Source organism: Stegodyphus dumicola, chromosome 8, assembly GCF_044657685.1.
Source record: "Stegodyphus dumicola isolate Sdum_Otavi_A_Nest chromosome 8, ASM4465768v1".
Classification (NCBI taxonomy): Eukaryota; Metazoa; Arthropoda; class Arachnida; order Araneae; family Eresidae; genus Stegodyphus; species Stegodyphus dumicola.
The window spans coordinates 26736245-26808333 of record NC_140775.1 but is presented as its reverse complement, the minus strand read 5'-3'; the positions used below and the strand labels follow the sequence as shown (position 1 = coordinate 26808333).

Below are 72089 nucleotides of genomic sequence, written 5' to 3'. Positions count from 1 at the left end.
TTTGAAATCCTTGAGTTTGTTAATCAAAAATTTGTTAAAGTTTTACAAAATATGAAATCAATAATAAAAGAAATTCCAAATTTCAAATTGGGGCTTCCACATGCCCATATTCGCAGTAGGATTACGTCATTCAAAATTGGATAGCTCTAGACCGTTGTTTTATCACAATGCGGGAAACATACATACATTTATGCAGATTCTTCATTATTTAATTTCTTCAAATATAGGGCAATAATATTTGGTGGCTACAGTTTGAAAAGTGAAACGGACATTCAGAGTGATTCGACGCAAAATCGCAAAACGAAAACTATAGTTTCTCAGGGACAAAACCCCTTGAGAATAATAGCTATATAGAGAAGTAAGTCTAGATGATATGATATAGAATGAAATTCTATAGAATGAAATTCTATAGAATGAAATTCTATATCATATCATCTAGACTTACTTCTCTATGATTTGTATATGATCTGTATATGATTTGTATATGATTTCTATATGATTTCTATATGATCTTCTATATGCTGAGATTATCAGGATTTTCAATTTATTATGTTATTATTATTTGGACATCCCCAAAATATCTTCGGAAGTTCACAAAACGGGGAATTTAAAACTTTACAATTAACTATTTCTTTATCTGCAAACGTGTTATGTGATTGGGGAAACTCATGTGAATTTCAAGCCATTTCATTCCTTGCTGTAAAATAAATACTTCCACAAATATGGAACTATACATTATTGTTACTGTAATTACAATTATAATTTATTTTATTTTAGCTTAAATTCCTAATTTTGAGGATTATTATAGAAGCGAGCCTTTGAAATGCAAAAAAATATCTTAATTAAAGAACAAAACTTTAAAAAATAATTGTCTTTGAGAATGATGTTTTTTCTGCTGGTAATATTGAAAATGTTGTGTTTTTCCCTGCTGGTTATATGCTAGTATTTTTTTAATTTAAAATAATTATTTCAAAGTTCTTGAGATGAATGCTTAAAAACAAAGAACTAACTTCGTAATAGAAATTGCAATACTACATGCTTTATAATAATAGTATGTACTCGCACGAAAAAAAAATATCTAAAACTACAGACTATACTTAAATGAAACGCATAAACTCTGTTGGATATTTCATTAGAAACTGTGCTTTATTTTTCACTGTAAAGCAAAACTTTCCAAAAATTTGCTTTGTTTTATTTGCAAAGTTAGTGATAAAGAAAAATAAATAATATCTACTAAAACATACAATTTTTGCATTAGATGAAAAATAATTTAAATGCTTTGCATACTTAAATATACTGAGCATAGTTTTCCTGTGAATTCGGTATTATGTAAAACTGTATTAGAAAGTCTTTTTATTTTCTCCTGAATTAATTAATTTTTTTAATTTTATGCTGTTAAGAAAATAAAGCAAAAAATAAACACTTATACCACAATTTTACTAGATTTAACAATTATTGCTACTGTAATTTGTTAGTATAATTCTAATTAATACTAATAAACTTGTAGGATTACACTTAATGTGGTAATGCCATTTTAGTCTAACAGTCCTAATAGACGTGAAGCGAATTATTGTTATGTCCGAGAACAAAGATAAAGGCTTTCGAAAGTTAAAATAGCCTTTTTATTTAGACATAAAGTGCAACAATTTCCACAACACGTGGCGGTGTAACATAAAATAGAACAGTCCAAATAAAATCAAACGTTGAACGTCAAGGACTACACAGTTAAAATACTACTAGAAGCTGACTCACTAACTCTACCGGGGCATTAGAATTAAAGTGTCGGCAGCGAGAGAACGTTAAGCCGAATAATTACAACTATCAGAGCTAGCAGGAAACCAACAACGTAGAGCGCACACGGTGGCAGAAAACGCTTTGTCTCAAAACCAAAAATCTCAGTTTAAATAATCACTACTCATTTGCAATCTGATGAGGAATACGGAAACGATAACTTATAATAAAGGCCCCGGAAATACAAGGAACTGGTTAATTAACACAAGATTCCCTAAAACTTAATCTGCAAATTAAGCCTAAGGATATGAAAGTGATTTTGAGTACTCAAAAATAGATATTATATTATAAAATATAATAACCGAAAATGTTTTCTATACATTTTCTTAACATTTTCTTCAAAACAAATGAAATATTTTGTCTTAATGTATCATTGATTAACTACAGATCGACCAAACGCCCTAAAAGTTTACTTTCTGAACGCCTAAAATTAGCTGATTTCCTAAGCTTGATGCCGTGTTTTGTCTAATTTTTGTTAAGAGCAGAAAAATGTACAAAAAAAGTAAATTTTTAGTCCAAAGTCCCTGAAGGACTATTCTTTTCGCTTTGCGATTTTTCGTTGAAAACTTTAAAAGGCTGTATCACTTTTCAAATCGTTGCCACCAAATACTATCGCCCTCTATTATATTTGAAGAAATTAAATAATGAAGATTCTGTATAAATGTATGTATGTTTTTCGCATTGTGATAAAACAACGGCACCTAGAGCCATCGAATTTTGAATGACGTAATCCTACTGCGAATATGGACATCTGAAAGCAGAAATTTGAAATTTGTTTTATTATCGATTTCATATTATGTAAAACTCTAACGAAGTTTTGATTAACAAAGTCAACGATTTAAAAGTGAGTAATGGCAACACTCTACGGAGGGGGAAAAAATATCTCCAGCGCGCGAAACTGTGTATCGGAAATTCTGAAGATATGCTTATTTCAAAATGTTTTTGCGACATTGCTGTTGAAGACTTAGGTGCGAGTCACATGTAGTCGGAGGGGGGGGCGGCTGGGCGTAAGCATCATATTGAATTTAGCAGCATAGCAAAAGCGCATAACTTTTCTTACACATAACGGTCATTGCTGTTGAACTGAATTTTATGGTTTAAGTGCAAAGAACATGATATTTGATAAATAAAGGTAACCCACAAAACGTTGAAAAAACGCCGCTTTGGACGTAATTTAAAATCTGAAATTTTTCAAATTTTTAGTATTTTTTTATATTTTTTAAATTTTATATTTTTAAAATCATTTTTAGTGATTTAATTTGCACCCAATATTCCTTTATGATTTAAAAGTCTCTTAAACTTCCTGATTGAAGCATATATTTTAAGTAATATATCTTACAAAATTTATCTGCTGTTCTTTATGTAGCGAATTCTTGTTAATTTGAAATCGAACTATTCAAAATTTTGATTAATTTGTAAAAAAGCTAATGTCTCGAAAATGTCAGTCAAATAATTCTGTCTTTTACAGACTAAGACAATTTATGCTTTGCGGAATTTCATTCTCAATTTAGATTATTAAGTTTTTTTTATTTATTATTTTCTTTTATTAGCCTAAAGGAGCGTTAGCCCAGAAGGAGGTATTAGTCTTGAAACGGCATTTTACGTTGAATCACTTTACATGTCTGAATCAGTTTTCAAAATGTTACTACCGAATATTATCACCCTATATCATATTTAAAGAAATTAAATAATGAAGAATCTGCACGAATGTATGCATGTTTCTCGCATTGTGAAAAAACGTCGGTTCCTAGAGCCATCAAATATTTAATTACATAATCCTCCACTCGAACATGGGCACCTGGAAGGCCGATTTTGAATTTCGAATTTATTATATTATCTATTTCATACTTTATAAAACTTCAACAAATTTTTGATTAACAAATTGATTTCAAAGCGAGCAATAGCAACACTGTACGGAACAAAGCATTTTTATCTTCAGCTTGCGAGACTGTCTATCGGAAATTCTAAAGCTAAGCTGTTTTATTTTGTGATATTGCTGTTCAATTGAATTTTATGTGAATTCAAGTGCGAAGAATATAATATTTATTAAATAAAGGTAACAAACGAAATGTTAAAAGGGCGTGATGTAAAATCTGAAAGCTTCCAGATTTATTTAATTTTTTAAATTTCTTCTCTTTCATTTAAATTTTTTAAAAAATTTCCTTTCTTCTTTTTGGTGCTATTATACATCTGTTTGTTTATTTTGTTAGTGCTATAATTTGCTTTTGTAAGCCCTGTGGAACACGAGGACTTAAATTAAGAATTCAAGAGATCTTTCAAGACTGTGCATTTTTTTGAAAATCACACAAATAAGGCATTTTTAGACAAAATGTGCGAAAACTCTCTAGCTAAAAATAAAATAGAAATATCAACATTAAATTAAGCAAAGAAACAACCTACTGTTTAGTGTATATTTTAAGCAACACAGAATCTTGGTTAAAATATACACTAAACAGAAGGTTGTTGCTTTACCTAATTTTATATTTTACTTTGGCATGTTTCTCTTTTCTTTAAATATCAACATTACCATTACCCCTTTAAAGATGGCAGTTTTCATACACGTTAGAAGAGTAGTACACTAACGTTACATAGACTGACATTTGTAAAGCATTGCAATCTTGAAAATCCCAGATTCAATTTGAAGTTACAAAAAGTATAATATATTTTAAATAAATAAATAAATAAAAATAAAACAAATTCCAGATTCGAAATTCGGGCTTCCAGGTGCCCATGTTAGGGTGGATGTTCATGTTAGGACTATGTTATTCAAAACTGGAGGCATCGTTTCATTTTTCAAAATGCGAGGAACATACATACATACATAGAGATTTCGCATTTAATTTCTTTAAAAATAAAACAGGGCTATGATATTTGGTGACAACAATCTGAAGAGTGATACATCGCATGTAAATGATTCAACGCAAAATGCCATAATAATAAAATCAATCATATAAAATTCTGAAAGCTTTCAGATTTGAAATGACGCCCAAGGGGTAGTATAAAATCTGAATTTTTTAACGTTTTATTAATTAAATTAATTTATTAATTATCATATTTTTCGTACCTAAGCCATAAAATTCAATTAAAGAGCAATATCACAAAAAACGAAGCCTCGCGCATAAAATATCCTTGCTTGAAGACGCGCGCGATATTGATGTTAATGGAGCGCTTTGAAGACGTTGAGTGTGTTAATCACAAATTCGTTTAATGTTTTAGAAAATATGAAATAGGTAATAAAACAAATCCTAAATTCTGAATTTGGTGTTCCAGATGCCCCTATTCGAGTGGAGGACTACGTTATATAGAATTTGATGTCCTAGATAACGCTGTTTATTCACAGTGCGAGAAACATACATACAACATGCAGCAGATTCTTCATCATTTAATTTCTTTAAATATAATACAGGACTGTAATATTTGGCTGCAGCAATTTGAAAAGTGATTCAGGCTTTTATAGTGAACCAACGCGGAACGCCAAAATGAAATTAATAGCCTTTCTGCCTCTTTGGGTTAAAAAAAAGCACTGAAATACTAGGGGATTTTTCCCACAATATCTCGCAGCATGATAATGCGAAAAACGATCCGATACCTATCGGAATGAATGAAATTGCGTTCATGTAGAAAGTATACTTTCTGCGTGAAAATGGACGCAAGTCATTTCGACAATATGACTGCTCAGAGTAGTGACTGATTTCCAACACTCTTATATTTGTAATATCATCATCAAAAGATGCTTCAAGAGTTGTGGAATTCCTACAGTATTACAAACATGTGAATAAATGGTGAGGGAAGAAATGAATACCTTGGCACTTTTTACTTCCTTGTACAAAGTAAAGGAAGCAGAAGCACTGTAATAGCAAAAAATTTCGAGTTTAATATTTGAGCGGATATATACATTTTGACAATTCCCGAATCAATTTACTATTTTTTGCGTGACGTCTGTATGTAAGGACGGAATAAAGGACACTCTTTTCCAGAATGGATTCCAAAATGGATTTAAAGGGGATTCACAAGAGAATGTTTTCGCGATGTTCCAGATGTTTGTACGTACGTATGTAGGTATGTATCTCGCATAACTCAAAATCGATCAGCCGTAGAACGTTGAAATTTTGCATATAAGACTGCTATAACATCTAGTTGTGCAGCTGCCATTTTTATTGCACGTTCTCAGATAGAATAATCAGGATTTCTTTAAAAAAACATATGCTAAAAAAATACTTTCGAAGGTCTCAAGAGTAAGGTGGTCCACAGAACATTCTAATTTATAAAAGGATTTTAATTCTAATTTCCTTTAATCTCAATTTATAATTTATATCACTTGCAAAAGCTTGAGAAGCGGTGCCTTAAAGTATCACTAAGTCCCATAGTCCCTCCCTCAATAATTTCTGAGATATGTCTTTCCACTAGTGCAGGAGATAATCATTTTCTCCGAATATATGTAACGTGTGTAACTAACTACTCTTACACATATTCGAAAATATTTATAACCTTTTACCTTACTTTAAAATTTTTCAATAGTTTTTCGATTCATTTTTAACTAACTGTTTATTTATTTATTGTATTTTAAAATAGACTAATTAGAATACTTGGATAGTTCGAAAAATTTTACTGTTCTGTATAAGTTTGAATGAAAAAAAGTCCATTGTAATGAATTTAATTTAAATATTAGTGTATTTAATCTTAATTCAAAATTAAAATTAACATGGGAAACAATTTACAATGCTTTCAACCATGAACTTATAATAACGGCCATTCAAAATGCAGTACTATGAAGGAAGCACTTAGTAGGCTTGAAATCTGCCCTATGCATAGACCTCGATTTTGCATCTAAATGATTAGCATTGCAACATATATGAAAATGGTGCGCGCAAGTAACGTCATTTAGAAGGCACAATGAAAAGGTAGAATAGTAAGCTATTTTAAGTACCAAATTGCTTGTTTTTCCGCTGTTTTTTGGCGCAGGAAACTTTTGTGGTCCTCATCGGGAAGGGGGGAGAGACAGACATTCGTGCAAGTTACTGAGTTTTGCAAACGAATAATTGTGGCTTATGTAGATAGCGGACTATCTTTTTGAAACATTGGTGCAAAAATGTTGGATGAAATCAAGCCATAGTGATACGGATATAGAATCTATACATGTATGTCTCTCGTCACATCAGTGAACAAAAGGCAGGCTCTTGCACAGCAACCTGTCTCAGTGCGTATCATTCGACGCTGCCTGTAGAGAAAGGATCTTTGCAATGTGTCCACTGCTTCGATTACCGTTGACATCATGTATGTCCACTTAGCAATTATATGATGCAAAGATGCTTTGAACCACGGACATGGACAAACGAATAGCGCGACACGGCTGTTCTATATGAATTTCGTTCTGTCTGAGCATCGTTTCCGAATCACGAAGAAGAAAGATGACAATATCAAGATCTGGTGACACCACGGTGACATTCGCTGTGCCAGCCGTGAATTGACTGTGAGGAATTGAGTCCGTCATACTGAAGTGTCACGCGACTTTACTCCCTCACCCGCCTGTATGTCTTGCCAGCACACTCAATTCTGCTACATCGCTGATAATTTCAAGACTTGCTGCAACCAAGTTTCAACAGTGCAATGTGTCGTCGCGCGGACGCTTTTTCAACAATTTGACACTGCACAGCAGGTCACTCTGCTGCTTTGGCCCGCTCGATCTCCCGATATAATTCCCCCCCCACACACAAAAAAAAGGGGGACCCATATCTGATCGCTTTCTGAATCGAAGTTTTTTTCAAAATCCAAGCCCAGCCAAACTAAGATTGCTTCTCCCCCCCCCCTAATTTTACATTTGACATTGGAATGTTTATTTCCAATTTGATCGCATTTACACATCCATCTTTTATAACACTTCTTCAGTGGGATGAATTTCTCATTTTATTCACGACCTGAAAGTTATATACTTACATTAGACAATAAGGGATAAAAATTTTAATAAAATTTACATTATTTAATAATAGATACAATACATTTGTTATCTTAAAAATGTGAGAGACTTTTAGTAAATTTTCTGTTAAAAATATGCTCATACTATTCCGGAGTTTCCTCTTCGGGTTTCCAGTTACAACTTTTACTTTACGTTAAATATAAAGTAGATGTTATTCATAAGATTTTCGTAATCGCAATACTTAATTTGCTTCTGCAGATTTAAGAGAATTCAGCTGTCTGTAAAGAATGAAAAACAATGATTTCGATCTACTCCAGAATTGAACTTTGAATACTGAAAAGCCACCACAAAACCCTGTTTACATTTTTGAACAAAGTACGTAGTTTGTAAATGCTCGTAACACCAAAAGAAAAATACGGAATGTCAACGAGCTTTTTGACATGCAGGTCTTTATCCTCACTTCCCAAGTTTAATTGATAACACTGTATAAAAGCGGTATTTCTTACAAGAAACGTTTTTTTTTGGAGGGGGTATAAAAAATTTAAATAGCTACAGAAAAGGCTGTAAAAAGCAAAAACTTGCTAGATAAAATTTGATGTGTTATTGCCCATATGCCCGCCACGTTTTAGGTCTGTAACTCTTTCCAGCTGTTTTCCATGAATCAATGAACGATTATATTTACTGCCATAAATGATCGATTGCTGCTGACATGTGATTTCTACACCCATGAACACTTCTTCTCTCCGCCTCTCTTTTTCTTTCTTTTCTTTTTGCTCCTTCCTACCTTACGCAATTTAGACTGTTTTCCCAAACTCCTGTCTACGTTCTTCATAGTCATCGTAGAAAAAATAATCATTAAGTCACAGGTGACGGATTAGTCATGTAATATTACGATGGATTTATTTAATAAATATCTAATTCGTTTTTCTTTAAATAATGTAAGATCCTTAATTTTATTCGGCAAGTACAGCAGTATTTTAAGTAATTTTTCAAGCTCATAAAAGTACCGGGAGAATGACACTATTATTTTGTATTTATTATTAGATTATTATTTTGCGAATGACAAAATTATTTTAATAAAAAAGAATTTGTATTTAAAATAAACTATTTCAGGTATTAGTTTCAATTAGAAAAGAGGAAAAAAATGTTTTTGTTTCGGGGAAAAAAATGAGTAAATAAATAAATAAAAAAAGAGAGAGAGAGATTTTGAAAGAATAGTCTTGTGGTGGCATTACGGTATTTTGAAGCAGGAGTACATGAAAAATGAGCAATGCCCTTGCCGGGATCTAACCTGGACATCTCGAATAAGCATCGACTGTGCTACCGTTATGCCACGAAGTTATGCAGAAAGGAGGGAGAAAATACTTAATATACGAGGAATTGAGGGACCCAATCGCAAAATCCTGGTGGTGAAGAATCATCATCCACCACCTTTTTAGTTCGGAAGCCACTGTAGAAACATTGGGATTTTTCAAAGCAGGATGACGTGAAAAAATGCTATTGCCCTCACTAGGACTCGAACTTGGATCTCTCGAATACGCGCCAAGTGTGCCACCGTTACCCCACAAAGCCATGCAGAAAGGAGGGGGGGGATACTTTATTTACTCGCCCTTTTAAAAGACGACTGGGGGATTAGGGAATCTAATTGCCAAATCCTGGTGGTGAAGAGTCATCATGCACTACATCTTAGTTTGGGGCCACTGTAGAGTCTTAGGTTTTTTTCGATGTCAGGAAAGTGAAAAATGTGCAATGCCCTCGCCGGAATTCGAACCTGAACCTCTCGAATACGCGCCGCGCCGACTGTGCTACCGTTACACCACGAAGGCATGCAAAAAGGTGGGAGAAAGTAAATATTTCAAAATTTTATTTATTTTTGGTGAAAATAATGAACATTATTTCCCAAATTTGAAGAAGGAAAACTTGCAATAGATAAACATATATCATATCTTTTGATAATATCATTTCAGAAGGAATTTCTTGTCATTAATTTGTCATGTCAGATTCCTTGTTATGAAGGCTTAAATTTTATGTTCATTTTAATACGTAAAAAACGTCAGTTTTGTTCCTACACGAATGTACTCTACCAAAACATTTGTTAACCTTTGTAATTTTTAGAAATTAGAAATTAAATACAAGTGTTTAAAAAAAAGGAGCAGACTTTACTCGCTTGAAGGTTATTGTTTCATGCTAATGATCCGTACATTAAACTAATTGAAGAAGGAAGAGAAACTATGTTCCAGTGTTCCGTCATGTTCAGTAAATCATCTGACCATAACTACAGTAGGCACTGCTTAATATGATTACGTTATGGGGTCTTGATTTGGAACTGGTAATTAGTCCAATAATACCAACAGACGTAAAGAGAATTACCGGTATGTCTGGAATAATTACAGTCGCAGAAAGGTTTTAATAACCTCTCTTATTAAACAATGTTTTACTCAAGCATTTGTTATAATCTAAAATGATTAATAATTAGTTAACGATCACAAATTTGGGATGCAATATTCAAATTCGAAACCTGCGAAATTTAATGAAAATTCGAGATTTTAAAACTCGAATTTTTACGCTTTTTTTTCCAAAATTTAAATTATTTGAATCTTTACCTAAAAAATCTGATATAGACACCCTATAACTTCCTTGTACGGCCTATTCAATAATACACATGTTTCTGCACTTCATTTTTACTTATTTCCTCGAATTTAATTACAGACAAATTTCTCATTCAATTAATTTAGTTTTCAGTCCGCGGCAGGCAAAAATATATAAAAACTCAAAACATCTTCATTAAAAGTTGCAAAATACAGAACAACCTAAAAACCAAATACAGTTAAAAACATTTAATAAAATTTTTGCAATTAAAATTAGAGTTTCTGCTCGAAAACAAGCAATTTGGCCATTGGGCAGGAAGATAAAATTTTCGGTACACAAAACTGAAAGTTAACTTTTGATCCCACTTGAAAAAAAGGACTCTGAATTTGGTTCACCGAATGATTGAATTCGCTCTTCTACTGTTTCAAATGTAAACAAGTGGCGGCTTTATTACGCTTAGAGCCATTTATACTTTTAAATTGTTAATAATTCTACAATTATTGCATGTAGATTAACTAATGGCATAAAAACCTTAATCGGAACATAAAAACAACGTAGTTCAATCACTTCTAAAGCAAAAAAAAGCTCAATTTGCCAACATAAAAGAATAAAAAAAATTAAGCTCGCCTAGCTGGGTAGCACAGTGGATCTATATATATGTTCGGCACGGCCGGATTTGCAACGAAAAGGGATAGCGCATAACTACACGTTGTAGCAGTCCCATGCGCAAAATTTAAACATTCTGCGGCTACTCGTTTTTGAGTTATGCAAGATACACACATACGTATGTGCATACTTACAGACGTTACGAAAAATTCGCTTTTGAATCTATTTTAAAATCCGTTTTGAAAAAAAAAAAAAAAAAGACTCCTTTATTCTGTCCTTATATATACAGATGTCATGCAAAAACAAATGAATTCGAGAGAGGTCAAATTGGATATTTTCGTTGAAATATGATACCCATTATTTTTCGCGATTACAATACGTCCTTTACTTAGTGCAAGAGCACTAAGTAAGTATCCACATATTATTTAAGTTTTCGAGGGACATATGCAAATTTTTCCGGTACACATTACAAAACATTTTATTTTCTAAACTCCCTTTCTAAAAAAATGAATTGTTTTTATATCAGGAAAGCACCAATATAAAAATACGGATTTCATTTCCCCGTTTTCAGAAATACAAAAATTCAAAATTCTTTTGAATAATGTGATTTATTTTCTTTATGGCCTTTTAAGGATGGACGTGATTAAAATGTTCTCAAACTCAAATTGCAGGTTGAATGCTTGATTTGAAAGCAATTTACGGCCCAGAACAATTTTCAATAAAATTTTAAAACATATTTAACAAAAAAGAATTAATTAAATTTTAAATTTCACTTACTGAATATTTATCAAAACATAGAAAAAACTTACTTATGTAATAATAATAATAACACAAAGGGAAAAAAGTCAAATTTATACTTTTTTCCTAGCTTAAGGCTAAAAGTTGGAACTTGAAAGAATTTTCTGTTGTTTCGCAACTGAAACGTATTGACAGATACATACTAAATTTTAACTACATTAACTTTAAGTAATTGCATTATGTTGAATTAGCCACTAAATATCTTACTTTCGATCTTAAAATAAAATTGCCAGTTGCCGACTGGTAAAACAAATTTTCTGACTTACATAGTTAGTATTCTTAACTCTCGCACTTTACCCATATGACCTGGCGTACAAGCATACAGTGACAAGGACAAAACCTTAATCTACTCATTCTATGGTTTTTCTTTTAACAGCATCGGTCACGTAAGCTCAATCCATATCTTCACGTCTTTTAAGAATATAAGCACCGTACTTGCAACAAATACATAATGAAAATATAGTCATAGACCGCATACAATTGTCGGACCGCATACAATCGGAGACCGCATGAGGCCCGCCGACCGCGAGTTTGAGACCACTCATTTAAGTTAAGTCGTTTTGATAACGTTAAGTACCGCTTTCCGTCTTGCATATAACGGAATCAGATTTTTTAGATGACTTTAGTGGGATGACGAATGATTTGCTAATTTTAAACTTTTTTGTGTATGTTGGGAGGAAGGCATTAAAATTAAAATTTTGTATTTTGTAACTGAATAATCACACTTCGTTGAAAGTATAGGAATCTGAAAGTCTATCTTATTTGTTTCATTTCTTAAACTGAAATCAGGGACCTAGAACTCACTCTTGGAGAGAACTACATTTATGGAATATTTTCGAAACACCAAATGCACTGACTAAATTAAAACTCCACGTAATTTAATTACGTTATATTTTTTCTCAATGAATCACACAGTGAGGCGTTTTCGTGACTTTTCACATATATTCGTGCGCAATAATAATAAAATTTGCACATCATGTAGAATTTCTGAAAAATTAATGAACAGATTTTAATGAAATTTGGTATAAATATACTTTTATAACAGAGAAAGATATCTACCATTCAAAAGTGCATGATTTGTGTGCGCATGATTATCAGTAAAGCTCATAGCACAGGAATGTTCAAAAACCATTTTCTTATATCGAACTGAAAATGGATTTTCTATGAGATATGGTGCCCTCTCACAGCCAGAGTTGTCGCGCAGCGTGCCGGCATACTGGACAGGAGGCAGTTGAGGCGTCTTTGCAACAGTTGATCCCACTCCTGCAGTAAGGCAGTTTTCAACTCCGAGATGGTTCTCGGAAGGCGATGGAAAGATGAAATTGCCCTCCCAAAAGCGTTCGTTAGTATGCTATGTAGGGTTAATGTCAGGCGATCTGGCTAGCTAGTCCATGCGGCGAATGTCTTCATTTTCCAGGTAATCTTTGACCAGCGAAGCCCCAAGAAGACAAGCATTGTCAGGACGAGCATTGTCCATTAACAGGAGCCCAGGACCAACTGAGCTCATGGAAAGTCGAACATAGGGCCCTCTATATATCATAGCAGTCATCCTTTTTCAAACCATAAACCTTTCACAAAACTTTGTCAAACACATGCAGGAATGTGCGGCAGTCTGCCATAATGTCTGCCCTAAGCATTACAACTCCACCACTGTAATTTTCCTTTTCCTTTGCGAGGATGGGATTGTATCGTGTTCCAGGTGTGAAGCTGAACAATCACGTGTCTTCGCGCTGAAAGTGCCAAATAATGATACTCATTCATCGTTGTAGATCTTGATCGACCTTGTCCAGGTCTTCTTGATATGGATCCAGTGTCATGAAACTGTTTCCACACATTGCACTGGGTGCTATAGTGAGCTCTATAGGCACCCACGTTTGTGATTAGTCTACCTCTAAACTACCGACGGTTCTCTATATCATTTATTTATTCATACATTCGTGGCTATGTATTTTACCGGATACTTTATAAAATTTACGGAACTTTTGCGAGAAACATGGCAAATGTCTTGAAGAAGTAAGAGCGCACAAATCGCTGAAAATACTTCATGCAGTTATACCCCTAACATAATCGCAAACTCCTACGTATAGGCTTACGTATTCGACTCTGAATACTTGCATAATTCTTTGGCGGGATAAGCAGAACCTCTTCAATACTTTTAGCACTAACGTAAACGCTTTTTAAGCACTACTCATTAGCTGCAGGACACCGTCAAATATTTAATAATACATTTGTTATAAGTATTGAAGTACAAGTATTGAAAAAAGACAAGTGTACTTTAATGAATCTAAAATGTACAATAAGATTTCAAATGTTAAAAATACGCATAGTTATAAAATATTCTCAACCTAAAGGCGACTGAATAGATGTTGGCTACTATTTTGTACAAATTTGACATCTGAACGTTGTATTATCTGGTTGTCTTTATAAAATTCAGCTTTTAACGATCTTTCAATTATTAAAAAATACTTAATTATTTTAAGCACTTTTTAGTGACAAGGGGTGAACATATTTGTAGCTAAAATCTGATTTACAGTTGTGCCTCGAGGGATATTTGGAGTATCTTAATCAAAAAAGAAACATTAAAATCCAGGAAGGAGAGCATCAATAGCATCAGACGTTGGGCCGGTGCCAAGTTGATAAGCTGCCAAGGCTACTGACGTTAAGGATTGCCTATGTGTTGCGTAACGTAGCCAACTGTGATGATGTGCTATCCGAAGTTCGGTTAAACATTAATCTCATTCTGCGAAACTTTCTGCATTCATGTATTGGTTTCTCGTCTGAAAGGGAAACGAAAATGTCGATATATGAATTCACGTGGACTATTGAAAATTTCAGCATGTGTCATCATTCAACTGGACTCAGTCTTCGAAGCCCGACTTTTATATTGAGTGCTTTACCTGGAATGGTGTGGTCTCTGAATATATATCCACGGGGTGAAAAAAGTAAAGAATGCATAGATGTACTTATCATGAGATGTGATGATCTTCCTCGAAAATGTGAAATAGTATACTCAGTTTGCACCATGGATAAAGATGGGAACACTATACAAAAACAAGAAAACGAGCAACGTACATTTGCAGCCGGAGAAGGATGGGGATGTAGTAGTTTTTTCGAAAGAAAACGGCATCTTAATGACAAAGATAATCTTGTCATAAACTGTAATTTATGTCTTCTTCAAGTGTGTGACGAAAGTGACCAAAAGCGCTTACATCATGATTTCATACGCTTTTACGACAGTGGGTTATTCACTGATATCACTTTGCGTACCAGTGATACAAGTTTCAAAGTGCATAAATGTCTTTTGAGCATACGATGGCCCGCATTGTTTGAAAAGCTAGAAAAAAAGAAAGCCAATGAGGAATCTTTTGATGTCAGCACATCTGTATTGGAGACAATGATAAATTACATTTATTCTGGGAATCTAGACTGCCAAAATTCTCAGTTAAGAGCAGAAGTATTTGCAGCTGCAATAAAATATGACCTCACAAATCTCGGATGTAATTTGTGTTTACCTGTTACGAATTTCAAAGCTCGGACACGCATCAATGCAGAAGAAATGTTCTTTGATTGGAAAATTCCCGTCTTAACCACAATACCCAATAATGCATCCATACACAGTGATGTTTTTTCAGTAGATTTACTGAAGTTTCATGGCTGGAAAATAATTTTCCGCTTGCGATCACTTTCGTATGGGAAAAAGCCTTTTGATATTTTCCTTTGTAAAGTGTATGGTGGTAACGTGAAGCCTATTTTTGTAAAAAGTAGAATATTTCGCAATTTATATTTTGACATTCAGAGTGAACATCTGTTTCAAGCAGATGAAGAATGGAAATGTGCTGATGCTAGTGATGAAGATTTGAATGACTGTCTAGTTCTTCACTGTCACTTCACTTTTACAGATCTGGGTGAGATTTCAGAGATCACAAGAAGGAGTTGCGTTACAACATCGTCCAGCTCTGATTGTAATCAATCTTTCAAAACTAATCTTAAGTTTTTCGATTATGTCAGTGATAATCTTCGCCAACTTTATAAAACGAGAAAGCTGTCAGATGTTAAAATTGTGGCTGGTTCCGAAACATTTCTTGTTCACAAAATTGTTCTGTCTGCAAGATCACCGGTATTCTCCAAAATGTTCGAAAACGAAATGGTTGAAGCCAAAAGCAACACAATTAATATTCAAGACACGGAACCTTCAATTCTAAACACGATGCTTTGTTATATGTATACCGCTGATTTGGATCAACCGCTGAAGGAATGTGCTCTTTCTTTGTATGAAGCGGCGGATAAGTACGATATTCCTACTTTAAAGGAAAAGTGTGCTTCGTTTTTAAAATCAAATATTTCGGTAAAAAATGTGTGTGAAGTGCTTTTATTGGCAGACATGCATGAAGATAAGAAATTATTCGAGAAAGTGAGTGATTTTATAGCTGCTCACGCCGAGGAGGTTTTCACTACCAACGAATGGCCAAGTTTTGTGGATGCAAGACCAAAAACAGCAGCAAAAATTTTGCAGGAGATTGTTGTTGTGTTACGTAACGATTCTGAGAAGAAATCAAAGAAATAGTTTTGTAAATTTAAACAAATAATTTTATATTTGTACACTGATATTTTTCCTTATATTTTGATTCAGCTCTAGTGTGTATTGCATCGAATCCACTACAGTAAATGCTGAATTTTTATTATCATTATTATTGTCATAAAAACGAATGTTTGTTTAATATGTTTGCTTTTTCAGCAGCCTTTTTATTTAATTACTGAAATACAAATCAGAATCTAATTATATCGTATATTACGTAAATTTGCGTATTTTGTTTAAATCATGTAGTAAAAAGAAAAATGTATTCGTAGTTTTTTGCTAAATACTGATAGTTCTCGGCAGTGAACTGAGAAAATATTTGCTCTATTAAATTTCAAATATCCAAAATATTAAGTATTGCTGACTTTTAAGACATTGATTATGCATACTGTATTGCAATTTAAAAGTTAAAAAGTTTTTAAAAATTGAAATTTAGGAAATTGTTTGCTAGACTTCTTATATTTCTTAATTTTCTGTATTTTGGTCCATTTATATACAGTTTTGAAAGTGTTAAAAAGTACTTGAATTGATAATGCGTATTATTTTTAAGTGCTAATAATAAAAATGTGTAATATTTCAGTTTAATTGGGTATAATGTATAAGCTAAACTGTGATAAAATGCAGTCGCCAATGTGCATATTTGGAGTTAACGGTGTACAATACATTCTGACATTGGAACAATATGTAGTATCGAATTTGATTTTGACACCTTATCAATTATGTTTTATTAATTCGCTTTATTTTATTTTATTAATTAGGAGATAATTTATTAGAATCCTACGTTTGTTTATTTTGTCTATTAGTTTATTAGAATATTACGTTTGTTTATTTTGTCTATTAGTTTATTAGAATCCTACATTTGTTACGTACACTTTGCAAAATATCAAAAGTACTTATATATCTGTGAAACAGTACTGCTTATTATGTCTAAATGCTTATAAAAATTGTATAATATTAATGCTGAACTGCATATTATTTGTAAGCTAATTTTCATTCGTAATAAAATGTTGTTGCCAGTGGGCATATTTGGAGTTACAGTACATATATAGTTCATCAAACAAAACAAATATTATGTGGTCTTGAATCTAGAACGAATATTATGTAGTATCATTGAATTAGATTTAATTAATTTGCGTAACTCATCTCACTGATTTTTTTCCCTTCAAAACATTTTGCTTCTCCTTGAATAGAAGGATTTTGTGATTCATCTTGACAAAACAACAATACAATCATTTGTTTCATACTCTTTTTAAATGAAACGCATATTAGTTATGCAGAAATGTATGGTAAAATCCTAGTATACCATACGGCTTTGGCGAGGATTTGAAAATTGTCGCCAACACTAAAATGACTCGTTTACAGCTCATTATAAACACCGCGTTTACTGCTCATCATAATGTCGCCAAAAGTTGCCATATCCTGTGTGTACGGTATACTAGGATTAAACGAATATACTTTTGAGCGTATAAGTACAGCCAAATATGTAGAGCGAATGCATAATTGTTCTCATGTAATAAAAATTTCTCGTGATTTTAAGCTCGGATAAGTAACTAATTAAGAGTTTGGAATATTTATTACATTTTAGAATATTTATTACATTTTGCAATATTTACATGATTTACTTTTTTAATACATTTCATTCATTTAAAAAGAAAGTCATAAAAGATGTGTATATGCCCGAAAGTCATTTGACATTTTTCTTACCTTAGGAAATATAAAACAAATTAAAAGGGAAAGAATACATATAATAAATAAATAGGAGAAGAGAATGGAAGAAGAGTAGTGTATTTGAATAACTCAAAGTGATATTTCGATTTCCTTTTACTGTGCAGTATAGGAATATAATCATTAACGCCATATGGCCGATAGACCCGAGAGCTCTTGTATTGAACTGATAATACTGGCTGCAGTTAAATATATTATTATAGTAATATTATTAGCATTTTACCGTAAGTTCGTTTATCAAAAAGTGTTTTTAACGCGTTGTGATTATATATTCTAATCAGGCACTTTTAATATCTATTCTGACATTCATGACAAAATATAATAACTGCTTTTATAATTAATATATGTAATGATGGTAGAATACATATTCTGGCCTATACTCTATGCACTTAACTAATGGAACTTTCTTTTATTTGTACTACATGGAGTTTTCATGACGAAGTAAAAACTTGGTAGTATCAATTTCATTCCAGTTGCATCACTCATTTGGTAGTGCTGTTCTGTTTTGTGTGTTTTGTTTTAAATGTGTAGAGTCATTAGGTTATTTTTGAAGCTGGAGATTTGGGGGGGGGAATGAGCAATGCCATCACTAGGACACGAACATGGTGCTTTAGAATACGGGCAGAGTGTGCTACTATCGCAGCACGACAGCATGCTGAAAGGAGGGAGGTAAAATTTACAATTCGGTGCCCCTTGTTTCTTGGCGATTCTTTTTTGACGACAAGATCGGCGACAGAAAGGCACAATTTCAAGATGGCCGCTACACAAAACAAAAATAAGAAGTTAAACAATTGCACAAACTCTGTGTCCATGTACACATCGATCTGTTTTCAGTTTAAAAAAAAGTCTTAGAATTGCACAAACTAGCCATTGCGCACTGCCTCAAATTTTCCCATGTACACATCAATCTATTTTCATTTAAATAAAATCGGGAAGCTAAAACAAAGTTAAAACTATCATGGTAACCAGAAGTGAGGTTTCATCGAAAAAATTAAAAAGAAATTGCCGCTAATCGAAGGGGCACCCAATTCTACACTAGAGCCTAACATTTTAATGGAAGAGATAGGAATCCAAAATATTCATTTCCGATAGCTTTTACATGACTTTGAAGTTTTTGTGACGAATTTATTTTGCTCTCAGCATGAGTAAAAATGTAATGCAATGGCTAAGGAGCAAGTTATATGTCAAATATACCGGTTCTAACTATAAATGAAGAGTTAAAGAATGGCAAGTTAAGCATAGAGACAATTTGGGAACTCTATTAGTTTTGCACACGAATAAATATGTAGCGCGAATACTAGTTAGTATCCATTAGATAGTCCTCCTCGAAATCAAAGGGGAATCTTTTTTACTTACTTACATTTCAGAAATGTGGAAATTCGGTGGGCGCCGTCGCAGTGATGAAATATCTCTTCACATTACACGTTTTAGCACTCGCTGCAGTTAAATTGCATAATAAGCGTGTATAGGTTTTTTATAATAAATTTTAAAAAAATATTCTTCTCACTCAGAATTAAAATGATGTATTTTATGCTTCGTAATTTTTTTTTAGTCCAAAAGAGCTTTGTCCCTGAAGGACTATTGTTTTCGTTTTGCGATTTTGCGTCGATTCACTGCAAACGGCGAATGAATTTTCAAACTGTTGCCAAAAAATATTATTGCCCTGTGTTATATTTAAAGAAATAATGAAAAATATGCATAAATGTATGTATATTTCTCGCATTGTGATAAAACAACGGTACATAGAGCCATCGAATTTTGAATGACGTAATCTTCCTACGAATATGGCCATGTGGAAGACCAAATTTGAAACTTGGAATTGGTTTTATTATCGATTTCCTATTTTGTAAAACCTTAATGAATTTTTGATTAACAAACTCAAGGATTTCAAAGCGAGCAATGGCAACGTTGTACAGAAAAATTATTTTTATCTCCAGCGCGTGAGTCTCTGTATCGGAAATTTTAAAGATATGCTCATTAAAAAACGCCTCTTTGGACATAATTTAAAAGCTGAAACATTTCAGATTTTCTTAAATTTTGATTTGATTATAAAAGTTTTCCATATACTGTATTTATTTATTTATTTGTGGCAGTACACTGCATACAACTCGAGATTCACATTCATGAACAGACAAGTATATGTAAGAACAATGGTTGCGGGCGTAAAAGGTCGCAAGCTGTGGTTAGAGAGTATACGAGAAATAATGGGAATAGAAAATGGGAGCAGTTGTTTTTAGCGGTTTATATATTTAAGTTTATATGCGGAAATTGTAGTTTTTAGCAATCAAAATTTGATTTATTTACTCCTGTAGTTTATCTAGATATCAAAAAGACTTGATTTTTGTCAAGCTTTTAAATGTGCAGTTCTTTCACAGCTGTAAAAATGGCAAAGATAAAATAATAAGTTTTATTAAAATTTTTCATTATAATTACGAGCGTGTGTACTCCAAATATCTAAAATTTAGATTTGAGAAATTAAATTTGAACGAAGAACACTTAAAAATTGCTTTGCGGCCGTCGCTTTACCCATCCCTGTTTTAGACCAATAACCGTAATGTGCAGAACCACAATGAAATAAATCAAAATCCATGGGTAACATAAATACGAAATAGTTTAAAATCTCCAGGAAGAAATCCCATCCTTTAACAAATTGTCCTTGCATGTTTTCCTTTAACTAATCAGCCAATCTAAATGGTCTTTTTGGATCAATGTACAGTACAGGGCGTGAATAATAAATTTTAATTACGCCAGGAGCGAATTTCTGATTTGGTTTATGTGATTGCGGAAAAGCCTCAAGGGCCATCTACCTAAGGGAAGGGATGCCTTCGTGGAGGACTCTCTGAAGAAAACTGTCTCGTATACACGTTACACATGCGGAAATCGACGAAAACGCCCATGCAGCCAGCCCGTTCGCCGGATTCGAATCTCATATCGAACTACCAGTGTTCAGACACTTTACCACTCGGCTACTAGTGGGCCACGAATTCCTGGCAAATCAATCATCTACATTAAAGGAAAAAAAAAACACGAGCGTTTTCTTCACCCTCGATTTTCTGAAACGCATTTTCTTTGGATTTGGCGAGTTTTGGCCAACCCACTCTCGTAGGCGAAGCATCACGATTCATCATCTGTGATGAGGGCTCACCAGCGGCCGAGCGGTAAAGTCGCTGAACACTGGTAGTTCGGTCCGAGGTTCGAATCCCGCGAACGGGCTGGCTGCATGGGCGTTTTCGTGGTTTTCCCCATGTGTAACGTGTATACGAGCCAGTTTCCCTTAGAAAGTCCTCCACGAAGGCATCCCTCCTCTTAGGCAGATAGCCCTCGAGGCTTTGCCATACTCACAAACACTCATCTGTGATGATATTTTTTAATGTCTGGATCGCGATTTTGCATGTCAAGAAGATCCTGACAAACCGCCACATGATTATCCTTTTGTTCTGTTATTAACGAGTGTGAAATAAAACTCTCCGCGATTGCCTCTTTCGTAAATCTTCAGCAATTATTTATTGTATGGAGAGTTTCTTTATCAATGTTCTGCAAGTATTGTAATTGTTAATCGACTATCTTAATTTAACGCAGCACGGACAACTTCAATGTTCGGGCCAGTTCGGCTTGTGCATTGACGTCCCGTTATTTCATCATCTTTTATGTCATCTCTACCATCTCGAAATCTACGAAACTACAAAAGCAGGTTAGAACGTGGCAAACACTCTTCACGGTAAGCGTTTTGCATCATTTGATAAGATTAGCTAGCAGTTTTTGCCACTTTAAAAAACATTTTCGCACATCTCTGTTAAAAATACGATTCCATAATAATATTCAAACGCCAAACACAAATAACCATCAACATAAATAACACCCAAACACCAAACAATAATTTTCTCCTTCATCCTGATGCGATTAGCAGACTAGAATCAAAATGTTTTTTACTACTTACAATATTTGCCAGCGTATAAGATGTCTTAAAATAGGGCTGAAAAACAGGGTCCGCCTGATACTTCGGTACTCAATTTTTGATTAGATTCACTTCAGTTTGTGAATGGGTCAAAGCTTCATGGGATGCTGTGAAAACAGAGACAGTGGTTAAATCATTTAAGAAGTGTGGCATTAGTGATGCACTGGATGGTACAGAGGACAATTTGCTGTATGAGGACTCAGATGCTGAGGTTTCAAGTGACTCTTTATTTAGCTCTGGAGATGAGTGTCTGGGTTTTGACGAAGAAGATTGAAAGGTGTCCTTTCCCAGATAGATTGGGTATTTGAAGAAAGTATTACTTTGTATTTGTATTACTTTATGTTTAAAATACTGTAAATTCATTATAATGATCAGTAATAAAGTTTTATCCTTCAAAAATGTGTATGAAAAAGGGGGTGCATCTTATACGTCGGCGTCTTACAGGCCTTCTTATACGCCGGCAAATACGGTAGTTCCTTTTCCTGCGAATAGATAGCGCTATTCAGACAGTCATAAAACTTTTCAGCCAGACCTTGTTATATATGCCCTCATGAAAAGGTTTTAAATGATTATTACCAATTCCCTGACTTCAAAATTTTGTTGCACTTGTTTGATTCTATGCTGTTACTCACATAGTATTTCATAACACATAAATCTCTGCAAGCAGATTTGCCATTGCAGCTAATTCTTTATGGAAAGATGATATTGAAAGAAATTAAATTAAGTTAAATGCGGCAACAAATAAACTAAGCATGGACAGAGCGATCAAAAAAGAACACCAGAACTCCAAAAATTTAAAATTCGGCCTTCAGAAGTCAAAATTTTCAAATTTCAAAATGGGTTTTAATTACAAATAGTTGCAACGGATTATTGTTACAAGTAATATATTGAGTTGTTAGGAAAGTAATTTGTTTTTTTTTCCCCAGCGGAAGGTTTAATTGTATTTTTTCACAGCCAATTCATAACATCTCACCCAAGTCCCATAATCATGATATATTTTGACAGCTGATATAGCTCGTTTTTTTTTCCGGAAACGATCGATTGATTCTACGCAGCAGATTCTGGTTGGCGCCCTTTCAAATATGGAAAGTGGAAAGAAAGTAGCATTTTCGGCATATTTTACTTTTTTATTACGAAAAGGTTAAAATGCTGTTCAAGCAAGAAACAAATTATCCGATGTTATGGAGAAGATGTATTGACAGAACGCCAGTGCCAAAACTAGTTTGCAAAATTTCGATCCGCCAATTTTGATCTTGATGCATCACGTTCTGGAAGGCCAGTTGAAGCTAATGAAGACACAATAAAGGCATTAATTGATGCAAACCGGGCAAATAACAACTCGTGAAATAGCTGAGAGATTAAATTTATCGAATTCGACCGTTCATGGTCATTTGAAATGTCTAGGTTTAATCTCAGAACTCGACATATGGGTACCTCATGTTCTTAAGTCTTTCATCTATGCTATAGAGCAGCGGACCACTGGTGCTCCGTGATAACCTTTTGCTCGTCCGCAGAAAAATTGGATTTATAAATCCAGAAAATTGGAAAATTGGAAATATTTATATTTTTATGAAAATTCAGTTTAAAAAATGACGAGTAACAAAACCTATTATGGGATATGGATTATACGTTTTTCAAATTTTAGCTACTACTTTTAGCAAAATTCCTTCTGAATTTAGCGACTTTTTAGCTACTTTTGGAGGTGTATTTAAGCGACATTTGAAAGTGAGAGTTGGCATCCATGGATATGCTGCTGTTATCAATAATAGCACGAACTGGAATTCTCTTTCCTTTTGAATTACAAACATATGCTATTGTAGTCGTTAATAACACAGTTTTTCTCCGTGTCAATAGGCAACTTGATGGAATTTTATGGATAGAACTTGATGGAATTATAAACTAGAATGCGTATGGTTCATTCGCATTTTTGTTTAGAATTGCATCACTGGAAGTTTCCGATTATTTTATCTAAATGTTGATCGATGGCGCCATTGCTGAGTAAGTGATGATTATTATGTTTACAATAACTAAAAATTGGCGGCATAACACTATCAGTTTATTGATATTGCTTTGCGTTTGCCAATTTGTTCTTGCTTTTCGTGAAGTTCCTTTTCAGTGATATGAAAATGTGAAGCTTTTTATACGATAAGGTAAGGTTTTTGTACTTTTCATATAATTTTTCAATGTGAACGAAATATGTGTAGTTTGCTGATTATTATTGTATAAATGTATTTACTTTATTTTAATTCATATTAGTGGTCCGTCAAATGTAAAATTATTTATGTAGCGGTCCGTGAAGTTCTAAGGGTTGACGACCGCTGCTATAGAGAATGTTACAATTTTAAAGTTAAGAAATATTAAAAAATTTGCCTCTCGGGTATTCGAACAACGGATCTTTCAGTAATAGATGGATGTGTTAGCTACTTACGCAACGAGACCACGCACAGTGGAAATGCAACCCTTATAATTAAGATACAATAACACGCCGAACAAATATTAATTTAGAAGTCAAGCAACAAAAATTAGCGTAATATTTTCCAAATTTTCACAGGACTAGTTTCGATGGTTTTACCGAACCGTCATCCTCAGCTGCAAAAGCGCATTATAACTTCTTTATAACTTTATTAAAAGGAATTGTATTTTCGTGAACTTCTGTTTTAATGTAGAGTTAAAAACTTTTTTTTTCATTCTGAAATGTTGATATTAGCTTAAAGTGCATGTTAAGCAACTTATACAGAAATTAAAACCAATCATGAAGATTTTTTCAATTTATTCTACTGAAAAATGTGATTCTCTAATATATTTGATTTTCCTCAACAATATCCATGATTCTTTCGGTTTAGAAAAACTGATGCTTGCTTCATTTACTATATTACCGAATTTATTTGAAAATATAAGCCGCTTGAATATAAGACTGTCCTTACATTTTAGGATAAATGTTAAGAAATAAATGAGAATGTAGCTGAATATTTGATGACACTATAGTTCTGATTAGAATCCATTTGATTCTGATTGGAATGAAATTTAAGCTTATAAGGTATTTCTCTCGCCTTCTTCGCATGCCTTCGTGGTGTGGTGGTCTGCACGCTGGGCGCGTATTCTAGAGGCCCGTGTTTCGATTCCTGGAGAAGGCGTGCTCATTTTTTATGTTGCCTGCTTCCAAAAAAAATACCTAATGTCTCTACAAGCTACCGGATTAAATAAAATTTGAAGATCGCACTGAAAAAAAAAAAAAAAAAAAAAAAAATTAGGAAGCAACGTTACCTGTTTTGTTATAAAGCATACCAGTGACCAGTATAATGGATGTAAGCCTAAATTGAAATCACTTACCTAGAGACGTGGCTATTATAATTAGGTGTAGTTACGCAGTTTACGTGTACTGTAGTTATCTGTGGTTTATTTAGTATTGAGACAGCAAAATCACACTACATAGTATGACACTAGTAATTCTACAATTTTATTTATCAAAATATTCGTTTTCAAGAACCTTCAAAATTATAGAATAAAAAATGTAGACAAAAAAGGTGGTTTCTTATATTCGAGTTAGTACGGTAATTTAGTAAATTTACTCTAATCTTTTAAGACGAAATCTATAATTTTTTATTGATTTCTAGGAAAGTGTTCTTTTTGGTTACCAAAATTCTCTTTATTATTTTCGTTTACCAAAATTCTCTTTATTATTTTCGTTTACCAAAATTCTCTTTATTATTTTCTTGGTTTTCTACTTTATTATTTTCCTTTAGGTTACCCAAAATTCTCTTTATTATTTTCGTTTACCAAAATTCTCTTTATTATTTTCTTGGTTTTCTACTTTATTATTTTCCTTTAGGTTACCCAAAATTCTCTTTATTATTTTCGTTTACCAAAATTCTCTTTATTATTTTCTTGGTTTTCTACTTTATTATTTTCCTTTAGGTTACCCAAAATTCTCTTTATTATTTTCGTTTACCAAAATTCTCTTTATTACTTTCCTTTACCAACATTCTCTTTATTTTTTTTTTACCAAAATTCTATTTTATTATTTTCCTTTAGGTTACCAAAATTCTCTTTATTATTTTCTTGGTTTTCTATTTTATTATTTTCCTTTAAATTATTACAATTCCTTTTATTATTTTCGCTTCATAATGTGAATCATTTATGAAACATCTATCTGTAGTGCTGTGTAGATATTTCTGTTGCTCGTTGCATATTCAGAATTTGAGACTCAATTTTCTTTTCTTTTTTTTTTTTTTTTTTTTTTTTTGCTTATCAGTTGAATATCTATTTTTGGAAAACGAGGTTAATGTTATTTTGGTTCTGAACAAAGCCTATAGTTAAAAATATTTTTGCATATCGGTAATTTTTTTATTGTTGTTATGACTGATAGCTCAACAGATTTGATTTTTTAAAATAATACTTAAGCCACCAGAGGTCGCTTGGTTAAGACCGCCGAATACTGATTGTACGATTTGGTTTTGGGTTCGAAATTAGGCAAACGGGCTGGCCGCATGGTTAATATTCGTGTTTTTCCCAAACGTGAATACCAGGCAGTTTGCCTCAGTAAGTCCTCCACGATGGCATCCCTTCTCTAGAATGACAGTCCTCGTGGCTTTGCCATATTCAAATAAGTTAACCTAACTTTAACAAATACTTAGGTATTTTTGGTGTGATTATAACAACCAGTAAGTGATATTTTATGTGTAGCTCAAATTAGATTGGCGCGACTTGATAATAGTCGCGCCAATCTAATTAAAGAGAAAATTAATTGCAATAAACAGCATCTTTTTATAAAAAAAATAATAGACAACTTTTCACATCTAAATCCAACCAGAATATGAACAACCATGTAGCTAATAAATTGTTAGATACTTTTAGAAGCACTCGAAAACGAATACTGTATAAAAATTTATACGATGTTCAATAAATCTTATAATCTGTTATTTGTCTTCTAAATGCTTAACATATCTCATAATTAATATGCTCAGTATGCTTAATATTAGTATGTTCAATATATCATACACTTTGTTCAATATATCTAGTAAAAAATATGAAACATTTCTTAGATACTTGTATTTTCTTTGCTCTCTCTAATGTTATTTCAGATATTTCAGAATGCTTTCTAATTTCCTTTAATTTCTTCTTTAAAGTTTAAAATGATCTTATAGAACAGATTTAGATTTCATGAAAAAATTCAGACGAGTGACAGATGCTTTTCCCGAAATGGCTTCAAACTAACATTAAAGCTCGCAGATCCTTCCTTTAAATAATTTACTGATGACAGATGTGTATACTTGCGTACGAACTTTTGTGTATGGTCGTCTTAAATTAGAATCAATGCTTTTTTCTGATTTTTATTTTAGGTACTCAGTATATTATTTGGATTATCATAAATATGTTGTGCGTTTGCATGCAGTTGTAAACTAGTGCGAAGAACACAAGCTCTCGCGGCTTAAAGAGGCAACACGCAATGTTAGTTTGCTGTGCACGTATGTTTAAGCTTTAAATGGCATTTCCATCACTATTTGATAAGCTCCATGACATATTTTCAACAGCATTTGTGTCCTTAAATCATCCAACTATCTCTAACTTATTGAAATGCAGTTCATTTAAGATACCCATGTAAAAAATCTTCTCATCCAAAACTTTTAATTTGGTATACAAAGAATACATTACGTCTGTGATAGTTGTTGTTGTTTTTACCAATCTCACTGGTCAGACAATTGTCATCACAAGCGCACATGACATTCATCGTGACAAGGATCAAATGCGCCTATCGTTGGCAAGAGCCTTGAACACCATATAACTGACAGTCCGACTTCAGCTAAGTTCCGCCCACCAATTTTGAAAGAGAATTTGAGACCCAGGGAGCAGGGGTCCAACCCTATTTCCCTAACACCAACCTCTCGACAGGAATTTTGACTCACGGCGGGCCTCAGAGACATTATGCATTTACAAACATCAAACAGCCTTCTCCGGGATTCGAACCCGGACCTTTCGGTACAGCAATCAGAGTCAATAACCACTATCACGGTTGGGCGGTAGTCTGCAGTAGTTCAACTCTTATAGATAATATGCAAAGGGCTATTGAAGACATTCTCGAAACTTTCTAAATAAATGATGGGCAAAAGATTGCCCGTTTGGCTTTCTCTTAATGATGAGGTAGATAAAAGTTTGTTTACCTTAGTTTTGAAAATGACTTAATTAAAAAATTGCTTGCTAGGTTTCTCTTTGAATTAGAATGGATTTCTCTTTGGATTAGTTTGAAAATTAATAAAAATAACTCAGCAAGCTTATTTCTTATTCTGTTAAATGCGTAGTCATAGACTACGTTACCCGCGTTTGAATTTAATTGTCTGATATCGCTTAATTTAGTTTATCGCTTTGTATTATATTCAAAGAAATTAAATAATGAAGAATCTGCATAAATGTATGTATGTTTCTCTCATTGTGATAAAAAAACAGTACCTAGATCCATCAAAATATGTATAACGTAAACTTCGATAGAATATGGGCATGTGGAAGCCTAAATTTGAATTTGAAATATGTTTGATTATCGATTTCGTGTTTTGTAACACTTCAACGAATTTTTCATTAAAAAACTGAACGATTTCAAAGCGAGCAATAGCAACACTGTACGGGGAAAAAAAAAAAAAAAAAAAAAAAAAAATTGCCTCCAGCGCGCGAGACTTTGTATCGGAAATTCGGAAGATACGCTCATTTTAAAATTATTTTGCGATATTGCTGTTGAACTGAATTTTATGGTTTAAGAGTGAAGAACATGATATTCAATAAATAAAGGTAACATACAAAAGTGTTATATATATTTTTAAAAAAAATCGCCTCTTTGAACGTAATTTAAAATCTGAAACCTTTCAGAAAATGTTTTTATGACATATATGCTTAAAAAGCTGAAGTTATAAAGGTTGTACATTTCATAATCATGCGGCAAGTGTTCGACCGATAGTCGAATTTCAGAAATAAGTGTCGTTATCCAGCAGTTTTATCCTGTCGGTCATTAATGCTCTTTACATCGAAAAGGGAAGTGCCTTCAATAAATCTGCAAGATATGGGGGTAAAAAGTTTAGAATTTAGGAAATTTACAATATTTTTTTTTTTCTTTTGATCCAATGACTTAAGAATTGCTGGAAAGCAGAGGTTCCCAACGGGGTCGGTGATGATCTCCTGGAGGTTGATGCAATTTTAAAAGAGGGTCGATGATGATGAAAGGGTCGATTAGGAGTTGAGAAGCCAACATGCGCCAGCAAGTAATTAACATAATCGAGATCACATGGATTACGAAAATTTATCAATAAAGCTCATAATTAATTCTTTCTGATAAAAATTATGTAGTGAGGAAGAAATCGTATAAAATAAATAATAAAGGAAAATACACTTAAATCACGAAAATCATAGGTTTCAAAAATTAATAATATTTTTAAATACACTAATTTTTTATGCTGTAAATGAAATATATAAAAGTAAAACTCATGAACACAAGAAAACACAGTTAAAAATATACGAAGAATGCAAAACGGGGATAGAAAACGAGAAACAGATTGAATATTTTTGAAGAAGTGATTTAAGAATTAAAGAAAGTAAATTCATGCCAAATATGAAACAAATTGCATCAATACGTCAAGCGCATTCAATTTTTGCGCGACTAGTATCTGTGATTTCGTTTCTGAAAACTTGTTTATATTTTTAAAATTATTAATAATGCAAAAATAATAAAACATAAAGCTAAATAACCACTTTTTTTAAAACTTTTGTTCATATTTTGAATCAAATTTTTACCTTTAAGTCATTTATGCTTAATTATTTTACATTATGGTTATACTGCATACTGCATATTATAAGGAAAAGGAGGAAATATTATATTATTATAATGAACATTCTTTTAAAAGGGGTCGATGCAATTGCTAAGGTGTTTTATTCACTTGCTGAACTCGCTGTTTACCAGTCTGTACTTGAACTCACCTCTGCTGACACAACGTTTTCTTTTTTTGTCATTTTAATTTTATAATTAAATATCCTTTTATTTTCACTTATGATGCATAAAATTCAACAACAAAATCACTCATTTTTAAAAAACAGTGTGTCTTTAGAATTCTCGATACAGTGTTAAATGCTACCATACATTTTTTAGCCCAGAAGCGTCATTAATCTGGAACCTTACTTAGCTTCGAATCACTCTTTTGTCCGTTCAGCTTTTCAAAAAAGTAGCCGCTGGCCCGGTCAGCAGTCTAAAATAGTTGCTGTAAAGAGAAAAAACTCCAGATAGTGTCATTTCACGAGCCCAGCTAGTGATAAAGAACTGCGCTTATTGCTTTTAAATCGCTTAATTTGTTAATCCTTAACAGGAAATTTAAAAAATAAATAAATAAAATAAAATATTTTATGCCTCTCTTAATGGCATCAAATAGAGGCGTGGAAGATAGAAATATTTCGTATCCGAGATTGCCAACACATTTCTTTTAAATGGCTAATTTATTTTAATAAATTTGAGAGGCAGTTTACGCTTTGCCGAGTGGCAACAATTTGAAAAGCGATAAGGGCAAAAAAGTGAGGATCGAGACTAGAAAGTGAAAAGATATTGAAAAGTGTATTCGAATAGTTTTGAAATGACTGAAAGTACAAAGCTTTTGCCAAAATTTTGAAGTATATTTTAATGTGTCTTTTTCAGAAATCCTTCCCAAATACCGTTCCTCACCAAACCTCAAACACTTCACCCACCAGGAAGATTCTTCAAGCCCTGCTCCACCGGCTCTCATTCCGGATCGCAGGCACCTAGCCCTGTCAGCTGTCCCACCGAAGGCCTTGCAGGCCCCTACCGCCATGGCCCGGCGTAACGAGAGGGAAAGGAAACGAGTTCGTTTGGTGAATCATGGTTTCGCAACGCTTCGACAGTACCTACCTCAAGGGAACACGCGGAAGAAGGTAAGCGATCTGCGGAAGTTGAGATAATCGAATGGTAAATCCTGAATCTTTTGGAGTAATTGTAGCTACCAAATCCCGATGAAAAAAAAAAAAAAAAAAATCACTTCTTTCGGAGTATGATGCATGCTGTAACACACATAGTTTATAAATTTTTGGAGAAGTATATGAAAGTTACCGTAATTTTTTCAAACCAAGGGAGAAATTCGAATTCTTATCTTTTGTATGGAAATTTACAGTAAACGTTCGAAATGTAAGGATATAAATTGTAATCAAATGCCAACTGTGACATAAACATATAATCCCTTTATTTATTTTTATAAATATTTTATTCAATCTCGACCTTACAATATTTTCTTGCTTGAAAGATTCATTGTGGATTTAATATGAAAGTCTTTGCTGATTTCTTACAATATTAATTTTGTTTTTCTCAATATTTCAGCTCCAAGCTTGCTTATAAGCATGTATATTCTTTTCTCTCTCTCTCTCTCTCTTTTTTTTTTTTTTTTTTTTTTTTCTGGTTGTTCTTTTTCAAAGTTGTTTTTGTTTTTATCCAAAGATTTTTTTTTGTTCTTTTTCAAAGTTTTTTTGTTTCCCCCCCTAAAGTTTTTTTTTTTTTTTTTTTTTTTTTTTTTTATAGCGGGGTGGCAATATTGAAGCTTTAAAATGCTGCTGTAGGTGTCTATCTTATCTATCTCCCCTCCCGCTTTCTTTCCAATTTAATTTAGTTTTTCTAGGTATATGATTATTTATTTAATTTAGTTTTTCTAGGTATAAATTATCTTTACTCTTTTTCTATTTCACTAAAAGTTAGTTTCCCCCTCCCATGTTTCAGTCTTAAATGTACCCATAATTTTGCATTTTTACTTTTTATATCCACTTTCAATTCATGCAAGCTCCAGACTGACTTAACGCATTGATGCCACAAATAATATTTTTAATATTTCAGAATGAATATCAAACATGCAGACACCCATCTCCTACTCTTTTCCCGCTTTTTTTTTTTAAGTTTATAAATATTTCAGCTTTAGATGCAGTTGTAAGTTCCCCCCCCCCTAAAAAAAATTCAGTTTTAGTCATAGCTAGAGGCATATATGTTTTGCTTTTATTTGTTTATTTTCAAAATAAATTTGGATTTCTTCATAGCTCTGCGTATCACTAAAAACATATATTTTCTCTTTTTTTTTTTTTTCAAAATCTGCATTACGTAAATTTTATATTTTACTTGCCAGTTGTTGCTTTTTATTAAAAAAAGGTTATAAAATAAACCATTTAAATGTTGATTATAAAATGTGTTTCTGTACACTTTAATTTTCAGACTTAAAATGTTACAGAAATTCTCCAATATATATATATTTCTGTTTATTTCTTAATCATATTTGAAAATATAAGTGTTTATGTTTAATTCATAAGCATACTAAACTTGGAATGAAAGTATGACCTTCCTCCCAATTTTGACTGGCAGCATCTTGCGAAAGATGTCATCCCAGACGTCCTACTTCTCTTTCTTTGTAGTCGATCCTATGAGGGGAATTTTGGACCCTTAGAATTTATTTAGCTGTGTTGCGCGTAGGCACGACTTTCAGAAATTTGTAACACATATCCATGACTAGCTAATTTCTGAATGATGCATGCTATAAGTCTATGGGCCCCATAAACAAACAAACACTACTATTTTGTGAAACTACTATGCCACAAGCTGTAATTGGTCAGAAAATTTTAAGTGTTAAGCAAATGTATGCGGTAACATTCTGTATTAAGTGATTTTGCAAAAAGCTTAATTATTCTCTTAACTTGCAGCTCAGCAAGATGGAGACCCTCCGATCAGCTATAGAATACATCAAGCAACTTCAGTACCTTCTCGAACCTCCAGCATCTACATATGATCAAGCCAGTAGTCATTCAGATGATGGCCGGTGGCCTGGAATGATGTCAGAAGGTGCTGCGGCAATGAGCGGACAAGTATGGGATGATGCCATGGCGTGGACGACGCAAAGATCTCCAGGGTCAGCAGGTTCCTCACCTCACACTAGCCTCAGCCCAGATACAGACCTCATAGACTTCTCAGCGTTTTCTTAGACAATTAAAGTGAGTTTAGTTCCATGCTTATAATCAATTTTACATAATAAGAATTTCTCAGAAAAGTACTAACGTAACTGCAGGCTATTTTTAACGACTTTTAACCGAAGGAATTAATATTTTAAGCAAATTTTGCTGCAAAAGCACTTTTGAATTTATTGGCAAATATAGAATTTTTCAGTCATTTTCTCTTCAGGGTAATAATTGGGAGGAAATGAATTATTACCTGGTAATATTTAACACGTCTTCGTTTCAGTTGTTTTATCACCTCAGTCATAATATTCTTAAATTTCGCCATTTTCTCTATTTCTGAAATTAAAATAGTTAAAAAATGGATGTTAAATTTCTTCTCAGACATCTTGAAAAATTAGCAAGTAACATTCACGCTGATAAAAATTTTCCTGGTTTTTATTTTAATCGCTATCATGATATGAAAACGTTAAATTAAGTATTTTTTCTAACTCGGAAAATCATTGTTTGATATTATCTTTTGATTAACAAGTTTTTCGCTTTAATGATCTGAGACATAATTTTGACCAAAATGGTAGTCCTTTGGTAACAACGTGACTTGAAGGGACCAGATTGCTTGGATTATTGCAAAGCACTAGGGCTATCTGTCTAAGATGAGAAATTTTTTCCCGGAGAATTTTCTAAACGAAATTGGCAGATATTTCCGTTATACAAGTGAAACATCCATGCAATCAGCGCTTTCACCAGAATTTTAACCGGGTCAGATTACCAATGTACAGTGAGTGGTCTTATGACTTGGTCACAATGGACCTAATAGTACCGTGGCATCGTAATGAACGAAGTATTAAGTGTTTATGCTGCTCCGAAAGAAAATAACACCTTTATTTCAAACTGTTTTAATGAAAAGAAATTCTGAAAACTTTTCTTCTTTTCGTGATAAGAAATCCATTGGTGATCTTTAGCGACCAACAGGTATCAGTCAGCCGCCTAAACGGTGTAGTGGTTAATGACTTTGATTACAATACCGCAGGCCCCGAGTTCGAATCGCAGAGAAGGTATGTTTGCAAATGTCTAGTATCTGTGCGGCAAGAGGGCACTCTAAATATGTGACGATGAGTTCAGCTCAGCAGGGGAACACCAAGAATTTATATTTTTTATTCTCTCTAGAATATGAATTTTTATTTTCTTCTTTTTTTAATACTAGGAAATACTTCATCAAAACAAGAATATTAAAATTCCTAGCCGATTTGCTTACTAAATTTCTCGAAATTCTTTAATAGTTAAAATTTTTTTAAGCAATTCACTATATTTAGTTTTACTTTTGGTTTTGAATATTACTATACCCATGCCTATATGTATCACGAAACACGAAATGAGTAATTGAAGAGTTAGGTTTGGAGGCAACTTCCCTTTGAAGAGATCCGTCTCCTGCCTGCTCAACAATTATTCACTTTATGCCAATTTATTTAGTCTTAAAAATTCTTTAAAAGTTTTAAGATTAATTTTTTTGGATTATTAAATATATTTTTAATAGTTTTAGGTATTTGCACTTAATTTACAAATGCTCTCTGAATTTGAATGATATTGCAAATTAGTTCGCAGCAATAATTAATCTTTTTTGTGTACAATTAAATTTTCATAATTTAAAATTTAAATTAGCTTTATACGAAGAAGAGAATATTTGTTAAATTCAAAATTTCTTAAAATATATTTTCAATGATAATCGTATACTTTTCAATGATCAGTAAATGGTTAGCATCATTCAGTTAAAGATTACTATAAGTCATGATAATTCAGATGTTCACGACCGAGAATAACTTTGGCCTTTGCCTTTTCTTTTAGATTATTATCCCGACAACAACTAAAAAGACGTGATGCCAAGATCCCGGAGATTCAAACAAGTTTGAACGTAGAAAGTTAGATTCTGCGATTCAAATTGGGTACATCCACGATTCACATCTGCAATGCACATAGGAACAAGAGTGATCGAACTTCTTACACCGCACTGCCAAAAGCACTCAAAAATGATGGAATGAACTGAGAAAATCAGACAGCATTGGGAAGTGTCTTTCAAGAACTATTTAGCAAGACACTGTGGTGTCTGGTGATTCTCTGTATACTAAATTTATGATGCCAAAGAAAGCCAACGTCGCCAAGGTATCAGCTGAAGTCCTCAGAATGAGACTGCATATGGTAACACAAAAAATAATCGGACTTTTAACAGCGATTATTCTGGAATCTTATGTTCATCAATTGGATGTACTTAAAACTGTTACCTGAAGCGAAAGTTACGCCAGTATGGAAATATAAGAACATTAATTTTAAAATCAGTGAAATGAGCATTGAGACAATTGAACGCTTGAATCGCATTCATTGTTGCCAACCGTAAGCAACAAAAAGAAAGTCGAGGAATAAGATTTTTTTTTAAATTTTATATTAGACTGAAAATTAAGATGGTATTATAAAATAAAAGCAATAAGACATAAAGTACATATTCTAATAGAAATCGATTTATATATGTAATTTTTAGCTAAAGTGTTTATTAGTATTTCTGAATTTATTGGGTTGGAATATAAGTAATGTCCGCTTTTTAATTTAAAAATTTTTATTTTAACAAAGCAAATAACAAGAAATTAGTCAATAATATCCGAGTTTTTGGATTTTCCCCATAGACCCAAGATGTCGAACTATAGTCATTTAGCTACAACTCATTCGTTCGGCTAATTTTCGAGTGGTTTGAAGTGCAGAAGTTGATTTAAACGCTCTTCATAAAACTCATTTGGTAGTCTGGAACGAGCAGCGTCTTCGAGGTCGAAATTTCTATTTCTGAATTTGGCAAACCATTTTCTTGCAGTTCGTTCAGGCATTGCACTTTCTCCATACGCTTGACAAATCTCTCTTGCGGCTTCTGCACCATTGGCGCCTCGATTAATCGCAAAAAGAAAAAGGTGTCGAAAACGCTTTTTTTTTTTTTTTTTTTTTCCGATTTTATTTGTCGACATTTTTTGTCGACTTGACTATTGAGTCCATTTTAATGATCTGGAAAATAACAAAAATGAGCTCAGGAAAAAAAATCAAGCACGCCATCTTGTAGAGGGAAAGATTTTCTTTCGAATAACACAAAACATCATGCCAATACATTTTATTTTTAACGCGTAATTTTAAATTTAAGTCATTTGAAAATGAAATTTTTCTCTGTTATATCTCTTCCTGTCGTCTGTTTGCCAAATATATTTTTTTTCTTTAAATGACAAAAGTATAATTGTTAGGAAAAAGTCTATGCTCCATGATGCTGAAAGATTCTACGTTTAATAATTTATTTATTACTATAGGAGCAACTTAGGCACAATACACTAATATAAAATTATATTCTATTATTAATCTCAAGTGCCTTTTCTGCTAAAATAACATATGCACCCAATGTAGCTTTTTTTTTTTTTTTTTTTTTTTTTGTAAAACTTAGTTCCGAACTTTCGGAAAGGACTGTTGTTTCTATAAAAGAAGCAATATGTTTTGGTGTTAAATAAAATAATGTAATTTTATATATGTTTATGCATACCAGAATCTACCTCAGAATTAAATTTCGGATATGCCGAAATTAAATGACGAAAGTCTCTTGATATGACTTGAGAAAATACGTTACCAAGAAAACAGAATTGCTAGTAATGTGCCTTAAAAATTAAGATACGCAATGGAAGTTTTCAGTAATTCTCATTTCTAAACAAACTTATTTCATAACTACTTAACGCTACTAATGATAATGTGCCTTACCAAACAGTTTTAAAATATTTTGTAAAGATTACTTTAAATAAAGGTTTAATACTTTGACATTTCCAGATATTATATGTCACCGTTGTTTACATTTTAAAGGTTTAGAAAAATATTGTTTCCGTGAATGTTGGTGTTCGTAATCTTTTCGCAGAGCTGCATAATTAAGAGAATTGAAACTGTATTTGGACCGCAGTAAAGTGTTTTTTAAAATTATTTAAAGTTAAAATACAAAAAAAATTTAAAAATTTTGTTATCTATTAATAATATTTTTTAAACACATCGCTGTAGAAAGAATTTTATTGTCACTAAACCATGATCATAATACTTTTAAATTTCCCGTACTTTTTTACAGACGAACTTGCAATCGAGTTTCATATATGTATATATTCCTTGATAGATAAATGTTACGTATAAATGGCGCCTCGCAACTACAACTTCTACTCGTGCTACATGATGTTTTAGGAAGCTAGTGCGTAACGGCCTTAAACGTCCGTGCAAGCTCCGTAAACAAAATGCATTGGCTTTCATTCCAGAACGTAATAAATATAATTTCATGCTAGATATGAATATTCTACATATTTAAAGCTTAATTTTTTACCTTCATTACCTTAAAGACTTATTAAGGAGTCAAAGTGAATGAAGTACCTTGTGCTTCTTTTCTCGAAAAAAAAAAAAAAAAAAAAAAAAAAAAAAAAAACCTCTCTCTCTCTATATATATATATATGAAAGCTCTCAGATTTTATATTACGCCAAAGGTTTTTTTTAAACGTTTAGTATGTTACCTTTATTTACCAAATACCATGTTTTTCTCACTTAAACCACATAAAATTCAATTCAACAGCGATATTTCAAAATTTTTAAAAACAGCGTACCTTTAGAGTTTTTGGTAGACAGTCTCGCGCGCTGGTGATAAAAATGCTTTTTTCTGTACAGTGTTGTCATTAATTAAACAAATTCGAAATTCAAAATTAGGACTTCCAGGTGCCCATGTTCGGGTGGAGGACTGAGTTATTCAAAATTTGATGGCTCTAGGTACCATCGGTGTTTCAGAATGCGAGAAACATACATGCATTCATGTAGATTCTTCATTATTTAATTTCTTTAAATGTAATATAGGGCGATAATATGTGGTGGCAACAACTTATAAAGTGATCAAATTCTTCTTGTTTGCTTTTTGCATTCTGGAATTAGTTGTGACATATAATTGGTTGTTACATATATTGTTGTTATAGTATGCAGAATTAACAGAAAATGTAATTATATCGGAAAAAGTGCGTTTATACCTGTATACATGTAAGGATTAACGGCTTAACCCATGAGTTTCCTGAATCCCGGTTTCTTCAGAGTTGTGCAGCCCTGTAAGAAATCACGAGGGGTTATAAGTGAAATCGAGATTAATCTAAATATAAGATTCATCGTGAAAAATATTTATATACTCAATACAAAACGTCAAAAGTGTTCTTAGGCAAACTTTTGCAGACGTAAGCTAAGAATTTTAAAATCTTCCGAAATGTCATCCAACGGTTTATGTATTATCAAAGACCCATTTAACCACAGTAAATAATATTGAATCAATTAAATTCAATAATATTGAATCAATGAATACGAAGCCTATTATCTCCCATCATTAAAAGCATATTTCACTCTTTAGAGTTGCATGCATATTTTATAATGAAAAGAAAAATAATCTTATTATAATGTATGAAAAATTGTTAACCTACAAATACCTATCTATTAAATGACCTCCAAGGACATAACCATTAAATGTCGTGAACTTGAAGCTTATTTACCTTTCTTTCAGGTCCTGTGTTCCTTGACGTTTATGTTAATTAGAAACTGAGGTATACTTAAAACGTCACTTAAAAGTTTTTAAAATATACAAAAAATGAGAACTTCCAAAATATTAACGGCAACCAATAAATTATGAAGACCCCTATACCCCTATAAGGCATTCTCCTTCCTTCCAGCATGCCTTCGGGGTGTAGCGGTGGCACATTCGAAGCGTATTTGAGAGGTTCAGGTTCGAATCCCAGCAAGAGCATTGCTCATTTTTCATAGCTTCTGTTTAAAAAAAATCTAATGTCTCTGCAGTGGCACCCGAACTATGGTAGATGATGATTCTTCATCACCAGGATTTGGCGCTTGGTTCCCCTAATCTTTAGTCGCCCTTTAAAAGGGGAGTGGGTAAGGTTTCTCCCTCCTTCCAGCATGCTTTTGTGGTGTAACGGTAGCACACTCGACGCCCATTCGAGAGATCCAGGTTCAAGTCCCGAAGAGGACACTGCTTATTTTTCACGTCTTCTGCTTCAAAATAACCTAAAGATTTTGTACCCCAAGTGATTTTTTTAATTAGGAAATGCATAGGTATCTAGCATTGCTTCTCAATTTTTTTAAGCTATTTGAACCCTTTGAGTAGTTTCTAGTAGTTACTGACTATCGAAATTGATTAGTCACGTGTTTATTTCTGATCATCATGTTCAACATTTCGTGCGGAACACCGAGCGATTTCTCAGACATTAGAATTTCGGTTAGGTGTCCTGAAACTAAGGATTCCTTGTTAAGAAATGTTGGTGAATAATGCAGTGCAACCACTAATGCGTGCAATATTCTTGAAGAGAAACTTTGGAAACTTCAATTATTCAAATTTCTTATATAACGAATCATGTATACATATTGCATATTCCATATTGTGCATACATATTGCATATTGTGGTGCAGTCGAAATAGGAAGCGAAAACAAAAATTAAATTATTATATCAAGGCGAAACACAGTAGAATTATCTGCCTATGGAAAAGAGATGCCTTCGTGGCGCTTTTTAAGGGAAATTTTTTCAAATTCAAGCTGCAAAATTGCCGCGAAAATTATGAATGTTATGTGCCTTGACCAAACTAGCATTGATATGTGCCTTGACTGCCCGTCAGTTCGTTCGCCTGGATTTGAATCTGAGATGAACTATCAGTGTTCAGAAGTTTAATCCGCCCGGTCGCAGCTAACTCTTCTTTCGGCCAAAAGAAAATTTAATAAAAAATGGTCAATATTTTTTTTTTAATTAAATACATACTCGAATTTATACTTCAATTGATGAAAATATTTCTAATGATTTATTTGAAAAATAAATTATATCTGAAATGTCACCGCCCTAGTAAATTCGGATAAAAGAAGTCCGTCCTATTTTACTCCTAAATTTAATGATTTGTTTAAAAATTCAGTATAAAAGGGAAAACTTCAGATTTGTAGAAGGAAAACTACAATTTAACACTCAAATTTTCTGACAGAATGATGCGTTTTAAACGGAAATATTTATTAACTGTGTTAGTAATGACAATATAATGATAACAGGACAGATACTGAGGAAAATTCTGAAAATTAATGTACCATAAAATCTTTCACTGCAAGTATCAAGACACGTAGTTGACAAACACATAAGCATAATAAACATCAGAATCAGTACAGAACTTTCAGTCAAAATCAGTATCATTCTGAAAAGGCAATAAAAGTAACATAACTCTTATAACATAACTTCATATTTCTAATATTCTGCGCGTAAGTCAATTAGCACGACTACAGTGCGTCATTTATACGTGACATTCTGCTTGAAGGACTTATTACATGAGATATTATACAACACCTATTAAAGTAAAATCAGTGAAAAGAAAATTTCCTATCACTAAGAGTATTATAATATTGTCTAATATCGTCTCGTGTTCTTTTTATCTTCTAGGTATAAATTCTAAAATTGATTTCATTTCTGAAATGTTTTATTTCTGTATTTCGACCTCTTCTTGTTCTTTGGAGGTGTAGATTTTAAAAACTTACAAGAAATGCATATTCCTTATCATGTAAATAAAATTTTACATTTAAAGTTAATATATTAAAAAATACTGGAAATATATTCGTTTCTGTATAGTTCTATCATATTTAAAAGCACAGCAGCATAGCACATTTTATTCATATGAAAATTATAAAAAGGCCATAAAAGGTGTCTATAAAATATCTAGGTTATTGTTAGCACTCAAATATGACGTGGTTATTTGAGAGATTATTATGATAATTTATTACTTTTCCCAGTGTATGAAATTTGTGTGTTCCTCATATTTAGATGGATTTAGAGTGTATATGACAGTAGTCTATGAAATAAATGACAATATTTATTGTAAAATTTAAAAAAAATGTGAAATAAATGTATTATTTTTTATCTACCAAGTTTTCCTGTGTCGGAAATGGAAATGTTATTAAACATTTATTATCATTTTAATAATTATATTGTAAATCAAACAATGAGAGTTAATCTTCAGTTAATTGTAACCTAACAAGATTAGAAACACATGTTGTTATACACACACACACACATATATATATATGCTCAATATTTTAAGTGCGCAGTCGTGAACTCGGTACTTTAATTTCTGGCTGTAGACATGGCTAGGTGGAAAAGGCAGGAATAAGACGTTGTTAAAACTGAATTGAAGAATTACCATCTTTATTTTTATACATTTCAAATCATCTCTTTGGCAAACAAATTACTTTTCAATCATTGTCGAATACAATAAATTTTTATGCAACAGGAAAAAAGATACGATGTCATTTCGGGCAGGGAAGCATAAGCAGCGTGAAGAGGTTGGCATGGCGGAAGCTAGAAAAAATAAGAACGTACTTCCTAGGGAAGTCAAATTTGTACTACGTAGGCGTTTTCTGTAAAGCTAAGGCGTGATTGGTTAATTTACTTTTAAATACCTTTTCCAAGGAATGTTATGTAATTTAGAAAGATCTCGAATTTGGGAGAAAAGATGAACTTGGGGGATGGGGAGAGGATAAAATCTAGAATTGTTAATTTTGAGGTCGCCAATTCTTTCTTAAAGCAGCCTTACATTTATAAGCTTAAAATCTTTCTTGGGTTCTTTAAATATGCTATGTGTCATATTGTATTTGCAGCGAATACAAACTAAATATCTTGAAAACTTCATAATTAAAGCTGTATTACTCTCGTTGCACTCAAAGCTCTCTAGAAACCGCATCTAGCTCGGATTTTTGTGAAGGTGTTTCCCACAACTGACAGCTCGACATCTAAAACATACAGTGAGTCAAAAACGTACTGGGGCACAACAGGCTTTCAAACAACTTTGTTGCGTGAATAAGGCTTCTTAGTGGACTGAATGCACACAGAACCTAGATGATAGCTTGATAAAATTTATTTTACACCAAAGAAACGTTTTACGATTCTAGAACTTTCCATCAATACTCATGCAGTTCTTCTCAGTATCACAGAGCATAATCGTTGTTACACTTCAAGCTACTAAAAACGTTAAAGACGATGCAACGCAAAGTGCATCTAAAGAGAGAAGCTCACACGGAGATAATCTCAATACTCCAAACTCAACATTGAATTAAGAACACAGAACTGATGCTCTCTGCGGTCTTATATAGTTTTCCTCCGGGTGCTGAGAAATCTCTAGTACCTTCCACTCCTCGAAATTACTGGAAAACATATGAGGACAGGATACGGTTACAGTTACATGTGAAGATCACTTGCAGTTATTCAGTTACAAAAACAATGACAGCTATACGGGTACTGGACTTAAATGTCTCCAAGTGGCCGACATTTCTCGCCAGCCGTCGCCAGATCGACAATATCTCGCCAGTTTATGGAGATAGCCATTTTACTCAATGGTAAATAGACTTGCCGCCTGTAATTATTTTTTTCAGCAGAGCATTGTCTCTTTCAAGCATTTCCTGTTATATTATACAAAAAGTACTACAATTTTAAACGTAATTTCACTAAAATTAGTTACATATATGCAGTACTTTGAAGAATAAATATTTTGCTTTAGATATTTTGCTTTCTTACATGCCATATCTTAAGGGCTTAATAAAATCAGAAATATAGTTAAAAATAATGCAAAAGTTACACAAAATGGGAAAGCGCATTAAGGCTGTCTGCTTAGAGTAGGATCTCTTCACGGAGGTTTAGTTTAGTTAATCTGTTTACGGCAAAGCACGCGAATGCTATCTGCCTAAGGGAAGGGAGCCTTCGTTGAAAACATTCTAAGGCAAAATGGCTCGTATTCCCGTTAAACACAAAACCATTAAAACGGGTATACAGCTAGCCTCTTCGCTTGGTATCGAACCCAAGTGGAATTATGGGGGCTCGGAAGCTGCTTTCTTGGAGAATTTTCAAAAGCAAACTGCTTCGCATTTACCTTAGATGTGGGAAAAAACACGAAAACTAACCATGCAACCAACACGTTCTTCTGGCCTCGAAATCAGGCTGAACTATCCGAAATTCAGAAAACTCGACTGCTGGTGAGACAAATAAAGTTAAATAAATATTTAATTATACATTTCTTGCTCGCAAACGATAAACATGAATGAAGTTGCAGGTTATGCAAATGTATAAAAGAAAATTTAAGTGTAGGAAACTAAGAGAAAAATAATGTATAAAAATGTCTGAAAGGTTTCAGATTTTAACGGTCGCCCAGACGGGTTTGTTAATGTTTCTTCCGCTGTCGATGACCTCGCATTCGACCAGTCTGCTGTTATACTCACTCCAACTAACCCCCCTTTTTTGGTTTTTTTAACATTATTATTAAGTATAATTTTCTTCGCTGTTACACAATTCAACAGCAAAATTACAAAAATTTTAATAGCAGCATAGCAATGTACGTTTAGAGTTTCCTATGCAGCGTTAAGTGTTGGCATACATTTGTCTGTTTCTTACAGTCTTTTTTCAATTTATCATATCACTGGTCGAGGCTCGGTGGCGCAGTGGCTAGCGCATCGCGCAGCAGCACCGCAGGTTCGGGGTTCGCTTCCCGGGCTGAGCAAGGTGGGGTCAGCCTTTCATCCCTTGATTTCCACCTGAGTCGATAAAATGAGTACCAAGTTCGCTTGCGGACTAAACACTAGGGATTCAGCACTGGGGGTCAGCATCAAGCTGACCACTTGTTCAGGGCATATGCTTACGCACCCCGGGGCCCACAGTCAAGAAAGCAGATTTCGGGCACTGCAGGCCACTTACGGACTCTAACATTTGGTGCCAACGGTTTGGAAAGTGAAACGGACATTTATAGTGATTCAACGCAAAATCGCAAAACGAAAACGATAGTCCTTCAGCGACAAAGCCCCTTTGGACTAAAAAGAAGAAGGAAAAAAAATTGTGTGTGGCGTAGACACAACTAATCAAAGCTTAAGTTTTCAGAGTGTCGTGTGTCCATACTTTTCTTATATTCTCTATACTATTTATATTTGGGAAAAAATTGACGAAGCTATCCGAATTTTCTCCGGAGAGCTTTACCTGTTAAAAATTGTTATTGCTTGGATATGTGACACTTTCAAAGTTCAAAATTTTTGATTAATTTTTTGGTCTTCTGACATGTTTATTCACAAAGTTCATGCTGGTTGTGAACACGAAAAAATACTAACTCAATATTTGAAAATACTGGAAAATATCAAAATGCTTAATTTAATTATTTTTTGTTTTAAAGCTGAAGATGGCACGATATGTAAAGCAATTTCAACTGGAATCTTTGAGTTTCAAGGCTTTTATTTGGAAAATAGGTAAAATATTACTTTTATGTATTTAAAACTGTGAATCACTGGGGATCTGAAAACAAGGGTTGAACACAGGTAATTTGGTTGGTCATTTTAATATAAAGCATTATTCGATTCGTTAGAGAATCTAAGGCTTACTTGTCTAAGATAATCAGCATTTGAAAATAAACGGAAATTACATAAAAAAATTTTTTCTTAGCCAGGCTAATGAAGTTTTCAGTTAATTTCATTTTTTAATATTAAATATTTCAAACAGCTTCAATCATTAAAGTTTTATTGCTTGGTGATGATTTAAGTTAGAAATGCGTAAGATTTATTTATTGATAACTGAATGATGATATTCACAGGAATTTAATTTCATATCAGTGATTATGTAATATAAAAATTAGAAGTTTCTTCAGTAATAGCTTCTATCTCCTGTTTCAGTGTGGTTGAAGTGAAGTGACTTTCTTATTCTGTTTCGGGGGGGGGAGACATAATAATTTTAAAGCTTTGAATGATTTTTAAGCATATTTCATTTTGATCGAGACTGAAGTTTAATAACTTTGAATATTCATTGTTTTAGCACGATGAAAGTAATAACAAATTTTTCTTTAAATTGCTAAAATTAAATACTAAGTATTCAAATTCTTCTTTAATATTGAATTCAGTAACGGAAGAGAATAGTAACACTAATAAGAACACTTGTAAGCTTATATTCTTAAAGCTTAAAATTCATAAAACTGCATTATTATTTACTACTTTAATCAGTAATCAGTGTATTAATCATCAAAATCAGTAATTAGCTAAATTATGCAAAATAAGTATTTATTCATTCCGGTTCTCTTTCACATCGTTTTCATTTATTTTCCAACATATTCTGACCTCAGGACATGAGTTTTTAAGATAAAATTAAATCTTCGAGTTACTAAACATACAGAAATATTATTTTATAATTTTTTATTATTAAACTTGATTCTTATATGTGAGCCTTAAAAAAAACCACTTGTGATTTCTTATAGAATAAGAAATAGTTTTCAACATTGCCTATAGATGGCAGTACATGCTAAGACTAGCACATTAAGCTAGTCTGAGCTTCGAGTGAGAAGAAATAATAATTAAGAAGTACATGAAAACGTTCATAATGAAAATAACACTCTCCATTTTATTACAAAAATATGTGTCAAATTAATACTTAAAAAATTTTGTTCCATACTTAAAGAGAATGTTAGAAAAAAATCATTAAATTAATGATTATATAATATTAACTTCAGTTAAAACTCTAACTTTTTTCTTACATTATATGGGTACCGAATTCTAATAATTTCTAAAAGAATTTAAAATTTCATAAAATTTTGACCTGATGTATATAAAAGAAATTCTTTTCTTCCTTTGGTTTCAGTACCAAACTAATTTGTAAATTCAGTTCTCATGTAATTTATTTCTACAAGATATTAATGAATTGATTAATATATATTAAACGCTTTGATACAACAATACCTGCTTTAAAAATATTGAGAATCAATAATAAAAGAACTAAAATATAAAATAATTTGCATAACAGTAAATTTACGGTTTGGCGACTTAGAGTGAAATTATTATGCTTAGTACACTATAGATGGCAGCACCAATATAACTTAATAACGATCGTAATGTCAAGTTTGCAACAAATTTTCAGCTGGGGGTGACTTTTCGAATAAATAAAAGGATAATATGTGCATAAATAATCAAAATCATAAAGTCGGTTTTCATACAATTATAAATTATTGAAGCAAAATTAAACAGAATGCTACATCAACTGCGATTTGTTTATTTTCCGACTGCTGTCGAATTTCGGGGTATTTCAGAGTTTCTTTTAAACATAAATATGTGTTTATTATAATTGGTCTTATATATAAATTTGCATATAAAATAGCATGAAAAGTTTAATCCAAGACCTAATGTGCTAATGTGATCTGCAGAAAGAACTTTAATTATAATTTAATTTTTAAAAGTAGAGTGAATTCTAAGATACAATTTAACAAAGCATTTTCTGTTAGCTATTAGTAATCTGATTATTTAATTAGTTGGATGCAAAAGTTGTATGTATTTCACATATACGCAGGTATCACTGTGTTTTAATTACTACATTCAAAAGTTAAATTTATAAGACTGTTAATGATTTAATCAAAACCAATGCAGCGAGCTGTGCATGATACAATGACGATAGTTATAACAAGCGATTTTTATAACGATAATTATAATGAGTAATTATAAATAACCTATCTCTAAAGAATCTTATTGGCCGCTCCATTATAGCTTCTTATGCAAAAGACCCATAACTGAGCGAAATGTATTAAATCCACTCCCATTTACAGCGACTACACGTTATAACACTCTCTTTCTATAGAATTCGAAGACTTGTTTTAACGAGTGTCATTTGAAGTATAGCATATTACATATAATGATACTTGATTCAAAACTATTGCATGATTAAATACCACTTGAATAGCTGGACTGAGATCTATGGTTCCACTTTTAAGTAATGAAGCAATTAAAGTTGCTCTAACAGTTTTGACTCATGATAGTTTTTAAATAAACTATAAGAAATTTAATTTTTATTCACAGCTTCTATAAAGAAATTTAATTTTATTTCTTACCATATTAAAATCCTGATATATATATATACATTAAGAAGGAAAGGTCTGTCAGACGAAACATTCGGCCTGAAAAATTTTATCAAAACTATTTGACTAATTGATCCAAGTACTGATTCGAAAATTCTGAGTTCAGATGTAGCATAAGCTTTAACTTTATTAGTTACAAAATGTCGAATTTTAACACTTCTTTCTTTGATTAACATTTATCTGATACAAAAGATATTTTTCAAAAAATTGCAGCGAAACAGTAAAATTTACTGACCACCATTTATTCAAAGAGTGGTAATATATTGAAGTAACGACTATATAACTTCCTCTAGAAAGGAATAAAACTTGAGAATAAATAATGAAAACCTATTCTTTTTAATTTATTATATTTTTCTATAAAATATATCTAATATAAAAATAATATACAAATCGCTTATAGAAAAGTAATATTGCGAATAATCATAAACTTCTTTGTTTCTTACTACATTTTTCAGCTACAGCATCTCATGATGTTTAGATTTTCCTAAAATATGTAATTTTGAATGAAAACTACTAGAAAGTATCTTCATCACAAATTCTAAATATTCATCTGCAATCTGGTTCTTTTGGTAGACTTATTTATTATCTAACATGAAAAGAGAGAGATAGAAAGAAGGGGGGGTAAGAAAAAGAAAGGAAAAAAAATTTAAAAATGTTCAGATGTAAATGCACTCCCAAACAAAGAGATTATTCTTATTGAAAAGATTCATAACTGAGGATATTTTCCTTTTGAAAGGTACTAATAAAAGTTCTGGTAGTTCGGTCCGAGGTTCGAATCCCGCGAACGGGCTGGCTGCATGGGCGTTTTCGTGGTTTTCCCCATGTGTAACGTGTATACGAGCCAGTTTCCCTTAGAAAGTCCTCCACGAAAGGCATCCCTCCCCTTAGGCAGATAGCCCTAGTGTGCTTTGCCATAATTAAATCCACCACCACCACTAATAAAAGTTATTCAAATTTATATCTTCTAGTTTTTCAATAAGATTTATATAACACTGCAAATTAATTAGATCCATTTCTAGATTTTCAGGAGAATTACTCTCGTTCGTTTTTGGTAATGAAAATAACGTAAATTTGGATTCGAACCCATTAAAATTTTCTTCAAATTTTTGTCGTAATAAACCTAATTAATTTACGGGAGAGATGGACCGCATAAATTCGCGGATTCCATAAAATTGCTTAGGAGGCTGCATGCTGCCCGCTGGCAGCCAATCAGCCAGTTTGAGATCACTGCGCTAAGACATCATTAAACTTCGTTGGCAAGAGTCTTGAGCACCATATAGGAGATAGTCGAACTTTAGCTCAGTTCCGCCCCCAGTTTTGAGAGATAGTCCCTGGGGGGGGACGGGTTCCTAGGGATCCTCCCACCAAGCTCTCGAGAGAACTTTTGGCTCGCCGCATACTTAGAGTGCCCCGATGCAACACAGACACTATACATTCATAACTTTCCATGCCTTCTCCGGAATTTGAACCTGCTAACCACTATTATAGTTTTTAGAAAAGAATGAGTTGACTACTTTGCTCTCTAAAATTATTTCTGTAATCCTACTTCTTTCTTAATACTTTTAAGATTTGCAAAATATTAGTCGTATGGAGTTGTTAAAACATGAATTAATATATCATAATAGTAAGATATAAAAAATTTGGGGTGATACGTTGGATGTTTAGGAGATACCATTTAATTATAAATGTGGATTTTTAAAACAATTGCGGTGGAAGATTAAAATTACAGACACAGAAAAAAATTAGACTTTTGTTTAAATTTTGCTTTAATATTTAGTTACATCACTTGGAGAAGAAATCACCCCAATGATTCTTTGCGATAAAAGTTTGATAAAGTTATTTAAATAGTTTAGATCACTTTTTGATCAATTCAAAGGTAATTTGTATCGCAGTCTATTAGGATTCGCTGCATGTTGGTTTGCACCCTGTATTCATGCGTTCAAGTAGATTTTCGACGGGATTTAAATCTCATGACTTCATCAAGTCATATGTTCCAAGGTATTTAGCTTTAGGTAATTTCTTTAGCTTTATCATTTATTATAATCCTCTTTATACTAATCCAGCCTATATATATATTGTCAAAACTCTTTTAGAAGCATACTAGTTTATCATTATATCCATCTCAAGTCCTATTGAGACTTGATTTACAACCATTAAACTATCTGACAACATTAGAGATCATCATCTTTAGTAAGATGAGTTTGAATACTCTCATGTAGGAATGCTTCTTTTGATATCGTTGCGATTCTGCCTCTTGGATGATTTGAAAACAGGCAAAATTTGGATTCCTCAGATCATATGGTAGCCATCTACTGATCAACAATCCCTGCCTTGTGCGTTTTTCCCCAAGCTGAACGACATTATTATGAGGTGAAGTTAACGTATGTTTCCGTCTACTCGTCTTACAAGTGATGAAGTTCTTTTCCCAGTGTACATTCAAAATTGGATGTATTCATTATTAAAAGACAAGGGTAGTTACTGTTTCGTCTGAAATCTATTTTCGTTCACCAGGGAAGAAAGTCACTGTGCTTGAAGCTTGTCAGAATGAGATTTTATTTATGACTTTTTAATCGAATTTTTAGTCAAATTTGCTTTAAACCGATCTTTATTACACGTGCAGATTCCTGTTGAAAATCTACTTGAATGCTTGAATAATGGGTTCAAACCAAAGTGCAACGTAAGAAAAATTCTAATTTTCAATAAGCTTTGGAGTGATCAAAAAGTGATACGAATTATTTCAGTAACTTTAATAAATTTTTTTCTCAAAAAATGTCAGAACTGGCAAAAATGTCAGAATTAGCAAATCGCAAATGAATCGTGCTCTACCACTACAATGTAAGGCGTCACACATCTTTAGCAATGTGCGCGAAATTATTGGAATTTAGTTGGGAAATCATGTCGCCATACCTCGTGTGGTCCCGATCTTGCAGTGTGGGGTTATCATTTATTTCGAAGTTTGTAAAACTTCTTAAATGGTAAAATTTCAGTAATGACGATGACCTCAAATCGCACTTGAATGAGTTTTTTTCTGATAAAGACCAGAAGTTCTATGAGCGCGGAGTCATGAAGTTACCAGAAAGATGCCAAACGATCATGAAACAGAGTGGAAGATATTTCATTAATTAAATTTCATTTTTTGTAGAGAAAAAATGCAGTCGATCCATTTTTGAAACAAATTATCACTGGCGGAAGATAGCTGGTTCACAGTAACATTAATAGAAAAAGATCATAGTCCAAGTATGAAGTTTTATTTCACACTGAAAAACCGTAATTACTTTCTTGCCAATCCGATATATTTTTTTTTGGGGGGGGGCTTCAGAAAGAGAACCCAAATAATCAAAAAAAAAGTGAACCTATATATCCAAATAATGAAAAATAAATATCCTAAAAACAATGCTTTTTTATTTTAATAATGGTTTTAAAAGATATTTTTTAACGTTTAAAAATTAATATTTATCACCAAAAATGAATGTTTCCTTAAATACATAGGTAGCAAATCTAAGCAGATGTGGTATTATCGTAATTGCATGTTAAAAAGTAATGCCAACGTCTTCTGAAGAGTAAGTATTAACCTGATATATAAAATTACATTTCAGCCAGTAAGAATACCTAGGAAATGCCAAGTGATAGTTTGCAATACAATAATTTCGCCTTATGTAGGGTATGCAATCAGCTTTTTGATGACCAAAGAAAACTATTTTAAGTCCCCTAAATGTCTCATTTCAATCGAAGATCGAATGACTTCTGCTCTCCAAAAGTGCGATAGAAAAGGTTTGAATCTTTATTGCGGATCAGAGGAAAGTCACTCTTTACTGAAAGGGAGCGTAATTCGTGTTTGGTCCTTTGATAATGTTTTAAATGATAAACTGCATTTAAAATCTTCTAATATTTAAGGTATTTTTATGCTTTGAAATAAAAAGTATGTAACCCCTTTCGGAGCGCTTCTAAGAAGATTAGGCTTAATGTACTAATAACATATACGCAAAGCTGCTAGCTACTTTGGAAAATTTGTTTTCATTGAGACTCATTTAGGAAAAACTGGCTAATAGACACATGTGCTACGATTTGTAAACTTCGACTTAGAGATTATGCGAATTTACAGTGGTAGAAAGCAATACGTATACAGCAGAAACCGTATTTCAAATTCGGTATTTTGACTATTTTCTTTAGTATCCGCATGTGGAACATCGATGATACTAAATAGGAGAGGGTCATAACTTTACAATGTGGCTCATAACTAAAAAAACCTCACCGATATATAAATATCATTATATCGATATATATATTCGCCGATATCCTTAGCGGCCTATCCGCTCAACCAATTGAAATGAAATTTCAGATACTGTTATTTGAAGGTATGCGCTCGAGAGTGTGATTATTTGAAACAATAGAGCTCTCGAGGTTACGGTTACATTAAAAAACCTTGATGGTAACACTAACTTTTTTTTCCGTGCTAATTGATCAGCACATTGAAAAACCACAAATGGCGTTGGAACGATACGCGTATGATGGAAATTGCCGCCGCAAAATATTTACAAAGAAGAACATTGTATAGGACCAATACAGCTTAAGACAGGAAATGACAAAAATAAAATTAATTGGAATTACAAGTTTTCAACGTGTACAGTGTTTTAAGAGAGAGTCACTTCCCGTAAACTTGCAGTTTTGTGGCCACCGCGATCCCCCGACCTCACTCCAACGGATTTATGGTTCTGGGTCATCTGAAATCTAAGTTGTATGCGTCAAATCCAACAGATTTCTCTGAAATGAGAGATGTCAAAAAATGTGAAATTATACTGATTACTCCTACGACGTTACGTTCGTCATTGTTATTATCAACAATCTCCCGTATGCAAATGCTCTGTAGTCTGCGAGGGTGGGCACTTCGAAAACTTGTAATTTCAATTATTTTCCCTCTTCTCCCTTGTGCTGTCATTGGTTTTTTACAATGTTCTTCTTGGTAAATGTTTTACGCCGGCAATTTTCGACATACGTGTATCGTTCGAATGCCTTGTATAGATTTTCGATGCGCTGACCAATTTCCGCAGGAAAAAACAGTCGGTGCTGCCTTTCGAAAATTTTTCACTATAACCGTAACAGTGAGAGTTCTGCTGCTTAAAAGCGCCTACCTTCAGATAACAATATATGAAATTTTATTTCGATTGTTTGAGCGGATAGCTACTAGGAGTTCATATATACCGGGAAAGTTATTTTATGACCACCCTGTAGGTACCGTATGTTTCTACCTGCTGTAACCCAAACCTGCTGCGAAACAGTTGAGAAACAGTTCGTACTGTCAAAAGGTACTGTATCGGAAAAACAGTGTGTCTTCGAAACCCTGGAAACGTGCTGATGTTACAACTGACTTCTAGTTATCTCGAGTTTCATCAGTAGAAAATGAAATTGATGAGCTTGTTTACCACGGTTTCCTCTCATCTAGCGATAAATCTGAGCGCTTTAGACGTTATTTAGACCTAACTTGCTTGCAGCAGAGCATTTTAACGCTAGAATAGAAGGTATATTTTTTTTTATACTTAGAAATGCGACATTTCGACCGCCTATGAAGAATTTATTTTGCGGCTTAAGTAATTGTGAAAATAATTTCTATTAATATTTAAGTGACCTAATGAGGAGAAAAATAAAAATATTCAAGATAGAAGTTGCTTTATAAATTATTTTAACAATTTAAAAATAATTTAATTTTGATTGATGATCGGATGGATGCATATATAAGTGTGTGTATACATATATATATATATATATATATATATATATATATATATTACCGTGAAAGACCGAAATTGGAGAATGTCGACTTTCACCAGAGAATGTCAGCATTCACCAAATACGTCGGTGAAAGATCGAATATTGCATTCATTCTTGTACATTCAGACACTCACCGGTATATGTCGACAGTCATAGATATGCTCTGGTGTAGATCGAAAAGAGAGGAGATGTACACGCTGCAAAAGGAAGTGTTCCACAAATAAATGCAGTTGAAAAAAAGCAAGGGCCTCTTGTGCAATTCAAAGTGTCATAATAGTTTTAAGTTGTTGCAATAAATAAGATTTGAATCACATAATTTAGTAAGTTTTTAACTTCTATTATTTTCTTTTCTCATTTTGAATGTACTGTGTGTTTTAAGTTCTTATTTTAAGTCCCAACTGCGTTTTTTCGCGACTGAATTACGGAGAAGAAAATATAATATGTTCTTATATGTTCAACATTCACCATTAGTACATGGTGAATGTCGACATTTACCGGTTAAGTCAGAAATAAGAGTATTTGGAAAATATTTCGGACATACAGCAAGCGACTATGTGAATGTTGATATTCACCGGTGAAAGTCGACATTCTCCAAATTTCGGTGTTTCACCGTAACATATATATATATATATATATATAAACACTTGTGTATGAATGTCTGCATAGTAAAACAAAGTCTAATTTCAAGATAGAAATGCTTTTTTTATCATTTTATTAAAGCTTTCAAATAAAAATGTAAAAATTGGAAGAAAACTGGCAGAGAGACAAAATATCTCATAAATAAATAAATAAATAAAAAGTCGCTCTCAGCAAATTCATCTTACAAAAACGTTTATTTTTAATCACAAAAATATACGCAGTGAATTATTCTGAAGCATACAGATTTTCATATTGACAAAAATGCATTTTTATAACGTCTTTAACTCACACTTTCAATATATGCTTACATTATTTCAAGTTTGACCGGGGAGAAAAGAAATAGTTTAGGAAAGAAAGCGTGCTAAATAAATACTAATTTATCCTTTTATTTTAAGTGCATACTTTTAATTTTAGTTCTAAAGGGCAATTTTCCCAGAAGGACGTTTTGGCATTTTTTCGTTTTGGCATTTTGCATCGATTCACAATAAGCGATGTTTCACTTTTCAAATTGTTGCCACCCAATATTATCGCCCTGCATTATATTTAAAGTAATTAAATAATGAAGAATCTGCATGAATGTATGTATATTTCACGCATTGTGACACCGGTACCTAGAGCCATCAAAATTTGAATAACGTAATCTTCCATAGAATACCGGCAAGTGGAAGCCCTAATTTGAGTTTGAAATTTGTTTTATTATCAATTTTACATTTTGTAACACTTCAACGAACTTTTGATTAACAGACTAGACGATTTCAAAGCGAGCAATGGCAACACTGTACGAAAAAATATTATCTCCATTGCGCGAGACTCTGTATCGGAAATTCATAAAGATAGGGTCATTTTAAAATTATTTTGCGATATTGCTCTTGAACTGGTTTAAGTGCGAAGAACATGATATTCGATAAATAAAAGTAACACACAAAATGTTATAAAAAACACCCCTTTGGACGTAATTTTAAATTTGAAACTTTTCAGACTTTTTTTTCATAATGATTTGTTAAATTAGAGGCTTGGTTTGGTTTGTTTTGGTAGATTATGGCAAAAGTACACTAGGGTCATTTGCTTACGAGGAGGGATGCCTTCGGGGAGGAATTTCTGAGAAAAACTAGCTCATATGCACTTTAAGCATGGAAAAAATCGTGAAAACGTCCACGCAGCCAAGTTCGTTCGCCTCGAAATCGAACCCAGATAGGAACTACACACATTCAGCGATTTTACCGTTGGGCCGCTGCTGGGCTGTTTGGACTAGAGGCAATAAATACAGTTACTTTTGCTTAAAAATGCACATCTAACATTTTAGCTACACATTATTTTTTGCGTGTAGCAATATCTTCGTTTTCAGCTGTCCTTTCCTCTCCGCATCTCTTTTTCAGAAATGTATTCTCCCAACTTATTTCTGAAACAGATTAAAAAAAAAAAAATTTTTTTTTTTTTGCGAATTTCTAAATAACTTTTATTTTGAAAATTCCATATTAACATTCTAATGGATAATCATTCACTTAATGTGGAATTGAAGAAAGAACAAAATTTATATAAAATATACGTGATCGGCCAATGTCTTAATGGCTGTTGAAAATATCTTTTTGGAAAAGGAACGTACAGTGTGATCTTTATATGAAGATTTTAAGTTAAGTAGCTTCAATGGAACGTACTAGCTCAGCAAATAACTCCAACAAATGAATTTAAGATGATCCTATGGCAGAAAAATTTACTGTAATATTATTTCATTGTAAATACATGCCATGGGAAGGCATAGAAATTTATTTCATAAAGAAAAGACTTAATTCTTCAAGTCGCAGCTCTTTATTTATTTCATTGGATCGTATGCACACGAATATTTTGGTAGAGTAACAATACTTTCTATTTTGCCAGGGCGAGAATGCCATGAGATGAAAAAAATAAACATCTTAAATATGTTCTCAATGAATTGTAGGCAGACAACGGCGACGTCTGAATGCATAGTAGCTTCTTTTACGAAGATTCGGTGATCTTAAAGACAAAAAAAAACCTTTGAATTCCTGATACTAACTGAACATTTGTTGCATACTCTTCAAATCTGTGCATGGCTCACCATATTCCATGGTGTAATAAAGGAAAATACTGCGATGTTGCAGTGGTTAATCTCACTTGTCTGACAGCAGAACAAGCCCACGAAATTCATTGTGGCAAGGTGGCAATATTGCGCCTATCATTGGCTACAGCCTTGGGCACCATACAGGTGACAGTACAACTTTGTTTAGTTCTGCTTCCACTTTTGAAGGAGAGCACCCTGGGAGGACGGATCTGAGGGTTTCAAACCCCTTACCATACCACCAAATTCTCGATGGGACGTTCGGCTCGAAGCATATCTAGAGCACCTCCATGCCGCACGGACACTATACATTTACAAACATCCGTGCTTTCTCGGGGATTCGAACCCTTCGGTAAGGCAGACAGCGTTGCTAACTGCTCTCGCTGTTGAGCGGCAATTCGGACGTTATCTTTGATATACTGAGATGGTTTGCTGTACCACAATTAGAAGAAACGCAACCAAGCTTTTTTCCCAACAGGATGGGAACCCATATCACTGGACTATGCATGCGCGTGATTTCCTTGATGAAACTTTTCCAGATCGTTTGGATTGGTAGAAGGTGGATCAATTACATACCCATTCCTTTTTCTGGACATCACACCTCTTGACTTCTTTCTCTAGAGATACTTAAAGAATGGACTTAATGCTGCAGAGATTCATAGCATCGAAGAATCAGAAACGCAATTATTACAGTGACTCTGCTAATGCTTAATAAAGTGCTGAATAAAATTCAGTTAGTCTTTTTTCTCTAGATCTCATTCTGCATTATTTAAAACGTATCGTTATCCGGTGAATAAATTATGGACACACTAAATTTTTCACCATAACTTCGGTACTAGAACAAATTCTTAAAAAGGGGTTGCTTTAAAAGGCTTGTAATAAAGTGAATTTTAAAACAAAAGCGTAAACATTCGTGTTTTCTCAATTATTTTAAGATACATTATAAGGTATTTCTCCAGCCTCCTTAGCATGCCTTCATGGTATAATAGTCAGCACGCTCGACGTGAATTCGAGAATTTTGTGGTTCGAGTCCCGACGAGGACATTGCTCTTTTTTCATCGCTCCTGCTTTCAAAAATATCTAATGACTCTACAGTGGCGTCCGAACTAAAAGGTGAGGAAAAATGATTCTTCAGCACCAGGATTGGCGATTGGGTTCCCTAAAACTCCAGTCGCCCTTTAAAAGGGGGAGTATATAAGGTATTTCTCACTTCTTCATAGCATGCCTTCGTGGTGTAGTGGTCAGTACGCTTGCCGCGAACTCGAAAGGTCGGTAGTTCGAGTTCGGAGAGGGCTTTTCTCATTTTTCATCTCTCCTGCTTCGAAATAACCAACTGTCTCTCCATCATGACCTGTAAGAAGGAGTGCAGACGATATCATAAAATTAACTTATATAAGAAAAACTACATACTTTTATATTTTTCTTTGAGCATTTTGATTTGAAATCTACCATTATTAGTAATCTCATTATTTTACTTTTATTCCCATATTAGCAACAGTATCTTAATAATTAAAATTCCTATTTATTTTCGAGCGTTTTAACTAAAATCATGAATGTTCTTAAAATGTTCTTTTATTTTGCAATTTTAGTCTAACTAAGGTTTCTGAAAGCAGAAAAATTAATCCTTTTAATTAAGGTAGAAGGATGTACGCCACTTTCTCTGATCCCCCCACGATCTTTAGATCTACCCACTAGTATAATATAACATTTAATTCATTTAAATTTCTGTTTCATTCAAAAACATAATCTCATCATGATTAAAAATCACAGAGTTGCTAACAATGATGGATTAAATCTAATTTTAAAATTCATCATTGTAAGCAGCTGCAGGATAGCTGAAGAAAATTGATTGAATTTTAAATACTTCCGAAATTTAGTAAATTATGTTAAAGGCAACAAAATAAAATTAAAAAAAAAAAAAAAAAAAAAAAAAACTTTACGTATATTCATCCTATTTCTCTGTCTATTCAATAATGATGGAAAGAGCGAAATTCGCAATGATTAATTTCATCAATATGCAAAACTATGTGAGAAAAAATAAATTAGAAAAAATAAATAAATAAATAAATAAAATTAAAATTCCGAAAATTAAAAAAAAGTGTGGGAATGGTGCATTATTATCCCAAATGGGCAAAATGTGAAAAAAAATCGGTTCTGTAGAACGTATTCAAGATTTGACTTAAACAAGCAACCTCAGAAACAATCAAACTGAAATTTGTTTTTTAAAAAAAGGTTTGAAATGAGGAGGGAATATCTTGAGTTACGGTTTTGTATTTCAATTTTTATCTCGTAACTTCGTCAGCAGATAGCAAATGAAGGAATTATGAAAACGAGATAGAAAGCTCTGAGTTTATGAAACAATATTTTCAAAAAAGACGTCCTCCCTTCGCTAGGATAGAAATGATTCATCTCTAGAAGAGTTTCTTTACAACCAGAACGTGCCCGAAAATTGCCTCTTAAAATGCCACCATCTTAAAAATCTGGCATTTCTGAAGAAGCAGTTTTCCTGAAAATCTTATCGTACTTGACCTTTCGCTTTTAAGTGTCTTCTTTTAAAAACCAGCATGTGCTCAGAAAAATTCAAAAAAATGCCGCCATATAGATGAATCTCTACACCTTCAAGATAAAAAAGAAATTTTTCATCGTCTTTCACGTATTTTTTGAAGTATACGGGTGCCACCATAGCGGTAACCTCGGGATGAGGACTGTGGAATTTGGCGATCATGTCGGCAGAAATTTGGCGATGTTGCTGACGAAATTTTTGCGCCAACCATGCTTAGCGATATCGTATTGTGTGTGACAAGATACAGTAAATGCAGAAACGCGCATCATATGCAATATCACGCCAAAACACAATATTTATTTCAAAATCTGTACATAAGCCTGAAATGATTTTGTGTAAAAATAACTTAAAGTAACATTTATTTTCTTCCCTTCCCTTTTTTTAATAGAGAATATTTAATTTTAATTATCATTGTTATTATTATTATTTTGATTTTAGAAGCGTTATGTAGTGTTAGTGTTAACCACCGCACTAGACATCTACGAGGTGTTTTGTAAATTTCTATCTAGAGTCATGTTGACAATCCCTACCACATAAAATATTTAGTTCTTTTCTTTCATTTTAAAATAATAGATTGCTTATCATTATAACATTTTATTTACACTGCAAGTATTTTTTATTATTTTTTACCTTTAGTTTGCATTTTAATAATATATCTGATTGATGTAATTCGTGTAATATGTTTGACTAATAATTTTTATTAATTTTCGAAAGAGACTTGGAAAGGCGGTGAGTAATGTTTCTGTGAATTTATGTATTAAATTAGGATTGTACAAAATATCATACTTGACACTTAGAGCCATTTTTTTAAAAACTATAGAAAGTCACTAGGTTATTTTGAAGCAGGAGATGTGAAAAATGTGCACTGCCCTCGCCAGGACTCGAATCCTGGACCTCTCGAATATGAGCCGACTGTGATACCGTTACACCACGAAGGCATACTGGAAGGAAGGAGAAAATGCTTTATATACTGCCCCTTTTAAATAGCGACTGGGGATTAGGAGACCCATTCACCAAATCCTGATGGTGACGATTAATGCCCACCACCTTTTTGTTCGTCGTCGTTTGCACAGTCATTACATTATTTTGAAGAGGAGATGAGAAAAATGTGCAGTGTCCTCCCCGGGATTCGAACCTGGACCTCTCGAATACGCGCCGAGTGTGCTACCGTCACACCACGAAGGCATGCTGGAAGAAGGGAGAAAATGCCCACTACTGATACTTATAAAACTTTTGATATATTTTAATATAAAACGTAGTTTTCAACATTGATAGAGTATTGATATGATTTATATTTTATAATATACTAAAATGTGTACTAATATTTTTCCATTTAAATAAAGACTTTTCTTTCGAGAAAGAAATCGCATTTTTGATCATTTGGCAATAATATATTTTTTTCTCTTCCTCAGTTATAAGTTGTAGTTACGATCTGGAGATTTTCAAAGGAAATTTATCTGTGAATAAATGCTGTATCGAAGTCGAATAAGACAGCTGTTGTGATATGAAAAATTGAAACATAATCGAATAAGAATATTTTTTAATTGATAAGAATATTTTTTATTCTTGTTTTTCTCTGTAACAATAAGAACCTTTTAAAAATAAATAAATAAATAAAACGATTTAAAAAGAATTAAAATCTGATAAGGTTCCTATTTTAACGGTCGGCCAAAAGAGCTGTTTCAAATTTCGATATAGTTTATCAGTAGAGATTATCAATAGAGATGGTTCGGGTGTAAGAGCGAAAAATTTTATAGAATACTAGATAAATATATATTGAAACTAACACGGGAGCACTCTGTACTTTCGTGTATTTGAAAAGTGAAAAGTTTTATAACGCAATTCTATAAACATATTGTAAATTTTTAATTAGATGCATCATGAGATGCCTTTGTCTTTAAAGCAGCCCTATTCATAAGTTAAAAAAAGTAATATTCATAAGAACTGCATCTATTACTTTTAAATAACTTAATATGTTAATCCATAACAAACATATTCAATTTCAAAAATAAATACCTTAAATTTTGTGGAATGGCAGCAGACTTCAATAGAAAGTGAAACAACGCAAAATCGTGTTTCAAGCTTAACATCCTTTTTTGGGCTAATAAAACATTTCGTTCTGAATCTAAAAAAAGGGAAGCTCGCGAAAATAAGTTTTGAACAGTAGAACAAAGCTTTATTTGGAAAAGAGAACGAGCCATTTTTAAAGAAGGTGAGACTGATATAGGAGAAATCATTTTTCATATATGTCAGTTATAAGCATAGATCTTTTATGTGGAAGACATCTAAAATGGCTGAAAAATGTATATGTTACCGTGAAAGACCGAAATTGGAGAATCACCAAATACGTCGGTGAAAGATCGAATATTACGTTACATTCTTGTGCATTCGGACCCTCACCGGCGCATGTCGACAATCACAGATATGCTCTGGTGTAGGTCGAAAAGAGAGGAGTATATGTATGCGCTTGACATTGCAAAAGTAAGTGTTCCAGAAATAAATGCAGTTGTAAAAGCAAGGGCCTCTTATGTAATTCAAAGTGTCATAATAGTTTAAGTTAATGCAATAAATAAAATTTGAATAACATAATTTAGTAAGTTTTTAACTTCTATTATCTTCCTTTCTCATTTTGAATGTACTGTGTGTTTCAAGTTCTTATGTTCTTAAGTTCTTATTTTAAGTCTCAAGTGCGTTTTTTTGGCGATTGAGTTTCGGAGAAGAAAATATAATATTCTTATATGTTCACCATTCACCATTAATACATGGTGAATGTCGACATTCACCGGTGTAAGTCAGAAATAAGAGTATTTGGAAAATATTTCGGGCATACACCAAGCGACTATGTGAATGTTGACATTCACCGGTGAAACTCGACAGTCTCCAGATTTCGGTGTTTCACCGTAACATATACACGTTAGTAAAATTGGAAATAACCAAAATTTATAAAGAATGTGTCTGTTTCTATTGCAACAACAGAGTTCTTTAGCTACAGACTTTTTGTAATTTATCTCACTTGTTTGACAGTAACAGCATAACATATCCACGAATTTTAACCACAAGAAGCGCGGAATGGCGTCTTGTCTTTGGCATGGGCCTTTTGAGCACCTTTTGGGTCCTAATACAATTTTACTTAGTTCCGTTCTACTTTTGAAGAATTCCCCGTGGAACGGGTTCAGAGTCTCTTAATCTCTCCCTCTGCTACCAAATCACTTAAGAGGACTTTCAGTTCGATATGTATTTAAGTGCATCCATGTCCCAAAGGCATAAAAACCTTATCCGGGATTCGAACTTCGAACCGAACTACCAGCGTTCAGCGATTTTACCACTCGACCACTGGTAGGCCTTTTTATGGGCGGCATAAACTAATATGTTTTCGTCCCATATTAGCCTAAGACTTCAGTGCTTCCTCTCCTCCTTTTACAAGACGAATGTATCGTATCGATCATTCGTTAAAAAATTCTGTTTCGAATTAAATGTGAAATAATCCATCGTGTGTGTGGAAGCATCAGATCCGGCTAACCCCTCTATCGGAAAAACAATGAATCTCCATGTTGTTACCATTCTATTCGAAAAACTCGATGTATAAAGGCTCCTAAATACGTTTCTGACGTCAAAATAAGTCGATTTTGCATGAGGTACATAACATACGATGTCAGAAAGATCTCTTGTTAATTGCTAGAAAACTGAAACATTAAAAAAAATTAATCAGTAGCATATTTTATAAACTATCATTCAAATTAGGATATTGATATATATCATTAAAAAATAAAATAAAAATTTCAACTAAATTAGTCAGTTTTTAAGCCTACAGTTATCGTCTGAGAGAGACGTTAAAGGTATTATTCCACATCGAACGGCAATATTCTGGAATGTGACTATTTTTCTGGCAGCTTAAAAGAGGAATTAAAAGTCTTATCTTTCGCGCAATGGTAATATTTGCCAAGTTACATGGATAATTAATGCATGGTAACATAACGTAACGTTATCTAACGTTCGATACTCCATCAAAAGTCAGTCAGGTACAGTGAAGATTAATGTAGTTTTTTAATATTTTGTTTCAAATATGATTATTGTAATTTTTGAATGATAAAAATGTAATAAAACGAGATAAAAAGTTACAACTCAGAGCAAATAATTAAAATTTTTATACAACTTTGTGGACACCAGACTCGAACCCTCCCCCCGGCAATGTGATGCTCTCGAATTTAATTACCTCTTAGACAGAGCTGATAAACCTAAATGTTCATAGAGTTTGGCAGCATTTATTTTAATTCTGGATTCTTTAAATCCACAGGAATTCAAAAACTTTATATTTTTCTTTGTGATTTAATTAACTTACGCTAGGATTTAATTTAAATGCATATTGTTATTAATAAAAAATGCATAGAATGAATTGTCTACAAAGAATGATAGAGAATCATCACATATTTATTTTTACATATGCATTTTTCCCTAAAAGGATTATTTTTAGAAAATTATTTATACTGTACCTTCATACGATGCTTCGAGATAATTCAGCTTCAATATGAAGCTCGAAATCATATTTGATTTGATTTCTGTTTCAAGAGTTTAAAAGAATAAATAAAAATTTATATTGTTAATAAAATTTTTTGAATACTTTACCCATCACTTGATAGACAACACTTAGTGAATTTTTATTATTCAATTCTTCTTATTTTTTTTTTTTTTGGTTTGTAAAAAGTGATGTAAAAAACGTTACAAGAGATATTCTTGAAGGTATAACTACAAAGTCCCAATTAACTAGGATAATACAGCGGATGACGTCAACGGTTAACACAAAATGATTACTGTTAGTCCAACAGCGGTCAAAATACACAAGAAAGGAGAAGTAACGCGTATTATAATTAACAGAAAAAATCTATTAATAATTTACCTGCATTTTTTAAGTAGTTTAATTTAAAAAATAAATTCATTTCGTTATGTTAATTAAATCAGCATTCAAAGTAGAACTGGACAAAATCGCTTTTTTATGCGATCAGATCAGAATTATTCTCTCATTGAAATAAATCTGTTCTTTATTACGACTCATTGTTCAGTAACTTTGGTAAATGAAATGAGGAACGGAAAGTGAATCAAGAACGGTAGCGGGATGGAGTGAAGAACGAAAAGAATCGAACGAGTAGTGGAATCGGAAGAATCGATTGAACTGAGCCCCTTCCCTGTTTTCCTCGACTGATTTCTTTCACCTGTAGTTCCGAGATTCCTTAAATCAGTGGTTTCCAATTGGAGGTCTTCAAAGCAATTTTATGCCGTCCAAGAATGCATTTCGATTATTTATTTGTTGAAAATACTTTGTTTACAATTTTAGAGATGACTGAGCTTATATGCGCGCGACCGCTATTGAAGGAAGAAAGATAGAACGAGTAGGTTCGGACTTTGCCACTGTATGCTTGTAAGTGAGGAAATGCGACTAAGGGTAAGATGAGAGAATTTCCCAAGATGGTACAGTCAGTAAATTTAATTTGTCAGCCGACAGCTTCATAATTCTAAAATTTTTAGTTAAGATTAAAGGTAAGTTCCTAAGAGATTAGAAATAAATGTCAGTCTAAAACTTCACATTTAGTTGTGAATGCGCTTAAATTACAAAGTATAACAAATGGAAGTGTCTTGCATATACCAACCTTTAAATAAATGTATATAAAGTTGGATTTTTCCTTTGCGTTATTATTATCGTTGTTAATGTATGTTTTAATAAATATTCAGTAAATAAAACTGAAAATTTATTAATTTTTTGATTATATATATATCTCTCTCTATATATTTTGTTTTGTTTTGTTAAAATATATGTTCTGATTTATCAGCTCCTTTCAGATCGAACATTCGGTACGCATGCAATTTGAGTTTGAGACCATATAAGGTATTTCTCCTGCCTTCTTAGCATGCCTTCGTGGTGTTGTGGTTTGCACACTGGGCGCGTATTCCGGAGGTCCGTGTTTGGATTCTCGGCGAAGGCGTTGCTCATTTTTCTCCTGCTTCCAAAAAATCCTAACGTCTCTACAACGATTGCCCTAAAACTTCCTTTCTACATAAAACTAACCCTAAACTTCTCGATTAAAAAAAGTTCAAAACGTTCGGAAAAGATTAAAACTAAGCTCAATTTTAACTGGAAGGTTAAATATTCTTTTCTACCTTATAAGTATCGAGGTATTCTGGCACGCTTCTAACGAGACCTCTCTGTGAATGAACTCTAAGAGAGCTCTCGCTCTTTTTTAATGAATCAGCATTCGTTCGCTCACGAAAGAGTAAAACGGTTCGTTGAATCAAAAAGTCAGCAAAAGGCACATCTCTAATTCAAAACAAGAATATAATTTGAACCAGAGAGAACAATGTTTCTGTTTATATTGCTCTTGTAATTCTATAAGAATCAGAAAATTAACGGCTATACACATAAGTTATTTTTACAGTTTAGGAATTTATTTTTTAACAAATGACAGTGCTTTAACAAATATTTATATATTCTGCATTGCATGCTGTTGTGGATAAAAAAAATTTAAATAATGTGACATCCTCTACTCTCAATCCTGTTAACTCATGCACTTTCTTCTCCTTTCAGTATTTCCATTCGGAATTTTCCTGTATTCCAATTGCTTGTACTAATAATTTTTCCATCGTTCAACAATGAATAAACTTAACCTTTTTTAATCTGCCGTCAAACTATATACGAGTATCTAGGTAAGGGAGATAATGTTTCCGATCCAAAAATTCGATAGTGAATTTTCATTGATATGCATGAATTAGGCTTCCCACAACACATTTTTACTGTTTTTAAAAGGATGTCTATCTGTCTGTATGTATGTGACAGGTTTTTGGTTCACGATAGCTGTTATATGAAATTTCTCAAAACTTCCATTCTCCGTGTATAGCTTTCCGCATTTATATAAAGAGTTCATTATATTTAAGGCAAACGTGGACAGTCGGAAGTTGTACTTTACTTACAGCTCATAACAGTATTTAATGAACAACCGGAAGTGGTACTTTACTTGAAGCCCATAAAGAAAAACTCTAAGCTTCGGATTATATTTTAATATAATCCGAATCAGTTTTAGTACTTAATACTTTTATATCGATGGGAACAAAATGCTAGATTTTGGCTTAAACTGATAAATTGGAAGCGCTGCTTTATCTTAAGCTCTGAATAGACTTTCGCGAAAGAAAACCTGTTTAGAGCTTAAAGTAAAGCATACGCATTTGAAAACAGCATACTACATTTGTAAGCATTAAACATATTTGCAGAATTAGGCCGAGTGCAACGAGAATAAGTTCATTATGAAGACGAGCTTACGTTATAAAGGAATTAAATGTATTAGCATCAATTCTGAGTCCGTTTCACTCTAGTATGTAATCACTTTTAACATCAAAATTATATTCTTTTCACATCAAAATTATATTCTTTTCACATCAAAATTATATTCTTGTTTTGAATTAGAGATGTGCCTTTTGCTGACTTTCTGATTCAACGAAACGTTTTACTTTCGTGAACGAACGAATGCTGATTCATTAAAAAAGAGCGAGAGCTCTCTTAGAGTTCATTCACAGAGAGGTCTCGTTAGATGCTGCCACCAAAATGTTAACGTGTAGAGAGAGACATTAGTTTATTTCAAAGCAAGAGAAGTGGAAAATAAGCAATGCCCTCCCCGGGACTTGAACCACAGACTTCTCGAGCGTGCTCACCACTACACCATGAAGGCAACTGGGGATTAAGGAAACCATTCGCCAAATCCTGGTGGTGGAGAATAATCATCCATCACCTTTTTTTTTAGTTCAGACGCCACTGTAGAGACGTTAGGTATTTTGGAAGCAGAGGAGATGAAAAATGAGCAGTGCCCTTGCCGGGACTCGAACCACGGACCTTTCGAATACGTGCCGGGTGTGCTGACCACTAACACTACGAAGGCTTGATAAGAAAGCGGGAGAAATTCCTTATATAATTTCCCTTAAAAAGGGCAACTGGGGTTTTAGGGGACCCATTCGCCAAATCCTGGTGGTGAACAACCTTCATTCGCCACCTTTTAGCTCGGACGCCACTGTAGAGAATTTAGATTAATTGGAAGAAGGAGTCGTGAAAAATGAGCTATGCCCTCGTCGGAACTCAACCACGGACCTCTAGAATACGCGGCGGGCGTGCTGATCACTACACCACGAAGACATGCTAAGAAGGCGGAAGAAATACCTTGTATACTGCCCCTTTTAAAGGGCGACTGGGGATTAGGGAGCCCAATCGCCAAATCCTGGTGGTACCGAATCATCATCCACCAGCTTTTTTAGTTCGGGCGCCACTGAGCTATCAGGATATTTTGGAAGATGCGAAAAATGAGCAATGGGACTCGAACAACGGAACTCTCGGATACGCGTCGAGCGTGCTCACCACTACATCACGAAGACATGCTAAGAAGGCAGGAGAAACACCTTATAATCCTTACGCATTACTTTTTTACATGGTATTATTATAGCAAATATAAATAGTATAACTAATATAAAAAAGTGTACGACATCAACTTAACTTTCTATTGAAAATTCTTAAGATATGCTGCTTTTTAAATACTTTATGATTTTGTTGTTAAAATTTATGTGGATGTTATTGATTTATGTGAATAATCTTTATGTTTAATAAATAAAGCTAAAAGGAGAATCAAAGTTGTCATCTTATTAAGGAAACTGAACATCGATATCATGAACTGAGAAAAGACTAGGCAAAAAATTGTATGGCAACACTTTAAACTCGATCGGAAGTTCTAAAGATATGCAGCTTTGAAAAAATTTATGATTGTCAAGTCTTAGATTTGTGGATCAGAAACTCCGTATCACCAGAGAGGAACCGGAGTACAATCGAAGCGAAATTTTAAAATCAAATCATCAGAATGCATGTGTACATGAGCAGCCATTGTTATCCTTATGCATAATAAAAAATGAGTAGTGTTTGTAATTAAAATTGATCCATAAAACTTATAAACAACTAGATTTTATTTATAAGCCATGAAACGGAAGTGATAATTTACTTAAAGCTCGTCGCTAATTCGGTAAATTCTTTGCTTTAGTTAAAGTCACAGAAAATTAGAATTTCAAAGCTAAATTGTATGTAAAAATAACAGATGGCAAATTTTATGCAAAACTAATAAGGATAATATTATTATAAACCGAGATATAGTAGGTTCTTTATCCTTTGCAAAAGTATAGCGTTGTTGTGAAACTTTCACAAGCTGCAATGACATAAAAGATGCAGTCACAATTAATTTGTATTTATCACATAATATATTATTTGGTATAATATATAACTTATATCAAATAATGCATAAAAACTTAAATACGCGTAAAATCTACAACGTTGTGATCAATCAATACATAGAGCAAAATAAAAATAACACCAATTGAGTAGTATTTTGGTTTTCGGAACTGGAAACCTATTGGAAAACAACACTGGAAAGCCTGAATGTACTGACAACGACGATAGTATGTTGAGCCGTCGGAGATTCGGCAAATGTGAGATACAGGAGAGCAGGAGAAGGAAGGAGGATTTTAATATCGAATGACTCGCTTAAATAGTATATGCAGTTCTATTGAAGTGTAATGATTGCCGCGCTTTTGTTACCGTAAAAAAGCTTGAAATAAGATATCGTACTCGAAGATTTATAAACACACATTGTTTTCTCCTGTCGCATATTACTTCGCAAACAATTTAAACATTCTGCCGTAAATATCGTATTTACTCGTGAATTTGTTTTCTAGCTTTAGCTCTATAATAGTTTGGTTTGGTCTAATTGATTATGGGAAAACACACTAGAGCTGTGTGCTTAAGAGGAGGGATGCCTTTGTGTAAGAGTTGTTAAGGGAAACTGTCTCGCATACACGTTACACCTGCAGAAAATCACGAAAACTCGCATGTAGGCATCCCGTTCGTTTAGAATCCCACTCAGGTCGGAACTACCAGAGTTCAGTGATTTTGTCGCTCGGTCGCTGATGGGCCTGCACACTGTTGTAAAACTCTTCTGAGTATTCCCGTAATTTTGTCCTTCCTCAAGATGTTCAGAAGGCGAGCTCTACTAACTTTAAAAAATGAAGTGATTATTTTTGTCTTACTAATTGTTTGCGCATGGGTTTCGGATGCATGAACTCTGGTTAATTAAACAGTGAAGCGCTTCAAGAAATGTTAATGTTCTTGGTGGTTCTGATGATCATCGCACTTGACAGGACAGACAGTACGGTAAAAAAGACGGTGACACCGGTTACGACGACGAAAACTTGCAAGCTATAGTAGACGGACGACACACACTTTTTCTGTCTTTTAATTCTAAGGAACTTCCTTTTAATTTAACGCTGCTGAATGTACTGTCTCTACAGAGACAGTACATTCGGCATCATTAAATAATTTGTAGCCTAGAGTGTAGCAGGGGACAATAGTAACAGCGAGCAAGATTCAAGTTATAGGGAAGTAGAAATGAAGATATCTTATCACATATTGCTATTTTAATATCACTATGTATTCTTATCACAGTGTACGCTTATTTAAGTAATAATATTGTGATAGTTACCGGTAGTTTACTCGTGAATGCTTTTCTCACTCTCTTTTTTATCTTACTATAGCCGTATCCTTCGGAAATTATATTAATTTTCTCCTTCGATTATCGTACCATAAAATTAGTAAATAAAGGGGAATACACTAGGAAATAAAATATACAAATTAAATGGTTTTGTTCTTCAGTCATTGCCAGAAGCAAAACTCGAACTATATTTTCACTTTTCTTTTATTTTTGTGATAATTACATTCACAAATAGGGAAAATTGCCCATGTAAATCTTTTGTAAGGGCAAAATGGCCTAAAGGTAAATTTTATAAGGTTGAGGGATATTTGCATATGTTACGGTGAAACACCGAAATCTGGAGAATGTCGACTTTCACCGGTGAATGTCAACATTCACATAGTCGCTTGGTGTATGTCCGAAATATTTTCCAAATACTCTTATTTCTGACTTACACCGGTGAATGTCGACATTCACCATGTACTAATGGTGAATGTTGAACATATAACAATATTATATTTTCTTCTCCGTAATTCAGTCGCGAATAAACGCACTTGAGACTTGAAATAAGAACTTAAGAACATGAGAACCTAAAACACACAATACATTCAAAATGAGAAAGGAAAATAATAGAAGTTAAAAACTTACTTAATTATACAGTACGTTCTAAATGAGAAAATAAAATAACAGTAATAAAAACTTACTAAATTATGTGATTCAGATCTTATTTATTGCAACAGCTTAAACTATTATGGCACTTTATGACCTCTCTTTCCGACTTTCACCAGAGCATATCTGTGATTGTCGACATACACCGGTGAGGGTCCGAATACACAAGAATGTAGTGAAATATTCGGTCATTCACCGACGTATTTGGTGAATGTTGATATTCTCCGGTGAAAGTCGACATTCTCCAATTTCGGTCTTTCACGGTAACACATGTATTTCATATGAGTTATGGCCAAAGCCTGATGCGAAATCAGCGGTTAATTAACGTCGGGTAGCGGATCTGGCTAAAGCCCGAAAATACGCAGTAATCTAATGATTATGTGGCGATTGCTCGACCAGTTCTACAAAGGACAGAGAGAAAAATGGCCAAAGTTAAATATGATCTGCATTCTCCTTTTAATGGATTATTATTATTCAGATCAGTGGTCTCAAACTCAAACTGTATTTGGGCCGAATGCTCGATCTGAAAGCGATTGAGGAACCGGAATAATACTACTAATAATAAATAAAATTAAATTTTTTAACTAAATTAAAAATATTTACTACATATTTGTCAAAATCTCGATAAATAGGAATAACATAGAAGTAAAAAAATTATATTTATACTTATTTTCTATCTGTTATCTAAAGATATCTCTTAGAAATTACACTTTTTCCAAAATATTTAAAGTATATCTATTAGTTACACTTCGTAATTCAAACGTACTGATAGCTAAATATTAAATTTTCATAATGACATATATCTAATATACTGCAATAATCGCTAAATAACTCAATTTAAACTGAACATAAAAATAACATATTTAGGAGGATTGTAGATTACAGCAACACTTTCTGTAAAAATAAATAAAACTTATATTTTTATAAATTTACTTGAATTTTTTTATAAAGGACCTTTATAGAGGACGTTTCAAAGACAATTAGCTCGAGTTTTTTTTTTCACATTAGGTTAGGTTATTTGAATTACGACAGAGCCTCGAGGGCTATCTGCCTAAGGGAAGGGATGCCTTCCTGCAGGACTTTCTAAGGGAAACTGGCTCGTATACACGTTACACGTGGGGAAAACCACGGAAACACCCATGCAACCAGCCCGTTCGCGAGATTCGAACCTCGGACCGAACTACCGGTGTTCAGCGACTTTACCACTCGGCAGCTGGTGGGCTTTTTTTTCACATTAAGAAACATACAAATAGGTATTGATATTTGAGCCCCGCTCCGGCTACCAGTATTCAGTAGTTTTAACTATTCCGTCACTTCAGTGGACAATAGAAAATAAGAAAAATGTTCCACCAGCCGAATAAATTGGAAGGGAAATAATCACAATGCCAAAATTGCTAAAATTTGTTCAAAATATTATTTATTAAATTTTCCGTGGAACGCGTGTAAATTTTAAGAAAAACAAGAGCGTTTCAAGTATAAGCTTTCGATTGTAAACTTGAAAAATACATCTTTTTGTCACAAAAGCCTGTAGACCTTTCAAACAGTTGGAAGACATAATTTAGAAGTTTTCTTTATAAAATGAAATTAAAGTCTTGAAATGGACATAATGTAATTATGAGAAAGCACTTTGAGGTATGTAATCAGTCTTTTACTTAGAGCCAATTCTGCATATTAACGCATCTGACCTCCATATGCTGTTAGTAGGATTTGGAAAAAGAAAAAAAAAATACTGTTTATAAGTGTTTTTTTAGAAAACCTACACAAAAATTTAAGCTTCGTATACTTTTACTAATAGAGAAAAATTATCATAAACTGGAAGTCCAAATTATTTCATTTATATTCAAGGCTGGAAGCATGAGTCTAAGAGAGAGGTGGGCAAAAGCTGGGTCGAATGTAACCCTTCTAACAACTTAATCCGGTACATTACAAAATCCTTTGCAATGACATTTTCTTCTCTTTCCTGCTCTATTTTGTACGCGAACTACCGAAATCAGCAGCACAATTGCGCATCTGTATATGCATCATTATAGCAGCGATCAACCTAAGCTGAGAACAGTAAATATGCTGAATTTAGCGACTGATGTCTACTCTTCTCCAGTCGAATTTTAAGACAGAGACAATGTAAAGAATTTTCTTCTTCTTACTACATTTTTTCAGAGTGTAATCGGAAACACATCCAGCTAGCATCTGGAGGTCTGGAGTTCGAATTCTGAAGAAGACCAATCTGTAGAAGAATATAGTACTATAATTTCTAGCAGCTTTAATTTAAAGTATGAATATTGTTGACACAAAAGTCTGCAAAAAAGCAAATTATGGAAAGAACAGTTTACATATAAATTTCATTTGGAAATGAAACAATATAAATGCCATTTATTTGATGACTAATAGGAACAGAATCCATTTATGGCGTATCTGCGTTTTTTAAAATTGTAATGTCTTGAAATATAATTGTTATTTTTTCAAAAAAAAAAAAAATCCATCTTACAGGGGTGTTCCTCCTCATCGTGTCTTGCAAAAAATAGTAGCTCCGCAAAGGATCGTCACGGCCCTGCCCGCATGATGCACTAAAGAAGACCTTTTTAGCCCGCAGTTTTAAAAAAGTATTTGCCTACATATTTAGTCATTTTTCTGAAACACGCTGTGTTACTACAATGAAGCTCGTATGCTCTCTATGTAAAAAATGTTAATGGTGGACTAAAAGTACGTGTGTAAACGAATATTTTCAATACATAAAATTTTATTCACGGAGAAGCGCTAAACATAGTACTGCTCCGTACGTACCAAGCAAATTGACAAACTTCTAATATCCCTAATTTTTAATGTAAAATGGAGTCCTTCCATTTCATCCGAGATTTTAATTTAGCCATATGTTTGCAATCCACGTTTATGCCAGAACGGGTGAAGCAGAAAGAGAGATCAAATTATCTGCTAATGGACGGAAAACAAAAGAAAGTGTAGACGG

At 33.1% G+C, this 72089-nt stretch overlaps 2 protein-coding genes across 2 annotated transcripts; both read left to right on the top strand.

Annotated features, from left to right (window-relative positions):
* Positions 1-14322: 14322 nt before the first annotated feature.
* Positions 14323-17297, top strand: LOC118192233 (uncharacterized). The gene has a single exon (XM_035363147.2). The coding sequence runs from the start codon at positions 14493-14495 to the stop codon at positions 16260-16262; it is 1770 nt and encodes a 589-aa protein (XP_035219038.2). The 5' UTR covers positions 14323-14492; the 3' UTR covers positions 16263-17297.
* A 6714-nt stretch (positions 17298-24011) lies between these two features.
* Positions 24012-40877, top strand: LOC118192246 (achaete-scute homolog 2-like). The gene is made up of 4 exons (XM_085821688.1): positions 24012-24104; positions 30617-30870; positions 32668-32955; positions 34759-40877. The coding sequence occupies exons 2-3, from the start codon at positions 30769-30771 to the stop codon at positions 32944-32946; spliced, it is 381 nt and encodes a 126-aa protein (XP_085677814.1). The 5' UTR covers positions 24012-24104; positions 30617-30768; the 3' UTR covers positions 32947-32955; positions 34759-40877.
* Positions 40878-72089: the final 31212 nt, after the last annotated feature.

Excerpts from the sequence above, each read along its gene's own strand:
- LOC118192233 (XM_035363147.2), top strand. The coding sequence starts at position 14,493 with ATGTCGATATATGAATTCACGTGGACTATTGAAAATTTCAGCATGTGT.
- LOC118192246 (XM_085821688.1), top strand. The coding sequence starts at position 30,769 with ATGGCCCGGCGTAACGAGAGGGAAAGGAAACGAGTTCGTTTGGTGAAT. Across the intron at positions 30,871-32,667 it reads AAGGGAACACGCGGAAGAAG|CTCAGCAAGATGGAGACCCT; the intron begins GTAAGCGATCTG and ends CTTAACTTGCAG.